Source organism: Pleurodeles waltl, chromosome 3_2 (genome assembly GCF_031143425.1).
Source record: "Pleurodeles waltl isolate 20211129_DDA chromosome 3_2, aPleWal1.hap1.20221129, whole genome shotgun sequence".
In the NCBI taxonomy this organism is placed as follows: Eukaryota; Metazoa; Chordata; class Amphibia; order Caudata; family Salamandridae; genus Pleurodeles; species Pleurodeles waltl.
The window spans coordinates 204,387,661-204,459,749 of record NC_090441.1 but is presented as its reverse complement, the minus strand read 5'-3'; positions in this window follow the sequence as shown (position 1 = coordinate 204,459,749).

The window sequence follows — 72,089 nt, the reverse complement described above, 5'->3', positions numbered from 1 at the left end:
CCCTGAAGAAGCTGAGGCCATGCTTGTTTGGTATTCAATTCATTGTTCAGACTGACCAAAGAGCTCTCAGATGGCTAATGCAAGTGAAAGGTAAGAACCCTAAACATTTGAGGTGGTTTATTCCCTGCAGGGAATGGAATTTTCATTGGAACATAGACATGGGACTGCCCATGCCAATGCAGATGGAATTTCCAGGTTTATCCACTTAGATAATAAAGACTCTCTTGGGAAAGGTTAGTCTCATCCTCTTTCGTTTGGGGGGGGGGGATGTAGGAGGCTGGACTGGCTTGTAGTGAGTACCAAGGGGTACTTGCACCTTGCACCAGGCCCAGTTATCCCTTATTAGTGTATAGGGTGTCTAGCAGCTTAGGCTGATAGATAATGGTAGCTTAGCAGAGCAGCTTAGGCTGAACTAGGAGACGTGTGAAGCTACTACAGTACCACAAGTGTCACTTGCACAATGTCATAAGAAAACACAATACACAGTTATACTAAAAATAAAGGTACTTTATTTTTATGACAATATGCCAATGTATCTTAGAGTGTACCCTCAGTAGGAGGATAGCAAATATACACAAGTTATATGTACACAATACCAAAAATATGCAGTATAGTCTTAGAAAACAGTGCAAACAATGTATAGTTACAATAGGATGCAATGGGGACACATAGGGATAGGGGCAACACAAACCATATACTCCAAAAGTGGAATGTGAACCACGAATGGACCCCAAACCTATGTGACCTTGTAGAGGGTCGCTGGGACTATTAGAAAATAGTGAGAGTTAGAAAATTAGCCCTCCCCAAGACCCTGAAAAGTGAGTGCAAAGTGCACTGAAGTTCCCCCAAAGACAAAGAAGTCGTGATAGAGGAATAATGCAGGAAAGACACAAACCAACAATGCAACAACGGTGGATTTCCAATCTAGGGTACCTGTGAAACAAGGGGACCAAGTCCAAAAGTCACAAGCAAGTCGGAGATGGGCATATGCCCAGGAAATGCCAGCTGTGGATGCAAAGAAGCTTCTACTGGACAGAAGAAGCTGAGGTTTCTGCAGGAACGAAAAGGGCTAGAGACTTCCCCTTTGGTGGACGGATCCCGCTCGCCGTGGAGAGTCGTGCAGAAGTGTTTTCCCGCCGAAAGGACGCCAACAAGCCTTGCTAGCTGCAAATCGTGCGGTTAGCGTTTTTGGATGCTGCTGTGGCCCAGGAGGGACCAGGAGGTCGCAAATTGGACCAGGAGAGAGAGGGGACGTCGAGCAAGACAAGGAGCCCTCTCAGCAGCAGGTAGCACCCGGAGAAGTGCCAGAAACAGACACTACGAGGATGCGTGAAACGGTGCTCGCCGAAGTTGCACAAAGGAGTCCCACGTCGCCGGAGACCAACTTAGAAAGTCGTGCAATGCAGGTTAGAGTGCCGTGGACCCAGGCTTGGCAGTGCACAAAGGATTTCCGCCGGAAGTGCACGGAAGCCGGAGTAGTTGCAAAAGACGCGGTTTCCAACAATGCAGTCTGGCGTGGGGAGGCACGGACTTACCTCCACCAAACTTGGACTGAAGAGTCACTGGACTGTGGGAGTCACTTGGACAGAGTTGCTGGATTCAAGGGACCTCGCTCGTCATGCTGAGAGGAGACCCAAGGGACCGGTAATGCAGCTTTTTGGTGCCTGCGGTAGCAGGGGGAAGATTCCGTCGACCCACAGGAGATTTCTTTGGAGCTTCTAGTGCAGAGAGGAGGCAGACTACCCCCACAGCATGCACCACCAGGAAAACAGTCGAGAAGGCGGCAGGATCAGCGTTACAGAGTTGCAGTAGTCGTCTTTGCTACTATGTTGCAGTTTTGCAGGCTTCCAGCGCGGTCAGCAGTCGATTCCTTGGCAGAAGGTGAAGAGAGAGATGCAGAGGAACTCTGATGAGCTCTTGCATTCGTTATCTAAAGTTTCCCCAGAGACAGAGACCCTAAATAGCCAGAAAAGAGGGTTTGGCTACCTAGGAGAGAGGATAGGCTAGCAACACCTGGAGGAGCCTATCAGAAGGAGTCTCTGACGTCACCTGGTGGCACTGGCCACTCAGAGCAGTCCAGTGTGCTGGCAGCACCTCTGTTTCCAAGATGGCAGAGGTCTGGAGCACACTGGAGGAGCTCTGGACACCTCCCAGGGGAGGTGCAGGTCAGGGGAGTGGTCACTCCCCTTTCCTTTGTCCAGTTTCGCGCCAGAGCAGGGCTAAGGGGTCCCCTGAACCGGTGTAGACTGGCTTATGCAGAATTGGGCACAAATGTGCCCAAGAAAGCATGTCCAGAGGCTGGGGGAGGCTACTCCTCCCCTGCCTTCACACCATTTTCCAAAGGGAGAGGGTGTAACACCCTCTCTCAGAGGAAGTCCTTTGTTCTGCCATCCTGGGACAAGCCTGGCTTGACCCCATGGGGGCAGAAACATGTCTGAGGGGTTGGCAGCAGCAGCAGCTGCAGCGAAACCCCAGGAAAGGCAGTTTGGCAGTACCAGGGTCTGTGGTACAGACCACTGGGATCATGGGATTGTGCCAACTATGCCAGGATGGCACAGAGGGGGCAATTCCATGATCATAGACATGTTACATGGCCATATTCGGAGTTACCATTGTGAAGCTACATATAGGTAGTGACCTATATGTAGTGCACGCGTGTAATGGTGTCCCCGCACTCACAAAGTCCGGGGAATTGGCCCTGAACAATGTGGGGGCACCTTGGCTAGTGCCAGGGTGCCCTCACACTAAGTAACTTTGCACCTAACCTTTACCAGGTAAAGGTTAGACATATAGGTGACTTATAAGTTACTTAAGTGCAGTGTAAAATGGCTGTGAAATAACGTGGACGTTATTTCACTCAGGCTGCAGTGGCAGGCCTGTATAAGAATTGTCAGAGCTCCCTATGGGTGGCAAAAGAAATGCTGCAGCCCATAGGGATCTCCTGGAACCCCAATACCCTGGGTACCTCAGTACCATATACTAGGGAATTATAAGGGTGTTCCAGTAAGCCAATGTAAATTGGTAAAATTGGTCACTAGCCTGTTAGTGACAATTTGAAAGAAATGAGAGAGCATAACCACTGAGGTTCTGATTAGCAGAGCCTCAGTGAGACAGTTAGGCACCACACAGGGAACACATACATATAGGCCACAAACTTATGAGCACTGGGGTCCTGACTAGCAGAGTCCCAGTGACACATAACAAACATACTGAAAACATAGGGTTTTCACTATGAGCACTGGGCCCTGGCTAGCAGGATCCCAGTGAGACAGTGAAAACACCCTGACACACACTCACAAACAGGCCCAAAGTGGGGGTAACAAGGCTAGAAAGAGGCTACTTTCTCACACAACCCCCCCCCCCAAACGAAGGACAATAAGGCTAACCTTGGCCAGTTGAGACTTTATTGTCTAAGTGGTGATAAGTAGAGAGTAGCTCTGCAATAGACTGGTTACTCCCTTTATCATCCACTATATGGTTACTTCCCTGTGGGGATGTAAACCACCCTGTTTGAAGTTTTTTAGCTAAGCAACAATGTGAAGATGTATTTTCAGAGTTTCTATCAGTAAGTTTTAGTTTAGAGCAGTGGGAATTGTCCACTGAACCTATTTGTAGTGATGGAAATGCCAGACAGGGATGCTGTCTCAGAAAAGCCATAGCTGGGCAAAAACTTTGTCCATATGGCTGGAAGAGAGAACAGGGATGCTGTTTCTCTTGAGTTGGAGCAGGGCAGGGATGCTGTCCTATGAGCTCCACATTAGGGCAGGGATGCTGTCCTAAGTGTTGTGAGGCAGTGCAGGGTTTCTGCACTAAAGTTTCTCTGGGAGGGTTGGAGGGATGCTCCATGTTAACTAAAACGGTGCTCTTTTTCTCACCAATGTCAGTTATCCCACAGAGAGGTACTTCCACCTCAGGGAGTACAGTTTTGCCAACTGATGATTCCCTTGGAACAGGTGCCATCCCAGGAGAGGTTTCTCCCACCACAGGAATGGTATCCTGAATGGTAGGGTGGTTAGGGGATACTGTGATACCCTTTTTACCTGTTGATGGAGAGGGATCCTGAGTTTTCAGGCCTTCTCTCCTTTGCTTTTTCATTTCAGTAGAAATGAGAGGGAACAATTCCTCAGGGATGCCCAGCATGGCTGCATGGGCATAAAACTCTACATTAGCCCAACCTGAGGCCTCTAGGTCATTACCTAAGAGACAGTCTACAGGTAAGCTAGGTGATACCACCACCTGCTTAGGGCCAGTAACTCCACCCCAACTAAACTGAATTATAGCTAAGGGAAGAAACTTAGTGGAGTTATGGACATCAATAATCTTATACTGTTGTCCAATGATGTGTTGATCAGGGTGCACTAGGTTTTCAGTCACCAAAGTGATACTGGCACCTGTGTCCCTGTAGGCCAAGGCCTCAACACCATTTATTGAAACTGTCTGCCTGTACCTATCCATTGTAAGGGGACAAGCAGCCAGTGTGGCAAGGCCAATGCCACTAGGTGTGACAGAAACTGTCTTGGGATTGACTACCCCAGTTTCTACTATGGACCCATAAGTGAACCCAACTACACCCTTAACTTGACTGTTGCCAGCAGTCCCACCACTAGTACCACTACTGCTAGGGGCACTAGAGCTTGATGTATTAGTGGTGGTAGGCTCAGGGGGTTTACCTGGACAGGACTTATCCCCTGGCCTATGGCCTCTGTTTTTACACACAAAGCACCAAGGCTTTTTAAATTGTGTAGGTTGAGAAGAAGAGGAAGAATTTGTTTTATCCCCACCCCCTGAAGAGTGTTTAAGATTAGAAGTGGGATCTTTGGTTTTACCCTTATCCCCATGCTTATCTTGAGATTTTTCACCATCTTTCTTCTTGTTGTTCTCTTTGTCACCTCCTGTATGAACTTTTCTGTTCACCCTTGTTCTGACCCATTTGTCTGCCTTCTTTCCCAATTCTTGGGGAGAGGTCAGATCAGAGTCCACCAAGTACTGGTGCAACAAATCAGACACACAATTATTAAGAATATGCTCTCTCTGGATTAAGTTATACAGGCTGTCATAATCAGTAACTTTACTGCCATGTAACCACCCCTCCAAGGCCTTCACTGAATGGTCAACAAAATCAACCCAGTCTTGTGAAGACTCCTTTTTGGTCTCTCTGAACTTTATCCTGTATTGTTCAGTGGTTAAGCCATAACCATCCAGGAGTGCATTCTTAAGAACTGTAAAATTATTGGCATCACTTTCTTTCACAGTAAGGAGCCTATCCCTACCTTTTCCACTAAATGATAGCCATAGGATAGCAGCCCACTGCCTTTGAGGGACATCCTGTACAACACAGGCCCTCTCAAGTGCAGCAAACCACTTGTTAATGTCATCCCCCTCCTTATAAGGGGGAACTATCTTGTGCAGATTCCTTGAATCATGCTCTCTTGCAGGATGACTATGGGGAATACTGCTGCTGCCACCATGGGTTTCTAAACCCAACCTCTGTCTCTCCTTCTCTACCTCTAAGGATTGTCTATCTAAATCCAGCTGTTGCTGTTTAAGCTTCAGTCTGGATTGCTCCACTCTCAATCTATTGAGCTCCCTTTCTAACATTCTGTCATCAGGGTGGGTGGGAGGGACATTCCTAGACACAGAAGTATGGTGAGAATGGACAGAAGGAGACCTGTCCCTTACAGAAGGCACCCTAACAGCTTGGCTAACAGTGTAATGTGAGAGCACACCATCTGTATGATGTGACCCAGCTTCTGTACCAACTATGCTAGACTGTCTAGTAATGGGCAGGCTAGGAAGTTTCTTTCCTGAATCTTTTCCTGGGGGAGTCCCTGGATCAGATTGGGAACCATTTGCTGCTTTTTCACCAGATGTGGCCCCTATGGCCTTATCTTGTTCTCTAAGCATATTAAGCAACAATTCCAAAGAAGGATTCTTCCCTACACTCAAACCTCTTTCTACACAGAGACTCCTTGCTCCTTTCCAGCTAAGGTGATCATATGCAATCTTAGACAGGTCAACATTTTGGCCTGTGCCAGACATTTTCAGAGAGAGTTAAAGTGATAGAAAAAGAGAAAAACGTTTTCAGAACTTTTTAGAAAGACAGAAAAAAACTTTTAAAACTTTTAAGAACTTTTTGAAAGTTTAGAAGTACTTTTCAGCACTTTAGAAAAGAGTGAAAAGAGGAAATGCAAAACTTTTTAGCTATGTGTACACACACTGAACTTGTTTTGTATATTTTTCTCTTATGAAAAGTACAATGACAAGAGTGGTAAGTAGTCTCAAAGCACTTATCCCACCGCTGCACAACCAATGTAGGAGGCTGGACTGGCTTGTAGTGAGTACCAAGGGGTACTTGCACCTTGCACCAGGCCCAGTTATCCCTTATTAGTGTATAGGGTGTCTAGCAGCTTAGGCTGATAGATAATGGTAGCTTAGCAGAGCAGCTTAGGCTGAACTAGGAGACGTGTGAAGCTACTACAGTACCACAAGTGTCACTTGCACAATGTCATAAGAAAACACAATACACAGTTATACTTAAAATAAAGGTACTTTATTTTTATGACAATATGCCAAAGTATCTTAGAGTGTACCCTCAGTAGGAGGATAGCAAATATACACAAGTTATATGTACACAATACCAAAAATATGCAGTATAGTCTTAGAAAACAGTGCAAACAATGTATAGTTACAATAGGATGCAATGGGGACACATAGGGATAGGGGCAACACAAACCATATACTCCAAAAGTGGAATGTGAACCACGAATGGACCCCAAACCTATGTGACCTTGTAGAGGGTCGCTGGGACTATTAGAAAATAGTGAGAGTTAGAAAATTAGCCCTCCCCAAGACCCTGAAAAGTGAGTGCAAAGTGCACTGAAGTTCCCCCAAAGACAAAGAAGTCGTGATAGAGGAATAATGCAGGAAAGACACAAACCAACAATGCAACAACGGTGGATTTCCAATCTAGGGTACCTGTGAAACAAGGGGACCAAGTCCAAAAGTCACAAGCAAGTCGGAGATGGGCATATGCCCAGGAAATGCCAGCTGTGGATGCAAAGAAGCTTCTACTGGACAGAAGAAGCTGAGGTTTCTGCAGGAACGAAAAGGGCTAGAGACTTCCCCTTTGGTGGACGGATCCCGCTCGCCGTGGAGAGTCGTGCAGAAGTGTTTTCCCGCCGAAAGGACGCCAACAAGCCTTGCTAGCTGCAAATCGTGCGGTTAGCGTTTTTGGATGCTGCTGTGGCCCAGGAGGGACCAGGAGGTCGCAAATTGGACCAGGAGAGAGAGGGGACGTCGAGCAAGACAAGGAGCCCTCTCAGCAGCAGGTAGCACCCGGAGAAGTGCCAGAAACAGACACTACGAGGATGCGTGAAACGGTGCTCGCCGAAGTTGCACAAAGGAGTCCCACGTCGCCGGAGACCAACTTAGAAAGTCGTGCAATGCAGGTTAGAGTGCCGTGGACCCAGGCTTGGCAGTGCACAAAGGATTTCCGCCGGAAGTGCACGGAAGCCGGAGTAGTTGCAAAAGACGCGGTTTCCAACAATGCAGTCTGGCGTGGGGAGGCACGGACTTACCTCCACCAAACTTGGACTGAAGAGTCACTGGACTGTGGGAGTCACTTGGACAGAGTTGCTGGATTCAAGGGACCTCGCTCGTCATGCTGAGAGGAGACCCAAGGGACCGGTAATGCAGCTTTTTGGTGCCTGCGGTAGCAGGGGGAAGATTCCGTCGACCCACAGGAGATTTCTTTGGAGCTTCTAGTGCAGAGAGGAGGCAGACTACCCCCACAGCATGCACCACCAGGAAAACAGTCGAGAAGGCGGCAGGATCAGCGTTACAGAGTTGCAGTAGTCGTCTTTGCTACTATGTTGCAGTTTTGCAGGCTTCCAGCGCGGTCAGCAGTCGATTCCTTGGCAGAAGGTGAAGAGAGAGATGCAGAGGAACTCTGATGAGCTCTTGCATTCGTTATCTAAAGTTTCCCCAGAGACAGAGACCCTAAATAGCCAGAAAAGAGGGTTTGGCTACCTAGGAGAGAGGATAGGCTAGCAACACCTGGAGGAGCCTATCAGAAGGAGTCTCTGACGTCACCTGGTGGCACTGGCCACTCAGAGCAGTCCAGTGTGCTGGCAGCACCTCTGTTTCCAAGATGGCAGAGGTCTGGAGCACACTGGAGGAGCTCTGGACACCTCCCAGGGGAGGTGCAGGTCAGGGGAGTGGTCACTCCCCTTTCCTTTGTCCAGTTTCGCGCCAGAGCAGGGCTAAGGGGTCCCCTGAACCGGTGTAGACTGGCTTATGCAGAATTGGGCACAAATGTGCCCAAGAAAGCATGTCCAGAGGCTGGGGGAGGCTACTCCTCCCCTGCCTTCACACCATTTTCCAAAGGGAGAGGGTGTAACACCCTCTCTCAGAGGAAGTCCTTTGTTCTGCCATCCTGGGACAAGCCTGGCTTGACCCCATGGGGGCAGAAACATGTCTGAGGGGTTGGCAGCAGCAGCAGCTGCAGCGAAACCCCAGGAAAGGCAGTTTGGCAGTACCAGGGTCTGTGGTACAGACCACTGGGATCATGGGATTGTGCCAACTATGCCAGGATGGCACAGAGGGGGCAATTCCATGATCATAGACATGTTACATGGCCATATTCGGAGTTACCATTGTGAAGCTACATATAGGTAGTGACCTATATGTAGTGCACGCGTGTAATGGTGTCCCCGCACTCACAAAGTCCGGGGAATTGGCCCTGAACAATGTGGGGGCACCTTGGCTAGTGCCAGGGTGCCCTCACACTAAGTAACTTTGCACCTAACCTTTACCAGGTAAAGGTTAGACATATAGGTGACTTATAAGTTACTTAAGTGCAGTGTAAAATGGCTGTGAAATAACGTGGACGTTATTTCACTCAGGCTGCAGTGGCAGGCCTGTATAAGAATTGTCAGAGCTCCCTATGGGTGGCAAAAGAAATGCTGCAGCCCATAGGGATCTCCTGGAACCCCAATACCCTGGGTACCTCAGTACCATATACTAGGGAATTATAAGGGTGTTCCAGTAAGCCAATGTAAATTGGTAAAATTGGTCACTAGCCTGTTAGTGACAATTTGAAAGAAATGAGAGAGCATAACCACTGAGGTTCTGATTAGCAGAGCCTCAGTGAGACAGTTAGGCACCACACAGGGAACACATACATATAGGCCACAAACTTATGAGCACTGGGGTCCTGACTAGCAGGGTCCCAGTGACACATAACAAACATACTGAAAACATAGGGTTTTCACTATGAGCACTGGGCCCTGGCTAGCAGGATCCCAGTGAGACAGTGAAAACACCCTGACACACACTCACAAACAGGCCCAAAGTGGGGGTAACAAGGCTAGAAAGAGGCTACTTTCTCACACAACCCCCCCCCTCCCCAAACGAAGGACAATAAGGCTAATCTTGGCCAGTTGAGACTTTATTGTCTAAGTGGTGATAAGTAGAGAGTAGCTCTGCAATAGACTGGTTACTCCCTTTATAATCCACTATATGGTTACTTCCCTGTGGGGATGTAAACCACCCTGTTTGAAGTTTTTTAGCTAAGCAACAATGTGAAGATGTATTTTCAGAGTTTCTATCAGTAAGTTTTAGTTTAGAGCAGTGGGAATTGTCCACTGAACCTATTTGTAGTGATGGAAATGCCAGACAGGGATGCTGTCTCAGAAAAGCCATAGCTGGGCAAAAACTTTGTCCATATGGCTGGAAGAGAGAACAGGGATGCTGTTTCTCTTGAGTTGGAGCAGGGCAGGGATGCTGTCCTATGAGCTCCACATTAGGGCAGGGATGCTGTCCTAAGTGTTGTGAGGCAGTGCAGGGTTTCTGCACTAAAGTTTCTCTGGGAGGGTTGGAGGGATGCTCCATGTTAACTAAAACGGTGCTCTTTTTCTCACCAATGTCAGTTATCCCACAGAGAGGTACTTCCACCTCAGGGAGTACAGTTTTGTCAACTCATGATTCCCTTGGAACAGGTGCCATCCCAGGAGAGGTTTCTCCCACCACAGGAATGGTATCCTGAATGGTAGGGTGGTTAGGGGATACTGTGATACCCTTTTTACCTGTTGATGGAGAGGGATCCTGAGTTTTCAGGCCTTCTCTCCTTTGCTTTTTCATTTCAGTAGAAATGAGAGGGAACAATTCCTCAGGGATGCCCAGCATGGCTGCATGGGCATAAAACTCTACATTAGCCCAACCTGAGGCCTCTAGGTCATTACCTAAGAGACAGTCTACAGGTAAGCTAGGTGATACCACCACCTGCTTAGGGCCAGTAACTCCACCCCAACTAAACTGAATTATAGCTAAGGGAAGAAACTTAGTGGAGTTATGGACATCAATAATCTTATACTGTTGTCCAATGATGTGTTGATCAGGGTGCACTAGGTTTTCAGTCACCAAAGTGATACTGGCACCTGTGTCCCTGTAGGCCAAGGCCTCAACACCATTTATTGAAACTGTCTGCCTGTACTTATCCATTGTAAGGGGACAAGCAGCCAGTGTGGCAAGGCCAATGCCACTAGGTGTGACAGAAACTGTCTTGGGATTGACTACCCCAGTTTCTACTATGGACCCATAAGTGAACCCAACTACACCCTTAACTTGACTGTTGCCAGCAGTCCCACCACTAGTACCACTACTGCTAGGGGCACTAGAGCTTGATGTATTAGTGGTGGTAGGCTCAGGGGGTTTACCTGGACAGGACTTATCCCCTGGCCTATGGCCTCTGTTTTTACACACAAAGCACCAAGGCTTTTTAAATTGTGTAGGTTGAGAAGAAGAGGAAGAATTTGTTTTATCCCCACCCCCTGAAGAGTGTTTAAGATTAGAAGTGGGATCTTTGGTTTTACCCTTATCCCCATGCTTATCTTGAGATGTTTCACCATCTTTCTTCTTGTTGTTCTCTTTGTCACCTCCTGTATGAACTTTTCTGTTCACCCTTGTTCTGACCCATTTGTCTGCCTTCTTTCCCAATTCTTGGGGAGAGGTCAGATCAGAGTCCACCAAGTACTGGTGCAACAAATCAGACACACAATTATTAAGAATATGCTCTCTCTGGATTAAGTTATACAGGCTGTCATAATCAGTAACTTTACTGCCATGTAACCACCCCTCCAAGGCCTTCACTGAATGGTCAACAAAATCAACCCAGTCTTGTGAAGACTCCTTTTTGGTCTCTCTGAACTTTATCCTGTATTGTTCAGTGGTTAAGCCATAACCATCCAGGAGTGCATTCTTAAGAACTGTAAAATTATTGGCATCACTTTCTTTCACAGTAAGGAGCCTATCCCTACCTTTTCCACTAAATGATAGCCATAGGATAGCAGCCCACTGCCTTTGAGGGACATCCTGTACAACACAGGCCCTCTCAAGTGCAGCAAACCACTTGTTAATGTCATCCCCCTCCTTATAAGGGGGAACTATCTTGTGCAGATTCCTTGAATCATGCTCTCTTGCAGGATGACTATGGGGAATACTGCTGCTGCCACCATGGGTTTCTAAACCCAACCTCTGTCTCTCCTTCTCTACCTCTAAGGATTGTCTATCTAAATCCAGCTGTTGCTGTTTAAGCTTCAGTCTGGATTGCTCCACTCTCAATCTATTGAGCTCCCTTTCTAACATTCTGTCATCAGGGTGGGTGGGAGGGACATTCCTAGACACAGAAGTATGGTGAGAATGGACAGAAGGAGACCTGTCCCTTACAGAAGGCACCCTAACAGCTTGGCTAACAGTGTAATGTGAGAGCACACCATCTGTATGATGTGACCCAGCTTCTGTACCAACTATGCTAGACTGTCTAGTAATGGGCAGGCTAGGAAGTTTCTTTCCTGAATCTTTTCCTGGGGGAGTCCCTGGATCAGATTGGGAACCATTTGCTGCTTTTTCACCAGATGTGGCCCCTATGGCCTTATCTTGTTCTCTAAGCATATTAAGCAACAATTCCAAAGAAGGATTCTTCCCTACACTCAAACCTCTTTCTACACAGAGACTCCTTGCTCCTTTCCAGCTAAGGTGATCATATGCAATCTTAGACAGGTCAACATTTTGGCCTGTGCCAGACATTTTCAGAGAGAGTTAAAGTGATAGAAAAAGAGAAAAACGTTTTCAGAACTTTTTAGAAAGACAGAAAAAAACTTTTAAAACTTTTAAGAACTTTTTGAAAGTTTAGAAGTACTTTTCAGCACTTTAGAAAAGAGTGAAAAGAGGAAATGCAAAACTTTTTAGCTATGTGTACACACACTGAACTTGTTTTGTATATTTTTCTCTTATGAAAAGTACAATGACAAGAGTGGTAAGTAGTCTCAAAGCACTTATCCCACCGCTGCACAACCAATGTAGGAGGCTGGACTGGCTTGTAGTGAGTACCAAGGGGTACTTGCACCTTGCACCAGGCCCAGTTATCCCTTATTAGTGTATAGGGTGTCTAGCAGCTTAGGCTGATAGATAATGGTAGCTTAGCAGAGCAGCTTAGGCTGAACTAGGAGACGTGTGAAGCTACTACAGTACCACAAGTGTCACTTGCACAATGTCATAAGAAAACACAATACACAGTTATACTTAAAATAAAGGTACTTTATTTTTATGACAATATGCCAAAGTATCTTAGAGTGTACCCTCAGTAGGAGGATAGCAAATATACACAAGTTATATGTACACAATACCAAAAATATGCAGTATAGTCTTAGAAAACAGTGCAAACAATGTATAGTTACAATAGGATGCAATGGGGACACATAGGGATAGGGGCAACACAAACCATATACTCCAAAAGTGGAATGTGAACCACGAATGGACCCCAAACCTATGTGACCTTGTAGAGGGTCGCTGGGACTATTAGAAAATAGTGAGAGTTAGAAAATTAGCCCTCCCCAAGACCCTGAAAAGTGAGTGCAAAGTGCACTGAAGTTCCCCCAAAGACAAAGAAGTCGTGATAGAGGAATAATGCAGGAAAGACACAAACCAACAATGCAACAACGGTGGATTTCCAATCTAGGGTACCTGTGAAACAAGGGGACCAAGTCCAAAAGTCACAAGCAAGTCGGAGATGGGCATATGCCCAGGAAATGCCAGCTGTGGATGCAAAGAAGCTTCTACTGGACAGAAGAAGCTGAGGTTTCTGCAGGAACGAAAAGGGCTAGAGACTTCCCCTTTGGTGGACGGATCCCTCTTGCCGTGGAAAGTCGTGCAGAAGTGTTTTCCCGCCAAAAGGACGCCAACAAGCCTTGCTAGCTGCAAATCATGCGGTTAACGTTTTTGGACGCTGCTGTGGCCCAGGAGGGACCAGGAGGTCGCAAATTAGACCAGGAGAGAGAGGGGACGTTGATCAAGACAAGGAGCCCTCTCAGCAGCAGGTAGCACCCGGAGAAGGGCCAGAAACAGACACTACAAGGATGCGTGAAACGGTGCTCGCCGAAGTTGCACAAAGGAGTCCCACGTCGCCGGAGACCAACTTAGAAAGTCGTGCAATGCAGGTTAGAGTGCCGTGGACCCAGGCTTGGCTGTGCACAAAGAATTTCCGCCGGAAGTGCACGGAAGCCGGAGTAGTTGCTAAAGACGCGGTTTCCAACAATGCAGTCTGGCGTGGGGAGGCAAGGACTTACCTCCACCAAACTTGGACTGAAGAGTCACTGGACTGTGGGAGTCACTTGGACAGAGTTGCTGGATTCAAGGGACCTCGCTCGTCATGCTGAGAGGAGACCCAAGGGACCGGTAATGCAGCTTTTTGGTGCCTGCGGTAGCAGGGGGAAGATTCCGTCGACCCACGGGAGATTTCTTCGGAGCTTCTAGTGCAGAGAGGAGGCAGACTACCCCCACAGCATGGACCACCAGAAAAACAGTCGAGAAGGCGGCAGGATCAGCGTTACAGAGTTGCAGTAGTCGTCTTTGCTACTATGTTGCAGTTTTGCAGGCTTCCAGCGCGGTCAGCAGTCGATTCCTTGGCAGAAGGTGAAGAGAGAGATGCAGAGGAACTCTGATGAGCTCTTGCATTCGTTATCTAAAGTTTCCCCAGAGACAGAGACCCTAAATAGCCAGAAAAGAGGGGTTGGCTACCTAGGAGAGAGGATAGGCTAGCAACACCTGGAGGAGCCTATCAGAAGGAGTCTCTGACGTCACCTGGTGGCACTGGCCACTCAGAGCAGTCCAGTGTGCTGGCAGCACCTCTGTTTCCAAGATGGCAGAGGTCTGGAGCACACTGGAGGAGCTCTGGACACCTCCCAGGGGAGGTGCAGGTCAGGGGAGTGGTCACTCCCCTTTCCTTTGTCCAGTTTCGCGCCAGAGCAGGGCTAAGGGGTCCCCTGAACCGGTGTAGACTGGCTTATGCAGAATTGGGCACAAATGTGCCCAAGAAAGCATTTCCAGAGGCTGGGGGAGGCTACTCCTCCCCTGCCTTCATACCATTTTCCAAAGGGAGAGGGTGTAACACCCTCTCTCAGAGGAAGTCCTTTGTTCTGCCATCCTGGGACAAGCCTTGCTTGACCCCAGGGGGGCAGAAACATGTCTGAGGGGTTGGCAGCAGCAGCAGCTGCAGTGAAACCCCAGGAAAGGCAGTATGGCAGTACCAGGGTCTGTGGTACAGACCACTGGGATCATGGGATTGTGCCAACTATGCCAGGATGGCACAGAGGGGGCAATTCCATGATCATAGACATGTTACATGGCCATATTCGGAGTTACCATTGTGAAGCTACATATAGGTAGTGACCTATATGTAGTGCACGCGTGTAATGGTGTCCTCGCACTCACAAAGTCCGGGGAATTGGCCCTGAACAATGTGGGGGCACCTTGGCTAGTGCCACGGTGCCCTCACACTAAGTAACTTTGCACCTAACCTTTACCAGGTAAAGGTTAGACATATAGGTGACTTATAAGTTACTTAAGTGCAGTGTAAAATGGCTGTGAAATAACGTGGACGTTATTTCACTCAGGCTGCAGTGGCAGGCCTGTATAAGAATTGTCAGAGCTCCCTATGGGTGTCAAAAGAAATGCTGCAGCCCATAGGGATCTCCTGGAACCCCAATACCCTGGGTACCTCAGTACCATATACTAGGGAATTATAAGGGTGTTCCAGTAAGCCAATGTAAATTGGTAAAATTGGTCACTAGCCTGTTAGTGACAATTTGAAAGAAATGAGAGAGCATAACCACTGAGGTTCTGATTAGCAGAGCCTCAGTGAGACAGTTAGGCACCACACAGGGAACACATACATATAGGCCACAAACGTATGAGCACTGGGGTCCTGACTAGCAGGGTCCCAGTGACACATAACAAACATACTGAAAACATAGGGTTTTCACTATGAGCACTGGGCCCTGGCTAGCAGGATCCCAGTGAGACAGTGAAAACACCCTGACACACACTCACAAACAGGCCCAAAGTGGGGGTAACAAGGCTAGAAAGAGGCTACTTTCTCACACAACCCCCCCCCTCCCCAAACGAAGGACAATAAGGCTAATCTTGGCCAGTTGAGACTTTATTGTCTAAGTGGTGATAAGTAGAGAGTAGCTCTGCAATAGACTGGTTACTCCCTTTATAATCCACTATATGGTTACTTCCCTGTGGGGATGTAAACCACCCTGTTTGAAGTTTTTTAGCTAAGCAACAATGTGAAGATGTATTTTCAGAGTTTCTATCAGTAAGTTTTAGTTTAGAGCAGTGGGAATTGTCCACTGAACCTATTTGTAGTGATGGAAATGCCAGACAGGGATGCTGTCTCAGAAAAGCCATAGCTGGGCAAAAACTTTGTCCATATGGCTGGAAGAGAGAACAGGGATGCTGTTTCTCTTGAGTTGGAGCAGGGCAGGGATGCTGTCCTATGAGCTCCACATTAGGGCAGGGATGCTGTCCTAAGTGTTGTGAGGCAGTGCAGGGTTTCTGCACTAAAGTTTCTCTGGGAGGGTTGGAGGGATGCTCCATGTTAACTAAAACGGTGCTCTTTTTCTCACCAATGTCAGTTATCCCACAGAGAGGTACTTCCACCTCAGGGAGTACAGTTTTGTCAACTCATGATTCCCTTGGAACAGGTGCCATCCCAGGAGAGGTTTCTCCCACCACAGGAATGGTATCCTGAATGGTAGGGTGGTTAGGGGATACTGTGATACCCTTTTTACCTGTTGATGGAGAGGGATCCTGAGTTTTCAGGCCTTCTCTCCTTTGCTTTTTCATTTCAGTAGAAATGAGAGGGAACAATTCCTCAGGGATGCCCAGCATGGCTGCATGGGCATAAAACTCTACATTAGCCCAACCTGAGGCCTCTAGGTCATTACCTAAGAGACAGTCTACAGGTAAGCTAGGTGATACCACCACCTGCTTAGGGCCAGTAACTCCACCCCAACTAAACTGAATTATAGCTAAGGGAAGAAACTTAGTGGAGTTATGGACATCAATAATCTTATACTGTTGTCCAATGATGTGTTGATCAGGGTGCACTAGGTTTTCAGTCACCAAAGTGATACTGGCACCTGTGTCCCTGTAGGCCAAGGCCTCAACACCATTTATTGAAACTGTCTGCCTGTACTTATCCATTGTAAGGGGACAAGCAGCCAGTGTGGCAAGGCCAATGCCACTAGGTGTGACAGAAACTGTCTTGGGATTGACTACCCCAGTTTCTACTATGGACCCATAAGTGAACCCAACTACACCCTTAACTTGACTGTTGCCAGCAGTCCCACCACTAGTACCACTACTGCTAGGGGCACTAGAGCTTGATGTATTAGTGGTGGTAGGCTCAGGGGGTTTACCTGGACAGGACTTATCCCCTGGCCTATGGCCTCTGTTTTTACACACAAAGCACCAAGGCTTTTTAAATTGTGTAGGTTGAGAAGAAGAGGAAGAATTTGTTTTATCCCCACCCCCTGAAGAGTGTTTAAGATTAGAAGTGGGATCTTTGGTTTTACCCTTATCCCCATGCTTATCTTGAGATGTTTCACCATCTTTCTTCTTGTTGTTCTCTTTGTCACCTCCTGTATGAACTTTTCTGTTCACCCTTGTTCTGACCCATTTGTCTGCCTTCTTTCCCAATTCTTGGGGAGAGGTCAGATCAGAGTCCACCAAGTACTGGTGCAACAAATCAGACACACAATTATTAAGAATATGCTCTCTCAGGATCAAGTTATACAGGCTGTCATAATCAGTAACTTTACTGCCATGTAACCACCCCTCCAAGGCCTTCACTGAATGGTCAACAAAATCAACCCAGTCTTGTGAAGACTCCTTTTTGGTCTCTCTGAACTTTATCCTGTATTGTTCAGTGGTTAAGCCATAACCATCCAGGAGTGCATTCTTAAGAACTGTAAAATTATTGGCATCACTTTCTTTCACAGTAAGGAGCCTATCCCTACCTTTTCCACTAAATGATAGCCATAGGATAGCAGCCCACTGCCTTTGAGGGACATCCTGTACAACACAGGCCCTCTCAAGTGCAGCAAACCACTTGTTAATGTCATCCCCCTCCTTATAAGGGGGAACTATCTTGTGCAGATTCCTTGAATCATGCTCTCTTGCAGGATGACTATGGGGAATACTGCTGCTGCCACCATGGGTTTCTAAACCCAACCTCTGTCTCTCCTTCTCTACTTCTAAGGATTGTCTATCTAAATCCAGCTGTTGCTGTTTAAGCTTCAGTCTGGATTGCTCCACTCTCAATCTATTGAGCTCCCTTTCTAACATTCTGTCATCAGGGTGGGTGGGAGGGACATTCCTAGACACAGAAGTATGGTGAGAATGGACAGAAGGAGACCTGTCCCTTACAGAAGGCACCCTAACAGCTTGGCTAACAGTGTAATGTGAGAGCACACCATCTGTATGATGTGACCCAGCTTATGTACCAACTATGCTAGACTGTCTAGTAATGGGCAGGCTAGGAAGTTTCTTTCCTGAATCTTTTCCTGGGGGAGTCCCTGGATCAGATTGGGAACCATTTGCTGCTTTTTCACCAGATGTGGCCCCTATGGCCTTATCTTGTTCTCTAAGCATATTAAGCAACAATTCCAAAGAAGGATTCTTCCCTACACTCAAACCTCTTTCTACACAGAGACTCCTTGCTCCTTTCCAGCTAAGGTGATCATATGCAATCTTAGACAGGTCAACATTTTGGCCTGTGCCAGACATTTTCAGAGAGAGTTAAAGTGATAGAAAAAGAGAAAAAAGTTTTCAGAACTTTTTAGAAAGGCAGAAAAAAACTTTTTAAACTTTTAAGAACTTTTTGAAAGTTTAGAAGTACTTTTCAGCACTTTAGAAAAGAGTGAAAAGAGGAAATGCAAAACTTTTTAGCTATGTGTACACACACTGAACTTGTTTTGTATATTTTTCTCTTATGAAAAGTACAATGACAAGAGTGGTAAGTAGTCTCAAAGCGCTTATCCCACCGCTGCACAACCAATGTAGGAGGCTCGACTGGCTTGTAGTGAGTACCAAGGGGTATTTGCACCTTGCACCAGGCCCAGTTATCCCTTATTAGTGTATAGGGTGTCTAGCAGCTTAGGCTGATAGATAATGGTAGCTTAGCAGAGCAGCTTAGGCTGAACTAGGAGACGTTTGAAGCTACTACAGTACCACAAGTGTCACTTGCACAATGTCATAAGAAAACACAATACACAGTTATACTTAAAATAAAGGTACTTTATTTTTATGACAATATGCCAAAGTATCTTAGAGTGTACCCTCAGTAGGAGGATAGCAAATATACACAAGTTATATGTACACAATACCAAAAATATGCAGTATAGTCTTAGAAAACAGTGCAAACAATGTATAGTTACAATAGGATGCAATGGGGACACATAGGGATAGGGGCAACACAAACCATATACTCCAAAAGTGGAATGTGAACCACGAATGGACCCCAAACCTATGTGACCTTGTAGAGGGTCGCTGGGACTATTAGAACATAGTGAGAGTTAGAAAATTAGCCCTCCCCAAGACCCTGAAAAGTGAGTGCAAAGTGCACTGAAGTTCCCCCAAAGACAAAGAAGTCGTGATAGAGGAATAATGCAGGAAAGACACAAACCAACAATGCAACAACGGTGGATTTCCAATCTAGGGTACCTGTGAAACAAGGGGACCAAGTCCAAAAGTCACAAGCAAGTCGGAGATGGGCATATGCCCAGGAAATGCCAACTGTGGATGCAAAGAAGCTTCTACTGGACAGACGAAGCTGAGGTTTCTGCAGGAACGAAAAGGGCTAGAGACTTCCCCTTTGGTGGACGGATCCCTCTTGCCGTGGAGAGTCGTGCAGAAGTGTTTTCCCGCCGAAAGAACGCCAACAAGCCTTGCTAGCTGCAAATCGTATGGTTAACGTTTTTGGACGCTGCTGTGGCCCAGGAGGGACCAGGAGGTCGCAAATTGGACCAGGAGAGCGAGGGGACGTCGAGCAAGATAAGGAGCCCTCTCAGCAACAGGTAGCACCCGGAGAAGTGCCAGAAACAGACACTACGAGGATGCGTGAAATGGTGCTCATCGAAGTTTGCACAAAGGAGTCCCACGTCGCCGGAGACCAACTTAGAAAGTCGTGCAATGCAGGTTAGAGTGCCGTGGACCCAGGCTTGGCTGTGCACAAAGGATTTCCGCCGGAAGTGCACGGAAGCCGGAGTAGTTGCAAAAGACGCGGTTTCCAACAATGCAGTCTGGCGTGGGGAGGCAAGGACTTACCTCCACCAAACTTGGACTGAAGAGTCACTGGACTGTGGGAGTCTCTTGGACAGAGTTGCTGGATTCAAGGGACCTCGCTCGTCATGCTGAGAGGAGACCCAAGGGACCGGTAATGCAGCTTTTTGGTGCCTGCGGTAGCAGGGGGAAGATTCCGTCGACCCACGGGAGATTTCTTCGGAGCTTCTAGTGCAGAGAGGAGGCAGACTACCCCCACAGCATGCACCACCAGAAAAACAGTCGAGAAGGCGGCAGGATCAGCGTTACAGAGTTGCAGTAGTCGTCTTTGCTACTATGTTGCAGTTTTGCAGGCTTCCAGCGCGGTCAGCAGTCGATTCCTTGGCAGAAGGTGAAGAGAGAGATGCAGAGGAACTCTGATGAGCTCTTGCATTCGTTATCTAAAGTTTCCCCACAGACAGAGACCCTAAATAGCCAGAAAAGAGGGTTTGGCTACCTAGGAGAGAGGATAGGCTAGCAACACCTGGAGGAGCCTATCAGAAGGAGTCTCTGACGTCACCTGGTGGCACTGGCCACTCAGAGCAGTCCAGTGTGCTGGCAGCACCTCTGTTTCCAAGATGGCAGAGGTCTGGAGCACACTGGAGGAGCTCTGGACACCTCCCAGGGGAGGTGCAGGTCAGGGGAGTGGTCACTCCCCTTTCCTTTGTCCAGTTTCGCGCCAGAGCAGGGCTAAGGGGTCCCCTGAACCGGTGTAGACTGGCTTATGCAGAATTGGGCACAAATGTGCCCAAGAAAGCATTTCCAGAGGCTGGGCGAGGCTACTCCTCCCCTGCCTTCACACCATTTTCCAAAGGGAGAGGGTGTAACACCCTCTCTCAGAGGAAGTCCTTTGTTCTGCCATCCTGGGACAAGCCTGGCTTGACCCCCGGGGGCCAGAAACCTGTCTGAGGGGTTGGCAGCAGCAGCAGCTGCAGTGAAACCCCAGGAAAGGCAGTTTGGCAGTACCAGGGTCTGTGCTACAGACCACTGGGATCATGGGATTGTGCCAACTATGCCAGGATGGCACAGAGGGGGCAATTCCATGATCATCTTACATGGCCATATTCGGAGTTACCATTGTGAAGCTACATATAGGTAGTGACCTATATGTAGTGCACGCGTGTAATGGTGTCCCCGCACTCACAAAGTCCGGGGAATTGGCCCTGAACAATGTGGGGGCACCTTGGCTAGTGCCAGGGTGCCCTCACACTAAGTAACTTTGCACCTAACCTTTACCAGGTAAAGGTTAGACATATAGGTGACTTATAAGTTACTTAAGTGCAGTGTAAAATGGCTGTGAAATAACGTGGACGTTATTTCACTCAGGCTGCAGTGGCAGGCCTGTGTAAGAATTGTCAGAGCTCCCTATGGGTGGCAAAAGAAATGCTGCAGCCCATAGGGATCTCCTGGAACCCCAATACCCTGGGTACCTCAGTACCATATACTAGGGAATTATAAGGGTGTTCCAGTAAGCCAATGTAAATTGGTAAAATTGGTCACTAGCCTGTTAGTGACAATTTGAAAGAAATGAGAGAGCATAACCACTGAGGTTCTGATTAGCAGAGCCTCAGTGAGACAGTTAGGCGCCACACAGGGAACACATACATATAGGCCACAAACTTATGAGCACTGGGGTCCTGACTAGCAGGGTCCCAGTGACACATAACAAACATACTGAAAACATAGGGTTTTCACTATGAGCACTGGGCCCTGGCTAGCAGGATCCCAGTGAGACAGTGAAAACACCCTGACATACACTCACAAACAGGCCCAAAGTGGGGGTAACAAGGCTAGAAAGAGGCTACTTTCTCACAGTGCCCCTTTCTTTTGGCATGGTTACCCCTCCACTTCTTGCCTGGTATTGATGCTAATGTGACTGAGTTTGTGTTGGGATCCTGCTAACTAGGCCCCAGCACCTGTGTTCTTTCCCTAAACTGTACCATTGTTTCCACAATTGTCACACCTCTGGCACACAGCTACGTCCCTTGTAAAAGGTACCAGTGGTACCAAGGGCTCTGTGGCCAGGAAGGATCCCTAAGGGCTGTAGCATGTATTGTGCCACCCTAAGGGACCCCTTCACCAAACACATGCACACTGCCATTGCTGCTTGTATGTGCTGATGGGGAGAAAAAGGTAAAGTCGGCATGGTATCACTCTCAGGACACCATGCCCACCAACCACTGCCTGTGGCATAGGTAACAGCCCTAAGGCAGGGTGCACTATACCACAGGTGAGGGCATAACTGCATGAGCAACATGCCCCTAAAGTGTCTAAGTCCTTTCTTAGACATTGTAAGTGCAGTGTGGCTATATTAGGAATACAGGCTGGGAGTTTGTCATAACAAACTCCACAGCTCCATGATGGCTTCACTGAAGACTGGGACGTTTGGTATAAAACTTCTCAGCACAACAAACCCACACTGATTCCAGTTTTGGATTTATTGTAAAATGCACCAAGAGGGCATCTTAGAGATGCCCCCTGTATTTTACTCAACCCTTTAGTGTAAGGCTGACCAGTCTGGGCCAGCCTGCCACTAACAGACAAGTTTCTGACCCCATGGGGTGAGAGCCTTTGTGCTCTCTGGGGTCAGCAACAAAGCCTGCTCTGAATGGAGGTGCTTCACACCTCTCCCTTGCAGGAACTGCAACACTTGGTGGTGAGCCTCAAAGGCTCAAACCTCATGTTACATTGCCCCTCAGGGTACTCCAGCTAATGGAGATGCCCGCCCCCGGACCAAGCCCCTCTTTTGGTGGCAGGTCCATCTGTAAAATTAGGTAAAACAAGGAGGAGTGACCACTGCAGCTAAGACCACCCCTAAGGTGTCCTGAGCTGAAGCGACCCCCTCCTTGCAGAATTCTCCATCTTGCTTTGGAGGAGAGGGGCCAATAGGGATAAGAATGTGCCCCCTCCCCAAAGGGAGTGGGCACAGGAAGGGTTTAGCCACCTTCAGGGACAGTAGTCATTGGCTGCTGCCCTCTGACCCCTGTAACACCCCTAAATCTACTATTTCGTTTTGAACCTTACTCACCAGATTCCTGGTGACCTCAAGAAGAAAGAAGAAAGAAGGACTGCAAAGCCAACCCCAGCAGTGAAGACTTCAGACAACAACTGACTTGGCCCCAGCCCTTCCGACCTGTCTGTAGCTCCAAAACTCCTGCTACAAAAAGGCGATGCATCCTGCAGGACTACCAACCTCTATAAACCCCCAGAGAACTGCCTGCCCAGCAAACGACCAAGAACTCCGGAGGACAGCGGCCCTGTCCAGAAGAAACCTCCAAAAGGACTCCAGAACCGCCTGGATCCGCAAGCCATGTACACTCTGCACCCAAAGCCCACGGCCCGAGTCCAAGTGGCCCACCCATCCAGAAAAGGTCCCTAGATGTTTTCGACCTTGAATCCACCCTGGGTTGACCCCTCCTGTCCAACATAACAACGCCTGCAGCCTGAATCCAGAGGACTCCTCTGACCGCAACTGGATCCGACAAAGATTCACGACACCCAAGGAGACCCCTGCAACCGCAGCCACCGGTCTTGGAGAATCCAACCGACGGTCCGGCAATATCTAACAGGTGCCTCTCTTCTTGTCCAGCCTTTGGTTTTCCGGAACCGATCCCCTGAACCCAGCCTGCAGCATATTTGTGACCCCTGGGGTCCCCCCATGAAAAGCATTGGGCGCCCAGCTCTGTGTTTGCACCCTGCACCCGGCCGCCCCTGTGCCAATGAGGGTGTGTGTTTGGTGTTGACCTGTGGCCCCTGCAATCTTCTTTCAACCGAGCACATAGGATTCCATTGAAAACCCGACTCCAACATTGACCTCTGCACCCAGCCGGCCTGGTTTGCTGTTGGTGTGACTTTGGGGTCTAAACTTTGACCTGTGGACATCCTAGCCTCTGAAGACTGGAAGCGTAAGTCATGTACTTACATTTTAACTGTGCTAACACTTTCCCCCACCAGGACCCTATTGACTCCTGTGAACAATTGCAGTGTCAACTTTTAAAATTGAAAAGTGCTACTTACTTGTAAACTGCTCTATCTGCAAAAACCAAACAAATTACATTTGATACATATGTCTGATACCTACTTACAACTGTACTTACCTGCAACAAAGATCTTCTGAATCTAGTAATAAAGTAACAAAATATATTTTTGCTATATAAAAATCATTGGCCTGGAGTTAGTCATTGAGTGTGTGCCTCATATCTTGACTGTGTGTATAAAACAAATATTTTGCACTACCCTCTGATAAGCCTAACAGCTCGGCCACACTACCACAAAAGAGAGCTTTAGTATTATCTACTTCAGCCACCTCTGGGGAACCCCTGGACTCTGTGCACACTATACCCCATCTTGGTATAGTATGTACAGAGCCAGCTTCCTACAGTGTGTGTGTGTGTGAGTGTGTGTGTGTTATATATATATAACATAAAAATTCACTGAAAAACCACCTTAGGGTGTGAGTTATATATAGTTACTTGAAATAACTCTAACTATAACTGCTGAATTTTAATGGTTTTGTATGAGTAAATTCAGAACCTAACTATAACGTCCCTGTAACCTTTGGTTTTTTTTAATTCTATTTCCCAAATGTAACATCGCTGTAACCTTTGGTTTTTCAGTGAATTTCTATGTTTTTTTAACATCAAGTTATTTTAATTACTATACGTTTATCCAACCAATGCCGTGCACAGCTGCAGGGGTTGGCTGCAAGGCCCTATACTCACCCAACGCTGCATTGTTTCTTGCCCTCTGTTTCTCCCTTTCTACTTGTTTCTTGCCCTGTGTTTGTGTCTCCTGTTTCTTGCCCTCTGTTTGTGATTCTCACCCATTTCTTGCCCTCTGTTTCTGCCTTTCTGCTAATTTCCTGCCCTCTGTTTCTGCCTCTCTGTCCGTTTGCGGCTTGTTTCTTCCCCTCTGTCTGTGCCTCCCTGCCCGTTTCTTGCCCTCTGTTTGTGCCTGTCTGCACATTTGCTGCTTGGTTCTTGCCCTCTGTGGCTTTCTGCTCGTTTCTAGCCCTATTTTTGTGCCTTTCTGCTGATTTCTTGGCCTCTCTATATGCCTCTCTGCCCGTTTTGTGCTAGTTTCTTGCTCTCTATTTGTACTTTCGGCTCGTTTCTTTCCTCTGTTTGTGCCTTTCTGCCTGTTTTCTTCTTGTTTATTGCCCTTTCTTTGTGCCTTTCTGCTCATTTTCTGCTCTTTTCTTGACCTCTGTTTCTGCCTTTCTGCTCCTTTCTTCCCTTCTGTTTGTGAATCTCTGCCTCTTTTCTCCTTGATTCTTGCCTTCTGTTCTTGCCTTTCTGCTCATTTTTTCCCTGTGTGCATTTCTGCTCGGTTTATACTCATTTTTTTGCCTTCTCTTTCTGCCTTTCTGCCCATTTCTTGCCATCTGTTGGAGCCTTTCTGCACGTTTTCTGCTCGTTTCTTGCCTTCTTTTTCTGTCTTTCTGCTCATTTAGCCCCTCTGTCTGTTCTTTGCTGCTCATTTCTTGCCTTCTGTTTGGGCCTCTCTGCCCATTTCCTGCTTGTTTCTTGCCCTCAGTTTGTACCTCTTTGCTCGTTTCTTTCTTCTGTTTCTGCCTCTCTGTCCATTTTCTGCTCATTTCGTGCCCTCTGTTTGTGCCTCTCTGGCTGTTTCTTGCCTCCTGTTTCTGCCTCTCTGCCTGTTTTCTGATTGTTTCTTGTCTCTGTTTCTGTTTTTCTGCTTGTTTCTTGCCCTCTGTGGTTTTCTGCTCGTTTCTAGCCCTCTGTTTGCGCCTCTCTGCTGATTTCTTAGCCTCTGTATGTCTTCTCTGTACGTTTTGTACTCATTTCTTCCCCTCCGTTTCTACCGTTCTACTCGTTTCTTCCCTCTGTTTGTGCCTCTCAGCCTGTTTTCTTCTTGTTTGTTGCCCTTTCTTTGTGCCTTTCTGCTCATTTTCTGTTCCTTTCTTGACCTCTATTTCTGCCTTTCTGCTCGTTTCTTGCCCTCTGTGAATCTCTGCCTTTTTTCTCCTTGATTCTTGCCTTCTGTTTCTGCCTTTCTGCTTATTTTTCCCTTTGTGCATTATTGCTTGGTTTATACTATTTTTTTGGTCTTCTGTTTCTGCCTTTCTGCGCATTTCTTGTCCTCTGTTTGAGCCTTTCTGCCCATTTTATGCTTGTTTCTTGCCTTCTGTTTGGGCCTCTCTGCCCATTTCCTGCTTGTTTCTTGCCCTCAGTTTGTACCTCTGTGCTAATTTCTTACTTCTGTTTCTGCCTCTCTGTCCATTTTCTGCTCATTACTTGCACTCTGTTTGTGCCTATCTGGCTGTTTCTTGCCTTCTGTTTCTGCCTCTCTGTCCATTGTCTGCTCATTTCTTGCCCTCTGTTTGTGCCTTTCTGGCTGTTTCTTGCCTTCTGTTTCTGCCTCTCTGCCTGTTTTCTGATTGTTTCTTGTCTCTGTTTCTGTTTTTCTGCTTGTTTCTTGCCCTCTGTGGTTTTCTGCTCGATTCTAGCCCTCTGTTTGCACATTTCTGCTGATTTCTTGGCCTCTGTATGTCTTCTCTGCACGTTTTGTACTCGTTTCTTGCCTTCTGTTTCTGTCTTTCTGCTCCTTTCTTGTCCTCTGTTTGTGAATCTCTGCCTCTTTTCTCCTTGATTCTTGCCTTCTGTTTCTGCAATAGCTCGGGCTGGCAAAGGATACTTCAGTATGGTCTTAATTCCCCTTTGTAGCAAATTCAAAATTGTATAGAAATACTAGAAAAGCCCAGGATTGTTGAATTTGCCTATCTAGGGATTCCGACATGATGAAAAGAAAAATATATCAGTCATTCTTCACTTAAAATGGCATTCATAACTGAGTAAACATAAGATGTGGCTATGCCACTTGTCAACTATTGTTAATAAATGAGCACTAAGGCAGTATTAGCAGTAAGAGGCAAAGCAAAAGTAAAGAATGAATTGTTTTACATTTGAACAATGCAATCCATGCATGCCAATAGAGCCGATTCCAGTGAAGTCTCCTGTTTTTTGCAGATAAAATGACTTTATTTTAGTTGTCTCCCACCTGAAATTGCGACTACTTTAATAGAAGACACTGGGAAAAATACATTCCCCGGACCTTAATTTCAAAATCTCCCACTTTTGTGCTCTAAAATGGCCCATGTATGGCCCATAGCAAATTTTAAACTACTTTCACATAGATAAATAGCAAGGTATGAACCCGCTTGTAGCACAGCTTCACCAGCCGCAGGTTCCAAGAAATCCCTCTCACAATGTGGAACCTTCCTTCTAGTCCCTGTGAGAAAAACATGAGTCTTCTCTATAATGCACCATTAGGGGCATATTTAACAAGTAGTTAAGTCCCCCTTGTGCCACGCAAGGGGGTGCAGCGGTGCAACGACTAAGTCAGATTTATCAAGCCATGCAAGGCCACCTTGCGTTGACCTGAGCGGCTTGATAAATCTAGAGTAACGCAATGCAGCGCAGATCACTGTGTTGTATTACTCTGCACCAGGGAGGCATTTCAAGGGTGGAGCATTGATGTTCCCATGCATCCATCCATCCATGCGTTATGCGCATTCCCGGATTTACTGTTACTGGTAGATATGGGAATGCGTGAAAATGCTACGCCGACCCGGATGAGTCGTAACGAGGAAATATATCTGTATTTCTCCTCGTTTTTTTCTTCTTTCGGTGTGTGCAGCATTCTCCAGCGCACATAGAAGACGGAAAGTGCCTCAGATGATTGTTTTTATGCAGGAAGGCGCTCTTGAACCACAGCCCTTCCACGTAGCGTAGCGTAGGACGGTGACGTGCTGCATGAAACATTGATACGCGTGCCCCTTGGTTTCTATGTGGAAAACAGAGAAACAAAGGGCTATAGAGTCCTCTACTCATAATGGTGAGAAAGAAAGCAGGAAACACAAAAAAGGAGTAGGGAAAGATAGAAAAATAATGGCATCTGCAGTTGTCCTGAAAATTTCAGATGTGTGTTTTTTACTCTCTTTTTCCCCTTACATTCTGCCTAATGTGAGTCCTTTAAGATTAAGTAATATCCAAATGCCGACAACGTCTCCTACACATCAATCGATAAAGCATTCCTTGCTCATTTGATAGTTTTTCTTCCCCTTTGATAATGTCAATCTGCAACTTGGGGGAAAAAAGAAACAATTTCCAGTAAATTGCGTAGGATGTAATACCACCAACCTACATAAGTACACTATGGTGCAGTTACAATTAATGTTTGCTCTTAGAAGCCAGCTAGCTCCTGAATCGTGCATTTCCACTATCTTCACCTTGTAGGCTGTGCAGGCTCTGCTTGCTGTTGGCAGAGCCGGCCTTTGCCGGGATAGCGCCCTTGCGAGGTGGGCAGCAGAGAGCCCCTTGTGGGCTCAGAGGCCACCCTGAGGCTGGCCACTCATCCTTACACGTGCGCCTCCCCACCTCACCTGAACACGCGAAGGTGAGGTCCTTACGGGTAGGGCCTGTGGGAATCACGCACAGGTGAGGTCCTCATGGGTAGGGCCTGTGGGAATCAGTTCAGAAAACTGACCCAGGAGATTTATGCAGTGGTCTTTCTGCTCAGCAGAAAGACAATCTGCCAGTACTACACCTTCCACTAGAGCATCTTGTTCTGTGGAAGAGAAGAGATCAGGGAGAGGGTCACTCTCTTCTTCCTGTCCTTCATCTCTTGCCATGAGCAGGGTGAGATCAGCCCTGTCATAGTAGGGTTTCAGGCGATTGACATGGAGCACCCTAAGGGGACTCCTGGCAGTGCCTAAGTCAACTAAGTAGGTGACTTCACCCTTTTTCTCAACAATTATGTGGGGTCCACTCCATTTGTCTTGGAGTGCTCTTGGGGCCACAGGCTCCAAGACCCACACTTTCTGCCCTGGTTGGTACTGAACCAAAACAGCCTTCTGGTCATGCCATTGCTTTAGGAGCTCTTGGCTGGCCTGAAGGTTTTTACTGGCCTTTTTCATGTACGCAGCCATCCTAGATCTTAGGCCAAGTACATAGTCCACTATGTCTTGCTTTGGAGCTTTTAAAGGTTGTTCCCAACCCTCCTTAACAAGTGTTAGAGGACCTCTCACAGGGTGTCCAAATAGGAGTTCAAAGGGGCTGAAGCCCACTCCTTTTTGGGGTACCTCCCTGTAAGCAAAAAGAAGGCAAGGTAACAGGATATCCCATCTCCTGCGGAGTTTTTCAGGGAGTCCCATTATCATACCTTTGAGAGTTTTGTTAAATCTTTCCACCAGTCCATTTGTTTGTGGATGATAGGGTGTGGTGAACTTGTATGTAACACCACACTCTTTCCACATGGCCTTTAAGTAAGCAGACATGAAATTGCTTCCCCTGTCTGATAGCACCTCTTTTGGGAAGCCCACCCTGGAAAATATTCCCAGGAGGTCCTTTGCCATTACAGGAGCTGTAGTGGTCCTTAGAGGAATTGCTTCAGGATATCTGGTGGCATGGTCCACTACCACCAAGATAAACCTATTGCCTGAAGCAGTAGGAGGGTCAAGGGGGCCAACTATGTCAACCCCTACCCTTTCAAAGGGAACCCCAACCACAGGCAGTGGAATAAGGGGTGCCTTTGGAGTTCCACCTGTCTTGCCACTGGCTTGACAGGTTTCACAGGACTTACAAAATTCCTTTGTGTCCTCTGACATTTTAGGCCAATGAAACAAGGGAACAAGCCTGTCCCAAGTTTTCATTTGCCCCAAATGTCCAGCTAAGGGAATGTCGTGGGCTAGAGTTAGGAGGAACTTTCTGTACTCCTGAGGAATCACCAATCTCCTGGCAGCTCCAGGTTTTGGATCCCTTGCTTCAGTGTATAAAAGGTTATCCTCCCAGTAAACTCTGTGAGAGTCACTGACATCCCCATTTGCTTGTTTGACAGCTTGCTGTCTTAGACCCTCTAGTGTGGGACAGGTCTGCTGTGCCACACTCAGTTCCTCCCTGGCAGGCCCCCCTTCACCCAAAAGCTCAGCAGTGTCTGCTTCTAGCTCCTCTGGTGTAGGTTCTGCACAGGGTGGAAATTCTTCTTCCTCAGAAGTTGAATCCACTGTAAAGGGAGGGATAGTAGGTAGTGTTTTACCTTTACTAACCCTAGCTTTAGGGAGCACTTGGTCCATTCTTCCAGGATCCAAGTCACCCTGTTCTTTTTGCTTTTTGGCCTGAGCCCTGGTTAAAGCAGAAATATGCCCTGGAATGCCCAGCATTGCTGCATGAGCCTCCAACTCCACTTCTGCCCAAGCTGATGTCTCCAAATCATTCCCTAATAGACAGTCTACAGGTAAATCTGAGGCAACCACAACTTTCTTTGGACCAGTAACCCCCCCCCAGTTGAGATTTACAACAGCCATGGGGTGGCTAAGAGTGTTGTTATGAGCATCGGTTACTTGGTACTGGTGACCAAGTAGGTGTTGTTCAGGGTGGACCAGTTTCTCTATTACCATTGTAACACTGGCACATGTGTCCCTTTAGGCCTGAACCTCAACACCATTTATTAGGGGTAGTTGCTTGTACTTATCCATGTTAAGGGGACAAGCAACTAAGGTGGCTAAATCAATAGCCCCCTCAGAGAATAACACAGCCTCTGTGGTCTCCCTAATCAGACCAACCCCAACTAAGTTACCAAAAGTGAGCCCAGCTACTCCCTTGGATTGGCTATTAGTAGGTTTGCTCCCACCACCACTGCTATTACTAGGGACACTAGGTGCAGCAGCAGGGGTTGTAGTGGTAGGAGGCTTGGTGCTTTTCTTTGGACAACTGGGATCTGTTGTCCAATGGCCTTTTATTTTACATTAATAGCACCATGGTTTATTTTCTTTGTTTTGATTTGAAGAGGATTTGGGCCCACCACCCCCACCAGAGTGTTTTTGTGGGCCTGATGAAGACTCATTTTTAGATTTGTCCCCACCCTTGTCAGAAGACTTACCATCCTTCTTCTTGCCATCCTTGTCACCCCCTGTATGAACTTTTCTGTTCACCCTTGTTCTGACCCATTTGTCTGCCTTCTTTCCCAATTCTTGGGGAGAGGTCAGATCAGAGTCTACCAGGTACTGGTGTAACAAATCAGACACACAATTATTAAGAATATGCTCTCTCAGGATTAAGTTATACAGGCTTTCATAGTCAGAAACTTTACTGCCATGTAACCACCCCTCCAAGGCCTTCACTGAATGGTCAACAAAGTCTACCCAGTCTTGTGAAGACTCCTTTTTGGTTTCTCTGAATTTGATCCTGTACTGTTCAGTGGTTAAGCTATAACCATCAAGGAGTGCATTCTTAATAACTGTAACATTATTGGCATCACTTTCTTTCACAGTAAGGAGCCTATCCCTACCCTTTCCACTAAATGAGAGCCATAGGATAGCAGCCCACTGCCTTTGAGGGACATCCTGTACAACACAGGCCCTCTAAAGTGCAGCAAACCACTTGTTAATGTCATCCCCCTCCTTGTAAAGGGGAACTATCTTGTGCAGATTCCTAGAATCATGCTCTTTTGCAGGATGACTATTTGGAATACTGCTGCTGCCACCATGGGGTCCAAACCCCAACCTCTGCCTTTCTTTTTCTAAGTCAAATGCTTCCCTGTCTAGATCCAGCTGTTGCTTTTTAAGCTTCAGCCTGGACTCTTCCACTCTCAATCTATTGAGTTCCCTTTCTAACACTCTGTCATCAGGGTGGGTGGGTTGGGCATGCCTTGACACAGAAGAATGGTGTGAATGAACAGAGGGAGACCTGTCCCTAACAGATGGCACTCTAACAACCTGGCCTAAAGGAGTATTCTCTAAACTGTGATGAGAACTCACATAAGTACCAGCCCTGCTAGGTGGCCTGCTAAGGGGCAGGTTGGAAAGCTTCCCTCCCAAATCTTTTGCTAGGGGTGCCCCAGAATCAGAGTGGGAACCATCAGCTACTTTCTCACCAGAAGTGCCAACTAAGGTCTTATCTTGTTCAATGAGCATATTAACTAACAGTTGTCTAGAGGGATTCTTCCCTACCCCTAAACCTCTATCTATGCAGAGACTCCTTGCTTCCTTCCAGCTAAGGTTGTCATAAGCTATGCTGGCCAGATCAAGAGTTTGGCCTGTACTAAACATGATACAAAAGGTTTAAGGGACAGAAAAAGAAAGAAAACAGTTTTCAGAACTTTTTAAAAGACAGAAAAAAAAACTTTTACAACTTTTTCAGAACTTTTTGAAAGTTTTAGAGGTACTTTTCAGCACTTAGAAAATAAGTGAGAGAAGAAATGCAAAACTTTTTGGTTAGGTGTACATACACTGAACTTGTTTTGTATATTTTTCTCTTATGAAAAGTACAATATGACAAAGTGGTAAGTAGTTGCAAAGTACTTATCCCACCGCTGCACAACCAATGTAGGAGGCTGGACTGGTTTGTAGTGAGTACCAAGGGGTACTTACACCTTGCACCAGGCCCAGGTATTCCTTATTAGTGTAGAGAGGTGTCTAGCAGCTTTGGCTGATAGAAAAGGTAGCTTAGCAGAGCAGCTTAGGCTGAACTAGGAGACGAGTGAAGCTCCTACAGTACCACTAGTGTCACTTGCACAATATCATAAGACAACACAATACACAGATATACTAAAAATAAAGGTACTTTATTTTTATGACAATATGCCAAAGTATCTCAGCGAGTACCCTCAGTATGAGGATAGCAAATATACACAAGATATATGTACACAATACCAAAAATATGCAGTATAGCAATAGAAAACAGTGCAACCAATGTATAGTTACAATAGGATGCAATGGGGGCACATAGGGATAGGGGCAACACAAACCATATACTCTAGAAGTGGAATGGGAACCACGAATGGACCCCAAACCTATGTGACCTTGTAGAGGGTCGCTGGGACTGTAAGAAAACAGTGAGGGTTAGAAAAATAGCCCACCCCAAGACTCTGAAAAGTGAGTGCAAAGTGCACCTAAGTTCCCCAAAGAGCACAGAAGTCGTGATAGGGGAATTCTGCAGAAAAGACCAACACCAGCAATGCAACAATGATGGATTTCCAGACGAGAGTACCTGTGGAACAAGGGGACCAAGTCCAAAAGTCACGATCAAGTCGAGAGTGGGCAGATGCCCAGGAAATGCCAGCTGTGGGTGCAAAGAAGCTGCCACCGGATGGTAGAAGCTGAGGATTCTGCAAGAACGACAAGGGCTAGAAACTTCCCCTTTGGAGGATGGATGTCCCACGTCGTGAAGAGTCGTGCAGAAGTGTTTTCCTGCAGAAAGATCACAAACAAGCCTTGCTAGCTGCAAAGCTTGCGGTTAGGGTTTTTGGATGCTGCTGTGGCTCAGGAGGGACCAGGATGTCACCAATTGCGTGAGGAGACAGGAGGGGCGTCCAGCAAGAGAAGGAGCCCACTCAGAAGCAAGCAGCACCTGGAGAAGTGCCGGAACAGGCACTACAAAGTGGCGTGAAATGGTGCTCACCCTAAGTTACACAAGAGAGTCCCACGCCGCCGGCGGACAACTCAGGAGGTCGTGCAATGCAGGTTAGAGTGCCGTGGACCCAGGCTTGGCTGTGCACAAAGGAAATCCTCGAAGAGTGCACAGGAGCCGGAGTAGCTGCAAAACATGCGGTTCCCAGCAATGCAGTCTAGCGTGGGGAGGCAAGGACTTACCTCCACCAAACTTGGACTGAAGAGTCACTGGACTGTGGGAGTCACTTGGACAGAGATGCTGAGTTCAAGGGACCTCGCTCGTCGTGCTGAGAGGAGACCCAGAGGACCGGTGATGCAGTTCTTTGGTGCCTGCGGTTGCAGGGGGAAGATTCCGTCGACCCACGGGAGAATTCTTCGGAGCTTCTAGTGCAGAGAGGAGGCAGACTACCCCCACAGCATGCACCACCAGGAAAACAGTCAAGAAGGCGGCAGGATCAGCGTTACAAGGTCGCAGTAGTCGTCTTTGCTACTTTGTTGCAGTTTTGTAGGCTTCCAGCGCGGTCAGCAGTCGATTCCTTGGCAGAAGGTGAAGAGAGAGATGCAGAGGAACTCTGATGAGCTCTTGCATTCGTTATCTAAGGAATTCCCAAAGACAGAGACCCTAAATAGCCAGAAAAGAGGGTTTGGCTACTAAGGAGAGAGGATAGGCTAGCAACACCTGAAGGAGCCTCTCAGAAGGAGTCTCTGACGTCACCTGCTGGCACTGGCCACTCAGAGCAGTCCAGTGTGCCAGCAGCACCTCTGTTTCCAAGATGGCAGAGGTCTGGAGCACACTGGAGGAGCTCTGGGCACCTCCCAGGGGAGGAGCCGGTCAGGGGAGTGGTCACTCCCCTTTCCTTTGTCCAGTTTCATGCCAGAGCAGGGCTGGGGGATCCCTGAACCGGTGCAGACTGGCTTATGCAAAGATGGGCACCATCTGTGCCCATCAAAGCATTTCCAGAGGCTGGGGGAGGCTACTCCTCCCCAGCCCTGACACCTTTTTCCAAAGGGAGAGGGTGTAACACCCTCTCTCTGAGGAAGTCCTTTGTTCTGCCTTACTGGGCCAGGCCTGGCTGGACCCCAGGAAGGCAGAAACCTGTCTGAGGGGATGGCAGCAGCTGCAGTGAAACCATGGGAAAGGTAGTTTGGCAGTACCCGGGTCTGTGCTAGAGACCCGGGGGATCATGGGATTTTGCCAACAATGCCAGGATGGCATTGAGGGGGCAATTCCATGATCATAGACATGTTACATGGCCATATTCGGAGTTACCATTGTGAAGCTATACATAGGTAGTGACCTATGTATAGTGCACGCGTGTAATGGTGTCCCCGTACTCACAAAGTCCGGGGAATTTGCCCTGAACAATGTGGGAGCACCTTGGCTAGTGCCAGGGTGCCCACACACTAAGGCCCGTATTTATACTCCGTTTGCGCCGAATTAGCGTCGTTTTTTTCGACGCAAATTCGGCGCAAAACTAACGCCATATTTATACTTTGGCGTTAGACGCGTCTAGCGCCAAAGTATTGGCAAAGAGCGTCATTTTTTAGCGTGAACGCCTTCCTTGCGTTAATGAGATGCAAGGAAGGCGTTCCCGTCTGAAAAAATGACGGCGACGCAAATGCGTCGTATTTATACTCCCGGGCAAAAATCACGCCCGGGAGGTGGCGGGTCAAAAAACCCCACATTTGCCCCACATTTTAACGCCTGGGTCAGGGTAGGCGTTAAGGGGCCTGTGGGCTCAAAATGAGCCCACAGGTGCCCTCCCCTGCCCCCAGGGACCCCCCCTGCCACCCCTGCCCACCCCAGGAGGACACCCGAAGATGGAGGGACCCACCCCACGGACATTCAGGTAAGTTCACGTAAGTATAATTTTTGTTATTTTTCAATTTTTTTTGGGTGGCATAGGGGGGCCTTATTTGTGCCCCCCTACATGCCACTATGCCCAATGAGCATGCCCAGGGGACATAAGTCCCCTGGGCATGGCCATTGGGCAAGGGGGCATGACTCCTGTCTTTACTAAGACAGGAGTCATTTAAATGGCGTCTGGGCGTCGAAAAAATGGCGCTAATCGGGTTAAGACGATTTTTTAGCGTCAACCCGACTTGCGCCATTTTAAGACGCCCTAGCGCCATTTTCCCCCTACGCCGGCGCTGCCTGGTCTACGTGGTTTTTTTCCACGCACACCAGGCAGCGCCGGTCTGATTGCGCCGTCTAACGCCATTCCATAAATACGGCGCCCGCATGGCGCTTCAGAATGGCGTTAGACGGCGCCAAATTTTTTGACGCTAAACTGCGTTAGCGCAGTTTAGCGTCAAAAAGTATAAATATGGGCCTAAGTAACTTAGCACCCAACCTTTACCAGGTAAAGGTTAGAAATATAGGTGACTTATAAGTTACTTAAGTGCAGTGAAAAATGGCTGTGAAATAATGTGGGCATTATTTCACTCAGGCTGCAATGGCATGCCTGTGTAAGAATTGTCAGAGCTCCCTATGGGTGGCAAAAGAAATGCTGCAGCCCATAGGGATCTCCTGGAACCCCAATACCCTGGGTACCTCAGTACCATATACTAGGGAATTATAAGGGTGTTCCAGTATGCCAATGTAAATTGGTGAAATTGGTCACTAGCCTGTTAGTGACAATTTGGAAAGAAATGAGAGAGCATAACCACTGAGGTTCTGGATAGCAGCGCCTCAGTGAGACAGTTAGTCATAACACAGGTAACACATACAGGGCACACTTATGAGCACTGGGGCCCTGGCTGGCAGGGTCCCAATGACACATACAACTAAAACAACATATATACAGTGAAATATGGGGGTAACATGCCAGACAAGATGGTACTTTCCTACACCCACCTCACCTGAACACGCGCAGGTGAGGTCCTTACGGGTAGGGCCTGTGGGAATCACGCGCTGGTGAGGTCCTCACGGGTAGGGCCTGTGGGAATCACGCACAGGTGAGGTCCTCACGGGTAGGGCCTGCGGGAATCACGCGCAGGTGAGGTCCTCATGCTGGGAGGGGGTAGGTATAGGGGGTAGGGCCTGCGGAAGGGACGGGGTGCCCAATAGTTCATGGCAGCAGGTAGTTTGAGGGACATGGAATTAATGTATCCGTTGATTAATTGAAGAACAATCATGACGAGCATGCCGCGCAAGCAGGCTCGGGTCATTAAAGAAGGGGTGTTTTGACAATATTTGATGTGCTTCTGCAATGTGTTTGACAAAACTGGCAAAGTCAAACTGCAAGAGTCCTGCTGAGCTTGAAGTGATGCTGTCAGACGTCTTGGTTACTCGTGGGTTCACTTTGTAGCCTTGGAGCGTGCTGGCCACGGCGGCCTCTCCCTCACTTCATTCCTGGATGACCTGTCAACCATACCACTTCAGCCGCAGCTCCCTAGGTGAGAAATCAGGGGCTGCGGTTAACAAGAGGTCAGCCAGGGTCGCCTGATGCAAGCCTGATGCCTATTTATGTCAGAACATCCCCGCACTGGTGGATTCCGGTCTGCTGGGCAGAGTTGTCAGCTGTACTCTGCTGGCTGCCCTGAGAGCCCATTTCCTTTCAATGTCTGTGCCTAACCTCAAGTTGCATAGTTTCCGGTACTGGCTCTCTCATGCTATGTCCTAACGGATGAACACAGTACTTGGGCTTAAGGATTCTGATAAGAGCAAAACACTTGGAACAAGCATTGCTAAATGCGAGAAAATAGTGCAACAGCCAATACAGACAGAGGAAAAGTAAGTGGCAAGCACAGGAACCAATCAAAGCAAGGAATGCAAAGGGGGGGCGGGATGTGAGCCCCTTTGAAGATTATTAAATACAATAGATTTTAAAAGCACTTTGCAGGTGAAACCTAAAAAAGGACACTTTCTGAACCAAGAACTACCTTCCTCCCAAATTTGATGTAATTTAGTTCAGTGGTTTGACTGCTGCAGTTCTGTCTCAATCTATATGGGAACTTTTTAGACCCCCCTTTTTCTCTTCCCCTGCTTCATGGATCACCCTGAAACTTTCCATGCACAACAAGACCTTAGAGGACACTTTTTTTTTGAAAATTTCATGAATATTCATCAAATGTTTTTCCTATGGAAACTAGATCCTCACTATAACTACCTAATAGTGACCGCCAGAAGGTAATACACATGTATATATATATATATATATATATACACACACACAAACGTTCTCTTTGTTTAAATCAAGAGGACAGCACTCCTAACAGCTATCCTTTAATATGCGAACAAAGAAGAACGCGTTTCGGCACTTCTGAGCCTTTGTCAACCTGAGAGGCGCCATGTTGCCTCTCGCTATTCACAACCCCACAAGACGTAACTTCCACCAATTACCTCTTTCGTTATTGTATCCATGGTTACAAGTAAATACAATCTTGGTTCTATGTGAATTGCATAATGTTACAAAAGCGAGCCAAACATACAAGATTACACTAAGAAAAACAGCATACTATACAGTTTTACGCTTAGATATTTCATACTGAGTAATTTCATGCATTCAGCGGAAACAGAGTAGGCTCCCAATATGCTATAACATCAATCGCATGTACATTTGATTACAGTCAATGTAGATAAACGCTTTCCCCTACTTCAATAGAGAAGACAAAAGTTTGCATTGTATCTCACTCACATATTAAACAGTTTCATGCCATAGGCAAAAACTATTATATCTGTTATCATGCGATAAGCCGCATTGTAAACAAGAATAATACCCTTAATGGGTAGTCGTTTACCTTAAATACTCATTAAGCTAGATATCATAGCTCCTTGGCTTCTTCAAAAACACTCTCCATTCTTAAATACCTGCAATAAACCAAAGACAACAATAAACTATTAAAAACCAATTAAAACATAATATATCACCCTATACACCAACTAGCATCTCTCTCTAAACAGCTATATATATATATATATATATTTATATATATATATATATATATATATATATATGTATTTAGCTAAAAAAGCCATTTTCTATTCCTTTTGACAGGACTTCAGTGTTATTTAAATTTGAATGCGACTAGCAAACTTTTTCTACCAATTGCCTTAGGAGCATCTGCAAAAATAAATGTTTTTTTACAATGCTGTGAAGCATCAGTAAAAAAGCATTCAGTAAGGAAAAGAAAAAAGCTGTGCTGAACTATACATGCCTGCATATACACCTTGATGCTACAGCGATGTGATGGCATGTGTCATTTCATTACATGTGTGAGGAGATGTGGCTTAATGGTTGTAGTTGTTGGCCTTGGAATCGGGGGACTCAGGTTCAAATCCCAAACATGGTGCTTGGCTCAACATTGTGTGATTCTGGGCAAGTCACTTAATCTCCCTGAGCCTAAAAAATGTAAATTATATCTGTGTAATCCCTACACTCATAGGAAGTCTTCCAGTCTCCATGCTGTTGTGCTGCATTGTTTCCTATCTAGACTTGTGCTGTATAAATGCACGTGTTCACCATGCTTACAGATGCCACTTTGTTTTATTATGGGTGGGAGGAGCAGTGGTTGTATAGGTCATCACTGAAGAAATCAACAGGAAGTGAGTAGGGGAGAAATGAAGGAGATTAATGCGTAGGAAACAAAAACATAAATATAAAACAAAAAGAGCCATGGTGTGGAAAACAATACAATGGATAAGATAGGGTTGTGGGGAGGAGGGAGCAGCCTGAAGTGCCAGGGTGGGTATTTGCGGGAGAAGCAGCACCAAGAATGAGACCAAGAAAGCCCAGCAATGCCAGGCAGTGCTCAGAGAAAAAGACAACAAGTACTTTTCTGATTGTGAGCAGTGAAAAGATACAAGTCATTCTTTCAACTAAAAAGTTGGAAGGTCCGTAAAGAAGATTTGCTCAAGGTGAAGGACAAACACAATGGGAGAAAGGAAAGCCATCGAATAAGAAGCAAGGAAATGAGAGTGACAAGGAAGCAAACCAGTGGTAAGCAGTGGGCTGGTCCAAAGTACACTTTAGGTATTGGTACTGTCTATTATAATTCATCTGACAACAGAGACCTAAAAAGCTTTCTGTAAGCAGAGTCTGAGCAGACACTAAGGCCCGTATTTATACTCCGTTTGCGCCGAATTTGCGTTGTTTTTTTCGACGCAAATTCAACGCAAAACGAACTCCATATTTATACTTTGGCGTTAGACGCGTCTAGCGCCAAAGTTCTTGGAGTTAGCGTCATTTTTTGGCGTGAACCCCTTCCTTGCGTTAATGAGATGCAAGGTAGGCGTTCCCGTCTTAAAAAATGACTCCGACGCATAAGCGTCGTATTTATACTCCCGGGCAAAAATGACGCCCGGGAGTGGGCGGGTCAAAAAAAACCGCATTTGCGCCTGATTTTAACGCCTGGGTCAGGGCAGGCGTTAAGGGACCTGTGGGCCACAGGTGCCCTCCCCTGCCTCCAGGGACCCCCCCTGCCACCCTTGCCCACCCCAGGAGGACACCCAAGGATGGAGGGACCCACCCCAGGGACATTAAGGTACGTTCAGGTAAGTATTTTTTTTTGGCATAGGGGGGCCTGATTTGTGCCCCCCTACATGCCACTATGCCCAATGACCATGCCCAGGGGACATAAGTCCCCTGGGCATGGCCATTGGGCAAGGGGGCATGACTCCTGTCTTTACTAAGACAGGAGTCATGTAAATGGCGTCTGGGCGTCATTAAAAAATTGCGCAAATCGGGTTGAGGTGATTTTTTTGCCTCAACCTGACTTGCCCCATTTTAAGACGCCCATACGCCATTTTCCCCTACGCCGGTGCTGCCTGGTGTACGTGGTTTTTTTCCACGCACACCAGGCAGCGCCGGTCTGCTAGCGCCGGCTAACGTCATTCAATAAATACGGCGCCCGCATGGCGCTTCAGAATGGCGTTAGGCGGCGCTAATTTTTTTGACGCTAAACTGCGTTAGCGCAGTTTAGCATCAAAAAGTATAAATACGGGCCTAAGGGCCTGACTCAAAAAGGTAAACTTACACCTTTGTGTAGCTTTATAATTGTTGGCTGTTCAGAAAGGGATTTACGAGTAGTATCTTTATGAGTGCAGAGACTCCACAAATAAAAAGACCTATGTTTGTATGTGAATCAGGACCTAAGAATGTTCTGTGCTTATCTGCCCAAGCTGAAGCCTTTAGCCTTCAGGACATCCTGCATGAAGAAGCATCACTCAAACTGAAGATGAGCATGCCTCCCCCAATGGAAGTTACCAGGGGGCTGATTTATAGTTCAGCAGAGAGGGTACTCTGTTGCAATGCCTCTCCACCAAACTGAGGTCTGTCTGCCTGATTTACTCGTCTGACTAGCACAATCTGTAGATTTCTTCATCATACATAGGCCCATATTTATACTTACGCAGTGTTGGTGAAAACGTTAACCGCCAGCTAGCGTCATTCCAAGACACCGGCCAGGCATCTTATTTATGGAATAGTGCAATCCGCAGCAAAGGGTGGGCCAACATCAAGGAAAATGACATTAGCTGGGTGGGGCTGGCGGTATGGGAGAAGGGGGTTTTGCACCAAAAAATGACGTTAGGCTGGTTAGAGTAAAAAAAGATTACTCTAACTAGCACAGCGTCATTTCTTGTTGCAAAACCTACAATACCACATGACTGATGTCTTATAAAAGACAGGAGTCATGCCCACCACCCCAATGGTCAGCACAGGGGACCAGGCTCCGCTGGGCATGGCCATTGAACCCAGTGCCAAATAGGGGAGCCCATTTCAGGGCCCCCAATGGCATTTAAAAAAATAATGCAAAATACTTACCTATACTTACCTTGGATGGGGCCTCTGCTGTTCCTCTGGTGTGGGTGGGGGTATCCCTGGGGCCTGGGGAGGGACCTGTTGACCTGTTCCATGGTGTTCCACCATGGAAATGGGTCCACAGGTTCCCTAACGCCTGCCCTGACCCAGGCGTTAAATAATGGCGGTAAGCAAGCTTAGCATCAATATTTAGGCCCTCCCGTGTATCATTTTTGCACTGGAGGATAAACAAGGCGCTTGGGCCTTAGAGTCATTTTTTGCCCTGGAATGCCTACCTTGCATCTCATAGACGTAATGTAGTTTCCCGCAGGCAAAAAATGACTTTAACTCCATAACTTCGGCGCTAGACGGATCTAGCGCCAACGTATAAATATGGAGTTAGGTTTCCGCTGAATTAGCGTAAAAAAATGACGCTAATTCAGCGCAAAGCTTGTATAAATCTGGGCCATGGTTCTTAAATGCCATTCCTGCCCCCCAAAATATCATAAACCCCTGTTGACTCTGCAGACTTGGATAGGAAACAGTCTTGCCAGGGTACGCCTGTGCCTGCATCAGCCCAGTAAGTTCTTTGTGTACACACGGCTACCAAAGCATGCTGGGAGAAGTGATTTCATCGCAGCAATAAAAGTCGCTCACATTATACTCCATATTAAAGAGTAAAATAGGAAACGAGTTAGATGTCTGAAAGTAAACATTCATCCTTAAGCCAAAAGTGAGGAAGAAAAAAGGACTGAAAAACACACTCTTGAAGGATGCTTTAAGGATGCTTTAAGGATGCCTGCTGTGAAGGGTCTTGATTTGAAGTACACGTTTGCATCTGCGAGCCATGTTACTGATGCAAAGGTGTAGCCAGGTGAATCATAGCTGTTCTTTGGTTGCCGGGTGTCACTCCCAGCAACAGCATTCAGTCGGCGTCCACTGAGGGTGAAAATTACAAACAGACTTCATTCAAGTTCATTAGTACTGCTTGGTTAATTAGAAACATTGCAACATTAAAAGTCGTGTAATAAAATTCAATAGACTGAAAACTATTCTGCAGTACAGAGATTTAAAATCGGCAGTGTGATTAGCGTTAGAGTAAAGATTATACTGTCATATGTGCAAGAAAGTGTAGCTTTGGTAAAGTGCATGATTTCAGCCCCATCCGCCCGCCGGTCACAAAGAGTTCTTGCAGACCATAAGTTACAGCTGTCCTGCATGCAGTGAGGTCTGCTGCTTTAAATGCTGCTATTTCATTGGCCGCCATCAGGAGAGCCACCTAGGCCCATATTTATACTTTTTGACGCAAATCAATGCTAGCGCAGATTTGCGTCAAAAAGTTTACTGCCGGCTAACGCCATTCCAGCGCACCAGCCGGGCACCTTATTTATGGACAGACGTTAGCCGGCGCTGCGGCCTGGTTAGGGTCAAAATAAATGACGGTAACCATGCAGCGGAGGTGAAGGGAAGACTGAGGGTTGTGCGCCAAAAAATGGTGCAAGTCAGGTTAGAGTCAAAAACATTGCAGCTAACCTGACTAGCGTCATTGTTTTATGCACACCCCCCATGGAAATGACTCCTGTCTTAGCAAAGACAGGAGTCATGCCCCCCTGCCCAATAGCCATGCCCAGGGGACTTCAGTCCCCTGGGCATGGCCATTGGGCAGTGCCCTGGGCATGGCCATTGGGCACAGTGGCATGTAGGGGAGCCCAAGTTAGGCCCCCTTATGCCACTTAAAAAAAAACAATTATATTTACCTGCACTCACCATGGATTGGTCCCCCCTTACATGGGTGTCCTCCATGGTGGGCGAGGGTGGCAGGGGGTGTCCCTGGGTGCAGGGAAGGGCACCTGTGGACTGCTTTCATGGTCTCCCACCATGGAAATGAGCCGACAGGTCCCTTAACGCCTGCCCTGACCCAGGTGTTAAAAAACGCACAAATCTGGCTGGGAGCCATGTTTTGAGCCCGCCTCCTCCTGTGCGTCATTTTGACGCCGGAGGATAAATAAGGCGCACACGCCTTAGAGTAATTTTTTGCACGGGAACGCCCACCTTGCATGTCATTAGCGCAAGGTAGGTTTTCACGTACAAAAAATGGTGCACACTCCATAACTTTGCCGCTAGACGGGTCTAGCGCCAAAGAATAAATATGGAGTTAAGTTTGCACCAAATTTGCCCCAAAAAAAATGATGCAAATCCAGCGCAAACAGAGTAGAAATATGGGCCTTGGAATGGTCACTGCTGCCATTTTTCTTTCTACATTTTCAAGAAGCCTCACAAGGCAGAAATTTGATGCAAAGCAAGCCAACCCCACCTGCCTGCATGTGTGGATTCCTCTTTGGTTAGAGAGTAGTCTTAGCATTGTTCTTCGTTCAGCCAATAGCTCCCTACGGGTGCCTATTAAGGCCGATATTTATACTTTTTTTGCGCCGCATTTCCGACACTTTTTGACGCAAAAGCGACGCAAACTTACAATTTTTTTATTTTTTTATTATAAATATGGGCCTGAGTGCAGCATATTGTCTGTGTGCGTTCCACACAGGTGGCGGCAGGTCCTGGCTGGGTTGCGGATACAAGGTGGTTGATGCAATAATGATGGTAGTACGCCAAGATGATATTTCAGGAACTTCTCTTTAACTGAGTTGGCGAACCCCATATGGAAGTAGAGTTGTGATGTTGTTGTCTCATAACTGTTCAGAACAAACCAGCCAATCATGCCTTATCCTCAGTGAGGGAGGCCAATCTGATGTTTCGGTCTCCTGCTCGCGGATGCGCTGAGGTCGCAGCTCCTCCTTTTTGTGGCTCTTTACTGTACCTGTTATAGCCCCTCCTTCCTGGCCATGGTCACATCTGTCAGATCAGCTTCATACGTTCCTGTTGCACTTGTTGTTTTGCTAGCTATAGGAATACCAGATACATACATAGATACATGCCTTGCACACTGGGGGAACGGGAGCACACAAAAGGTAGGGTCCTTTCAAGTGTGTATTTAAGAGAACCTGATTGCAAAGTAAGCGGATGTGATTCAGTGTACAGTGTTTGTGCAGAGAGCACCTTACCTGTTACAGTGACATTCAGCACAGCCCCCAACACAAGCGTACATTCCGTTGTGATACTGAGCTCTTCACCCAACACTTGTGCATGTGCTCCTATGACACTCAATGTAGTACCTTCCTCTACTGGTCAAGATCCTATAGTAGTGAATGTACATATAGCATTGCAACACTGAATGTGGCATCTGACACCAGAGTACATGGCACTGTGACGGTGAATGTGGCATCTGACACCAGAGTACATGGCACTGTGATGGAGATTGTGGCATCTCACACCAGAGTACATGGCACTGTGACAGAGAATGTGGCATCTGACACCAGAGTACATGGCTTTGTGATGGTGAATGTGGCATCTAATAACAGTGTAGAGACCACAATGAAAGAAGATTGTGTATCTAACACACATGCACACACCTCTACAGAAGTGAATGTGGCATCTAACACCAGAGTGATAGTGAGTGTTGCATGTAAAACCCATGTACTTTCTAATATGATTAACATTGGCATGTATTGTACCATTGATGCACAGCCTATTATCATAGAAACATCAGTGGAGGTGCTACTGTGACTTATAGCACCACAGCAGCGAAAGTGCCACTGTGACACACTTCACAATGCCTTATAGCAGAGTTCATTTAAAGATGATGCAGTACACCTGCTAACAGTATACATGTGATGCCGTACTCCTACTAGCAGAATACATGTGATGTAGTACATCTAAGTATTTTGAACTATACATAATATCAGTTCAATGGTATGGTTACAAACGATAGATTTAATTCTACACTTTCCCAACAGGCGGTTATTGTGGCCAGTGGACACAAATGGTTGTCATCCACATTTTATAAACTTTATATGAGGTTTTAAAGCAAGCAGACCGGACCCTCATTGTGTCAGTAGACAACATGGAGGTATAATTACTACATACGGGCCCAGATTTACCAGATTCCCACGCAGCGCAGTGCAGCAGCCCACAAATTTGAAGGAAGCAGGAGAACAATATATTTACAGAAATATGGCTCTCTCCTCCACCTCCCCTAGTGCCGGCACTGATTTTACCTGCTGAACGCCACAGACACACCTTAGCTCCATAGTGGTAGGGTGTGTGCGTGAATCTAGCATAGAATTTGAACTGGAATGGTACCCTTCCAGTACAAAATAGTGTGTGTAAACACACTTTAAAACTTTTCCCATGTTGTATCTGTGGTGCACAATGCAGCACACATGCAAAGTTGGAAAAAAAGGAGAAATGAAAACATTTCTCCTTTCAATGTCTGCTTCAAAAAGGCGTTGATTTGTGGTGCTAAACCCTGGCTACTAATGTTAGTAGACAGTGTTTAGCGTCAAAAAGCATGGGTGGTTGCATGGGAACATCCATGTTCCACCCATGTAACACCCCCTTGGCGCTAAGCAATGCAAAGCAGTGCTTCGCGCTGCTTTGCTTTACCTTTAGGGTACTTTCCAGTGCAAAACAAGTCTTTGCGCTGGAGGGTAAATAGGTAAAAAAGATTTTGCGTTGATTTGCATCACTATTGTGAACCAAGCACAGTGTAATATCTTACTGAATCTACCCCACAGTGTGGGCAAGTTATGTGGCAATACGTCAACATTCCATTTTGACAGCTGTAAAAGAACACCTCATTCTCCGGTCCGAGGACATGGATTTGCACAATGTCTTGCTAAATCCTAAGAAACCATTCTCAAAATGTAATGTAATATACAATGAAATTCTGAAGCTTTCTCAGATGGCAGCTGCTGTTCATTTAAGGCAAATAGATCAGGCAAACTTAGAGAAAGAATTAGCCGTTGTAGATAACGGTATGAATATATTGTCCACTCGCATATTTGCACTAAACAACATTGTGTCATGTGCAATAGATATCATCTAAAAAGAAATGTCATTCTTACAACATGGACAGAGTCAGGTTCGATCCATCAGGCAGATGAGTTGGACTTTACAGGTTCTTAAATTAAACTGCGTGACTTGGAATGAACTCGAAAGAGGTATTTTCACCATTTAACTTAACATGCAAACAACAGATAATGTCAATGAAAGATGAAACATATACCATGCTTAAAATAGAAAAGTGGTCTTTTACAGTGGCTGAGACACTGCCATCAGTGTGATTAGTAGATGGAGTAATAACCCTGCCAATATCAACCTTTCAATTCACTTTGTGTTTGAACGTTTTCGATGGGCAGTTTGAAAGTTTAGGGGAGAGTTTTATTCATGAGGTACGGGAGTTGCCTTTTGATTACAAGTGGATGGGTGGGGAAAAGGAGATGTTTTTCTAAGCTGTAGCGATTATGAAACTTCTGTAAGCCATTCAATGGTTTGTAAACAAGTGGCCTTGCACGGTGTATGTAATGCATCAGCTGTCAATTTAGCCTGCTACTTGAAGGTTATTCCCGTCCCTTAGATTCACCAGGTGTTTCAGTTACTTTCAAATGGAAGTTACTTGATGCTGAGTGATCAAGGTTGCTGTAGGATGAGTGAAGGTGTCCCATATGTGATTTCTGTTTTTCAAATAGTGACCCGCTGTGGAGATGTGTTATTTCCCCCACGCATGAGATTAGAGTAGCAAATATGTGGTCTTCTATTGTCACTTTCGATGTTAACCTCAACAAGATGGGCAGGCTGAAAGCAACACATGGTGCTTACATCTGCCCATGAAATCTGTGACCTATAAGTAGCAAGGTCATAAGTGCATATATACAATCCTTCTTAAAAACTTTCCAAGACACTTCGGTGAACTTGTGAGTCACATTTGTAATGCTTCAAACACTGTGGGGGTTGTACACCTTTTTTTTTATGACAGTAGGGACTGTTTTTGTAAGTACATTCCAGACTGTTTTTGGAATAATATGATCAGAAATCCACTCGCTATTTTCAAGTATTTTTTGAGGCATATCACTGGTATTAGCATAAAGTGGCGGCATCTCGCTATTGCTCTTTTTGCTCCGCAATGGATGTCCCATCTCAAAGCCAAAGGGTGAAGATCTACCACCAACCCAACTGTGTCATGATTGCATGATACATCACTTTGGAGTACAGCTGCTGGAGGAACTAAACAAAGACTGGTCATTGTCTTTTCAACCATTGTTCTATTGCATGCAACCTGTGTTCCACTGCTTGTGGTGCCCTTACAAGAGCGCACTAGAAGTGTGTCTGGCTAAGTGACAGGTACTTCCTACGGACATGAATCTGTTGATGTTCCCATTGAGGGTTCATTCCTGGAGTTGTCCTATGAGAATATGGTTGCTTCATGACGCCTTCTATGAACCAATGTATGGGGACAAGGATGCTATGGCTTTGGGAGTCCTTTCTATGGGCACGCCAGGAATGCTGCATCCTCAGTTGCAGATGAGGCCTCGGATCACGTTTGTTCCTTTGACCTTCTTGACCTTCTCAGTAATATCATCTGCAGAAGTGAGGTTCTCTTTGATTCCATCTCAACTGATGTTTTTCAAGACATCATGCTAAACTTTGACTTTTAATTCGGTCCTGTTTTAAATTATCTGAAATTTGATTGGCTGCCCTTTTGATAAGCATGCTCTGTTTGTCAGGGTGGATATTTTTCAGGCTGTTTAGATTTTTTAATACTTCCTATTTTACATGGGTTATAGAATCTACATTTCATTACTGGCAAGGTGCTGTGAGGACCCTTTTTGGACCTGGGTTTGCCCTGTTTTGGCTTTGTTTCACAGTTTTTGTTTTTATTCACATTTAATTCATGTTAGCAGGACTGCTTTTTAGCTATGGCTTTTTACACATTTTATCAGTTTGCTTATATTCTAGGAAAGCAAGTAACACGTTACTCATTTAATCAGCTTTGTACCATAAATAATCAGTACTGCTTGTCCGAAGCTATGGAGCAAGGTACACGATATGCTAACTGGTGTTGCCAGTCCAGGAGACAGTTTATATCACCAATAAACATCATTACATCAAGACTGCAGTCCCTACATGGTATGGGCTATTATATAAACCACACACTGACCCCAAGAGGGTAAAGTGCATTCCGGCCACGACAAGCCTGTGACATATGCTGTGTGACATCATGTGCAGGAGCTGGGGTCTCCCGGACTCAGTACAAGAGCTGGGGTCTACGATTCATGTGCAGGAGCTGGGGTCTCCCTGAGAGATTAGCCATCTACACAACATGCTGATTGCTGACACTCTATCCAGGTATGGGGCTGCAGCTCAACCCTTAGATCAGGCTGGGCAGAGGGTTACAACCACTATACTCTCAGATATAGACATAGGGTTAGGTAGGAAACTGTAGAACCTCTGGAACATCTAGAGCCACATACTTCATGGTTGGACTGTTTATCTTCTTTACCCTGATAGTAATGCTGATTAATTAGCTTTATTTCAGCTGCCTACTTATCACAACTCACTCTCTATAAATGTATTAAAAAAGTATCCCACATCTTTGTGTCTCGCCTTGGCATGCGTGGATAACTGAGCGAAAGGGGTATGTCTGTTTCACAGCTTCTCTGGCGAGTCAGAATGTCATGTTCAGGTTGCCATACTCACCTTTTACCCCGGTGGGTTTAGAGGTTTGGGGGAGGCACTGTGAGCTAGCTAGGAGTTAGGCTGACATCTACTAAAGGTGTGGATTGCACTATGTCTTTCACATCCTGCGGTGCTGCCATCCTAAACACACTGTCCTATTACCAAAGTAGGAATCGCATAACAGATTCATGTGCAAGAGCTGGGGATCTCTGTGATTGATGTGCAAAAGCTGGGGTCTCTGAGATTCATGTGCAAGAAGTGGGGTGTCCAGAGTTCACGTTCAGGAGCCGGGTCTGGCATTCATGTGCACAAGCTGAGGTCTGAAATTTATGTGCAAGATCTGTCATCCCAAGGTATTTATGTGCAAAAGATGGTGTGTCCTGGATATACGTGCAAGAGCTGGGGTCTCCAGGATTCTGTACAAGAGCTGTAGTCATGGAATATTGTGCAAGAGGTGATTTTTCTGGGATTGATACACAAGAGCTGGGGCCTCTGATGGTAATGTGTAAAAGCTGGGGTCTCTGACGTTAACATGCAAGAGCTGGGGTCTCTAAGGTGCATGTGCAAGGGCTGGGGTCTCTAAGGTGCATGTGCAAGGGCTGGGGTCTCTAATGTGCATGTGCAAGAGCTGGTATCTCTACGATTCATGTGCAGGAGCTGAAGTCAAGGATTCACATGCAAGAGCTGGGATTGATGTGCAAACTCTGGGGATATGAGATTCATGTGCAAGAACTGGGGTCTCCAGAGTTCATGTGCAGGAGCTGGGGTCTGAGATTCATATGCAGGATTTGGGGTCTCTGAAGTTCATGTGCAAGAGCCAGGGTCTGGGGTTCATGGGCAAGAGCTGGGATCTGCGACTCATGTGCATGAGGCAGAGTCACTGACGTTCATGTAAAAAAATGGGGACTGGGATTCATGTGCAGGAGCTGGGGTCTGAGATTCATGTGCAGGATTTGGGGTATCTGAAGTTCATGTGCAAGAGCCAGGGTCTGTGATTCATGGGCAAGAGCTGGGATTCATGGGAATTCATGTGCAGGAGCTGGGGTCTCTGAAGTTCATGTGCCAGAGTTGGGTGTCTACTATTCATGTGCGGGAGCTTGGGTCTGGGCCTTCCAGACTCAGTACAAGAGCTGAGGTGCGGGATATATGTGCAAGAGCTGGGGGTCAACGATTCACGTGCAGGAGCTGGGGTCTCCCGGACTCAGTACAAGAGCTGGGGGTTTACGATTCATGTGCAGGAGCTGGGGTCTCCCGGACTCAGTACAGGAGCTGGGGGTTTACGATTCATGTGCAGGAGCTGGGGTCTCCCAGACTCAGTACAAGAGCTGGGGGTCTACGATTCATATGCGGGAGCTGGGGTCTCCCGGACTCTGTACAAGAGCTGAGGTCTGGGATTCATGTGCAAAAGCTGGGGGTCTGTGATTCATATGCAGGAGCTGGGGTCTCCCGGACTCTGTACAAGAGCTGGGGGTCTACAATTCATGTGCACGAGCTGGGGGTGTACGATTCATGTGCAGGAGCTGGGGTCTCCCAGAGTCAGTACAAAAGCTGGGGTCTGGGATTCATGTGCACGAGCTGGGGGTCTACGATTCATGTGCGGGAGCTAGAGTCTCCCGGACTCTACAAGAACTGGGGTCTGAGATTCATGTGCTCGAGCTGGGGGTCTACGATTCATGTGCAGGAGCTGGGGTCTCCCGGACTCTGTACAAGAGCTGGGGTCTGGGATTCATGGGAATTTATGTGCAGGAGCTGGGGTCTCCTGGACTCAGTACAAGAGCTGGGTGGTCTGGGATTCATGTGCAGGAGCTGGGGGTCTACGATTCATGTGCAGGAGCTGGGGTCTTCCAGACTGGTGTGCAAGAACTGGTTTCACTCACCTCTCCAAAGCAGCTTTGTTGAGTTGATGCTCTGATGGTCTTTTCATGTCACAATATAGGAATTACAGTGGTTTATAATGCTGTTTTCTATCTTCAGGGAGAACGCAATCAACATTAAAAAAGTTGCAGAGGAAATGATACGTCAGTCAGACACCCTAGAGAAGCTCCTGAAACAACTCCATGAAAAAGCTGATTTCTTTTCAGTGAATCCAGATAAAGGTGACATGCTCAGGATGCTGAGTTCGATGAACTTGGAACATCTCGGTGCCATCAAGGAGTGTGTGGAGGAAATCGTCGCCCTCAGCAGACGTGTCCTCGAAGCGTTGCATGAATTCCACGACTTCAAGTGGCCTGAAGGGGAAACCTTCGGGCAGGGTCTGCACTCTCTTGCCGAGCACATACTAGGGCACACCTTGTATAGTGAGGCCCGTATTTATACTTTTTGACGCTAAACTGCGCTAACGCAGTTTAGCGTCAAAAAATTTAGCGCCGTCTAACGCCATTCCGAAGCGCCATGCGGGCGCCGTATTTATGGAATGGCGTTAGCCGGCGCAAGCAGACCGGCGCTGCCTGGTGTGCGTGGAAAAAAACCACGTAGACCAGGCAGCGCCGGCGTAGGGGGAAAATGGCGCTAGGGCGTCTTAAAATGGCGCAAGTCGGGTTGACGCTAAAAAATCGTCTTAACCCGATTAGCGCCATTTTTTCGACGCCCAGACGCCATTGAAATGACTCCTGTCTTAGTAAAGACAGGAGTCATGCCCCCTTGCCCAATGGCCATGCCCAGGGGACTTATGTCCCCTGGGCATGGTCATTGGGCATAGTGGCATGTAGGGGGGCACAAATAAGGCCCCCCAATGCCACCCATAAAAAATTGAAAAATAACAAAAATTATACTTACGTGAACTTACCTGAATGTCCCTGGGGTGGGTCCCTCCATCCTTGGGTGTCCTCCTGGGGTGGGCAGGGGTGGCAGGGGGGTCCCTGGGGGCAGGGGAGGGCACCTGTGGGCTCATTTTGAGCCCACAGGCCCCTTAACGCATACCCTGACCCAGGCGTTAAAATGTGGCGCAAATGCAGGGTTTTTTGACCCGCCACCTCCCGGGCGTGATTTTTGCCCGGGAGTATAAATACGACGCATTTGCGTCGCCGTCATTTTTTTAGACGGGAACGCCTTCCTTGCATCTCATTAACGCAAGGAAGGCGTTCACGCTAAAAAATGACGCTCTTTGCCAATACTTTGGCGCTAGACGCGTCTAACGCCAAAGTATAAATACGGCGTTAGTTTTGCGCCGAATTTGCGTCGAAAAAAACGACGCAAATTCGGCGCAAACGGAGTATAAATACGGGCCTGAATGTCCTGCCGGGTCACTGGGGGGCACCTGCGGGGGCACAGCCTATCAGCTGGGCCTTTTGGTGGCTGAGGTGAAGGGGTTCAGGGACAGGGTGCTCAGCATCGAGCACTTAAACACCTTCAAGGGAGAGGCCTGTGCCCCACTGAAGGGCACATAATATCATGAGGTCCGAAGCCTTCAGGGATCGAGCCCCACCCAGCCTGTCTGAGGGCCCACAGGTGGGGTGGGGTGTGATCCAGGGCAGCCCTTCCCACGCCCACCCCCTTGGCCTGGGTGGGGCTCGGGCTGCTGAGGTCATCACAGCCAGATGCTTTCTCCTGCATGCCTGTTACATGTTACATTTATATTTCGTTACATGTTGCAATTGACACAAGCGATACAAAATACATGCATTTATTGTAATCACCATTTTATATCTGCAGTAATGCTTTTAAGTACAATATGCACTAAAGTGGGCGTTATTAATAAAGCCTTTCAAAAGTGGATTTCTTGTGTGCTGAGGTTTTCCAGTACCCAATAAAAAAAATAAAAATTCCATCTAGTACTGATCGTTAATTACCTGGTACTCATTATCCAGGATGGTGTGGGAGACACGAGTCACAGCTGTGCGGTCTTCCCCACTCAGGTTGGTAAGTTTGTTCACACCTGTGTTTGCGGATGATGTAAATAAGTGAATTGATTCAATTTTACGCAGTTTTCCTACAACCCAAACACAGACTGGATTTTTTCCATTTTTTCCTACTTAGGTACTCTCTTGACTCCACCAAACTCGAGAGTACACCTGCCGGGTGACTCACACCCACCTCCGATGATGGCGTACTCCAGGCATTCTCAGGAAGCTGCCTACGTCACCAAAAGCCTGTGAGCCAGCAGTCCCTTGCCCCCAACCTCATTAGGAAATCGGTTTGTTCCAAGTTGCATCTGGATAAAAACATCTGCACCTGGATAAATGAAAGAAGATGCGTCATGTTGAGAGGACAAAAGAGAGCGAGCAGAAGAGTGCCATATCTGCACCTTATGCTGGTGCACTTTCTGGCTGCGTACACTTTTCACCTTAGTGCAGAGTTCTAGTCTTCAGTGTGGCATATGTAGGGTGACCAGGCGTCCCGGTTTTCCCCGGACAGTACCAGTTTATAGAGAACTGTCCCGGTGTCCCGATGCTTCTCTTAATTTTAAATATATGTCCCGGTTTCTGGGACAAAGGTCAGATCACCTAGGGAAGCATAAGTTAAAAACGCCTACAAAGTATGAAATAATTAAAGTAATTTATCTGTTACTGTCAGGCAACACAGTCCCTTCTCTGCTCCCAGTAGAGACACGGAGTGGGGAGCAGGGAGAGGTGGGCGGGGGCAAGTTGGGGGTGCAGGGTGGGATTTCAAGCCAAAGATAATTTTATAGATGTAGTGTTTTAAATGTGTGTGTGTGTGTGTGTGTGTATATATTGTAGGAGGCTGGACTGGCTTGTAGTGAGTACCAAGGGGTACTTGCACCTTGCACCAGGCCCAGTTATCCCTTATTAGTGTATAGGGTGTCTAGCAGCTTAGGCTGATAGATAATGGTAGCTTAGCAGAGCAGCTTAGGCTGAACTAGGAGACGTGTGAAGCTACTACAGTACCACCTAGTGTCATATGCACAATATCATAAGAAAACACAATACACAGTTATACTAAAAATAAAGGTACTTTATTTTTATGACAATATGCCAAAGTATCTTAGAGTGTACCCTCAGTGAGAGGATAGGAAATATACACAAGATATATATACACAATAGCAAAAATATGCAGTATAGTCTTAGAAAACAGTGCAAACAATGTATAGTTACAATAGGATGCAATGGGGAATAATAGGGATAGGGGCAACACAAACCATATACTCCAGAAGTGGAATGCGAACCACGAATGGACCCCAAACCTATGTGACCTTGTAGAGGGTCGCTGGGACTATTAGAAAATAGTGAGAGTTAGAAAAATAACCCTCCCCAAGACCCTGAAAAGTGAGTGCAAAGTGCACTAAAGTTCCCCTAAGGACAAAGTAGTCGTGTTAGAGGAATAATGCAGGAAAGACACAAACCAGCAATGCAACAACTGTGGATTTCCAATCTAGGGTACCTGTGGAACAAGGGGACCAAGTCCAAAAGTCACAAGCAAGTCGGAGATGGGCAGATGCCCAGGAAATGCCAGCTGCGGGTGCAAAGAAGCTTCGACTGGACAGAAGAAGCTGAGGTTTCTGCAGGAACAAAAATGGCTAGAGACTTCCCCTTTGGTGGACGGATCCCTCTCGCCTTGGAGAGTCGTGCAGAAGTGTTTTCCCGCCGGAAGGACGCCAACAAGCCTTGCTAGCTGCAAATCGTGCGTTTGGCGTTTTTGGACGCTGCTGGGGCCCAGGAGCAACCAGGAGGTCGCAAATTGGACCTGAAGAGAGAGGGGACGTCGAGCAAGACAAAGAGCCCTCACTGAAGCAGGTAGCACCCGGAGAAGTGCCAGAAACAGGCACTAAGAGGATGCGTGAAACGGTGCTCGCCGAAGTTGCACAAAGGAGTCCCACGTCGCCGGAGACCAACTTAGAAAGTCGTGCAATGCAGGTTAGAGTGCCGTGGACCCAGGCTTGGCTGTGCACAAAGGATTTCCGCCGGAAGTGCACAGGGGCCGGAGTAGCTGCAAAGTCGCGGTTCCCAGCAATGCAGCCCAGCGAGGTGAGGCAAGGACTTACCTCCACCAAACTTGGGCTGAAGAGTCACTGGACTGTGGGGGTCACTTGGACAGAGTCGCTGGATTCGAGGGACCTCGCTCGTCGTGCTGAGAGGAGACCCAAGGGACCGGAAATGCAGCTTTTTGGTGCCTGCGGTTGCAGGGGGAAGATTCCGTCGACCCACGGGAGATTTATACGGAGCTTCTGGTGCAGAGAGGAGGCAGACTACCCCCACAGCATGCACAAGCAGGAAAACAGTCGAGAAGGCGGCAGGATCAGCGTTACAGAGTTGCAGTAGTCGTCTTTGCTACTATGTTGCAGGTTTGCAGGCTTCCAGCGCGGTCAGCGGTCGATTCCTTATCAGAAGGTGAAGAGAGAGATGCAGAGGAACTCGGCTGAGCTCATGCATTCGTTATCTGAAGTTTCCCCAGAGACAGAGACCCTAAATAGCCAGAAAAGAGGGTTTGGCTACCTAGGAGAGAGGATAGGCTACTAACACCTGAAGGAGCCTATCACAAGGAGTCTCTGACGTCACCTGGTGGCACTGGCCACTCAGAGCAGTCCAGTGTGCCAGCAGCACCTCTGTTTCCAAGATGGCAGAGGTCTGGAGCACACTGGAGGAGCTCTGGACACCTCCCAGGGGAGGTGCAGGTCAGGGGAGTGGTCACTCCCCTTTCCTTTGTCCAGTTTCGCGCCAGAGCAGGGGCTAAGGGGTCCCTGAACCGGTGTAGACTGGCTTATGCAGAATTGGGCACCTCTGTGCCCAACAAAGCATTTCCAGAGGCTGGGGGAGGCTACTCCTCCCCTGCCTTCACACCATTTTCCAAAGGGAGAGGGTGTCACACCCTCTCTCAGAGGAAGTTCTTTGTTCTGCCATCCTGGGCCAGGCCTGGCTGGACCCCAGGAGGGCAGCTGCCTGTCTGAGGGGTTGGCAGCAGCAGCAGCTGCAGTGAAACCCCAGGAAGGGCAGTTTGGCAGTACCAGGGTCTGTGCTACAGACCACTGGGATCATGGGATTGTGCCAACTATGCCAGGATGGTATAGAGGGGGCAATTCCATGATCATAGACATGTTACATGGCCATATTCGGAGTTACCATGGTGAAGCTACATATAGGTAGTGACCTATATGTAGTGCACGCGTGTAATGGTGTCCCCGCACTCACAAAGTTCAGGGAATTGGCTCTGAACAATGTGGGGGCACCTTGGCTAGTGCCAGGGTGCCCTCACACTAAGTAACTTTGCACCTAACCTTTACCAGGTAAAGGTTAGACATATAGGTGACTTATAAGTTACTTAAGTGCAGTGTAAAATGGCTGTGAAATAACGTGGACGTTATTTCACTCAGGCTGCAGTGGCAGGCCTGTGTAAGAATTGTCAGAGCTCCCTATGGGTGGCAAAAGAAATGCTGCAGCCCATAGGGATCTCCTGGAACCCCAATACCCTGGGTACCTCAGTACCATATACTAGGGAATTATAAGGGTGTTCCAGTAAGCCAATGTAAATTGGTAAAAATGGTCACTAGCCTGTTAGTGACAATTTGGAAAGAAATGAGAGAGCATAACCACTGAGGTTCTGGTTAGCAGAGCCTCAGTGAGACAGTTAGTCACTACACAGGTAACACATTCAGGCACACTTATGAGCACTGGGGCCCTGGGTTACCAGGGTCCCAGTGACACATACAACTAAAACAACATATATACAGTGAAAAATGGGGGTAACATGCCAGGCAAGATGGTACTTTCCTACACAACCCCCCCCCAAACGAAGGACAATAAGACTAGCCATGACCTGATGAGTCTTCATTGTCTAAGTGGAAATATCTGGAGAGTCCATCTGCATTGGAGTGGCTACTCCCAGGTCTATGTTCCACTGTATAGTCCATTCCCTGTAGGGATATGGACCACCTCAACAATTTAGGATTTTCACCTTTCATTTGTTTTAGCCAAAGTAGAGGTTTGTGGTCTGTCTGAACAATGAAGTGAGTGCCAAACAGGTATGGCCTCAACTTCTTCAGAGCCCAGACCACAGCAAAGGCCTCCCTCTCAATGGCAGACCAACGCTTTTCTCTAGGGGTCAACCTTCTACTAATAAAAGCAACAGGTTGATCCTGGCCCTCAGAATTAAGTTGTGATAGGACTGGCCCTACTCCTAATTCAGATGCATCAGTTTGGACATAGAATTATTTAGAGTAACAAGGGCTTTTCAGGACAGGTGCAGAGCACATGGCCTGCTTCAGCTCCTCAAAAGCTTTCTGACAGTTTGCTGTCCATAATACCTTTTTAGGCATTTTCTTGGATGTGAGGTCATTAAGAGGGGCTGCAATGGAGCCATAGTTCTTAATGAACCTCCTGTAGTACCCAGTGAGGCCTAGGAAGGCTCTCACCTGAGTCTGTGTGGTAGGGGGAACCCAATCAATAATAGTTTGGATTTTCCCCTGAAGTGGTGCAATATGTTCCCCACCAACAAGGTGTCCCAGATAAACCACCTTACCCTGCCCTATCTGGCACTTTGAAGCCTTGATAGTGAGGCCTGCCTTTTGCAGGGCCTCCAAAACTTTCCATAGGTGGACCAGGTGATCATCCCAGCTGGAGCTAAAGACAGCTATATCGTCCAAATATGCTGCACTGAAAGCTTCCAGCCCTTGCAGGACTGTGTTCACCAACCTCTGAAAAGTGGCAGGTGCATTTTTCAACCAAAAGGCATTACAGTAAACTGGTAATGTCCTCCAATGGTAGAAAATGCAGTCTTAGATTTAGCATCTTCTGATAATTTGATCTGCCCATACCCTGCAGTCAAATCAAAAGTGCTTAGATACTTGGCAGATGCCAGTGTATCTATAAGCTCATCTGCCCTGGGTATAGGGTGAGCATCAGTTTTGGTTACCAAGTTGAGACCTCTATAGTCTACACAAAACCGCATTTCCTTCTTTCCATCTTTAGAATTGGGTTTTGGTACCAGTACCACAGGAGAAGCCCATGGACTGTCAGAGTGCTCAACCACTCCTAGTTCCAACATTTTCTGAACTTCTTGCTTTATGCAGTCCCTGACATGGTCAGGCTTCCTATAGATCTTACTTTTGACAGGTAAACTGTCTCCAGTATCTATAGTGTGCTCACACCAAGAAGTGGTGCCTGGCACAGTAGAGAAGAGTTCTGAAAATTGTCCTAGGAGATTTATGCAATTGTCTTTCTGCTCAGCAGTAAGACAATCAGCCAAAACTACACCTTCCACAAGAGCATCTTGATCTGTGGAAGAGAACAGATCAGGTAGAGGATCACTGTCTTCTTCCTGTCCCTCATCTGTTGCCATGAGCAGGGTGAGATCAGCCCTGTCATAGTAGGGTTTCAGGCGGTTGACATGGAGCACCATAAGGGGACTCCTGGCAGTGCCTAAGTCAACCAAGTAGGTGACTTCACCCTTCTTTTCAACAATTGTGTGGGGTCCACTCCACTTATCTTGGAGTGCTCTTGGGGCCACAGGCTCCAAGACCCACACTTTCTGCCCTGGTTGGTACTGAACCAAAACAGCCTTCTGATCATGCCATTGCTTCTGGAGCTCTTGGCTGGCCTGAAGGTTTTTACTGGCCTTTTTCATGTACTCAGCCATCCTTGATCTGAGGCCAAGTACATAATCCACAATATCCTGCTTAGGAGCTTTTAAAGGTTGTTACCAACCCTCCTTTACAAGTGTGAGTGGACCCCTAACAGGGTGTCCAAAAAGAAGTTCAAAGGGGCTGAAGCCCACTCCTTTCTGGGGTACCTCCCTGTAGGCAAAAAGGAGGCATGGTAGAAGGATATCCCATCTCCTGCGGAGTTTTTCAGGGAGACCCATAATCATGCCTTTGAGAGTTTTATTAAATCTCTCCACCAGTCCATTTGTTTGTGGATGATAGGGTGTTGTGAACTTGTACGTTACACCACACTCCTTCCACATGGCCTTTAAGTATGCAGACATGAAATTGCTTCCTCTGTCTGATACTACTTCCTTTGGGAAGCCCACCCTGGAAAATATTCCCAGGAGGGCCTTTGCCACTGCAGGAGCTGTAGTGGTCCTTAAAGGAATTGCTTCAGGATATCTTGTGGCATGGTCCACTACCACCAAGATAAACCTATTGCCTGAAGCAGTAGGAGGGTCAAGGGGGCCAACTATGTCAACCCCTACCCTTTCAAAGGGAACCCCAACCACAGGCAGTGGGATAAGGGGTGCCTTTGGAGTGCCACCTGTCTTGCCACTGGCTTGACAGGTTTCACAGGACTTACAAAATTCCTTTGTGTCCTCTGACATCCTAGGCCAATGAAACAATGGAACCAATCTGTCCCAAGTTTTCATTTGACCCAGGTGCCCAGCTAGGGGAATGTCATGTGCCAGTGTTAGGAGGAACTTTCTGTACTCCTGAGGAATCACTAATCTCCTGGCAGCTCCAGGTTTAGGATCCCTATGCTCAGTGTACAAGAGGTTGTCCTCCCAGTAAACTCTGTGAGAGTCACTGACATCCCCATTAGCCTGTTTGACAGCTTGCTGTCTGAGACCCTCTAATGTGGGACAGGTTTGCTGTGCCACACTCAGCTCCTCTCTGGCAGGCCCCCCTTCACCCAAAAGCTCAGCAGTGTCTGCTTCCAGCTCCTCTGGTGTAGGTTCTGCACAGGGAGGGAATTCTTCTTCCTCAGAAGTAGAATCCACTGTAGAGGGAGGGATAGTAGGAAGTGGTTTGCTTCTACTAGCCCTAGCTTTAGGGAGCACTTGTTCCATTGTTCCAGGATCCAAGCTTCCCTGTCCTTTTTGCTTTTTGGCCTGAGCCCTTGTCAAAGCAAAAATATGCCCTGGGATGCCCAGCATTGCTGCATGGGCCTCCAACTCCACATCTGACCAAGCTGATGTCTCCAAATCATTCCCTAATAGACAGTCTACAGGTAAATCTGAAGCTACCACAACTTTCTTTGGACCAGTTACCCCCCCCCAGTTGAGATTTACAACAGCCATGGGGTGGCTTTGTGTTATGTTGTGAGCATCGGTTACTTGGTACTGGTGTCCAAGTATGTGTTGTTCAGGGTGCACCAGTTTCTCAATCACCATTGTGACACTGGCACCTGTGTCCCTGTAGGCCTGGACCTCAACACCATTTATTAGGGTTAGTTGCTTGTACTTCTCCAAGTTATGGGGGCAAGCAACCAAAGTGGCTAAATCAATAGCCCCTTCAGAGACTAAAGTAGCCTCTGTGGTCTCCCTAATCAGATCAACCCCAACTAAATTACCAAAAGTGAGCCCAGCTACTCCCTTGGATTGGCTATTAGTAGGTTTGCTCCCACCACCACTGCTATTAGTAGGGACACTAGGCGTAGCAGTAGGGGTTGTAGTGGTAGGAGCTGTGGTGCCTTTCTTTGGACAACTGGGATCTGTTGTCCAATGGCCTTTTATTTTACATAAATAGCACCATGGTTTCTTTTCCTTGTTCTGATTAAAGGAGGATTTGGACCCACCACCCCCACCAGAGTGTTTTTGTGGGCCTGATGAAGACTCATTTTTAGATTTGTCCCCACCCTTGTCAGAAGACTTACCATCCTTCTTTTTGTTGCCATCTTTGTCACCCCCTGTATGAACTTTTCTGTTCACTCTTGTTCTGACCCATTTGTCTGCCTTCTTTCCCAATTCTTGGGGAGAGGTCAGATCAGAGTCCACCAAGTACTGGTGCAACAAATCAGACACACAATTATTAAGAATATGCTCTCTCAGGATCAAGTTATACAGGCTGTCATAATCAGTAACTTTACTGCCATGTAACCACCCCTCCAAGGCCTTCACTGAATGGTCAATAAAATCAACCCAGTCTTGTGAAGACTCCTTTTTGGTCTCTCTGAACTTTATCCTGTACTGTTCAGTGGTTAAGCCATAACCATCCAGGAGTGCATTCTTAAGAACTTGGAAATTATTAGCATCATTTTCTTTCACAGTAAGGAGCCTATCCCTACCTTTTCCACTAAATGATAGCCATAGGATAGCAGCCCACTGCCTTTGAGGGACATCCTGTACAACACAGGCCCTCTCAAGTGCAGCAAACCACTTGTTAATGTCATCCCCCTCCTTATAAGGGGGAACTATCTTGTGCAGATTCCTGGAATCATGCTCTTTTGCAGGATGACTATGGGGAATACTGCTGCTGCCACCATGGGTATCTAAACCCAACTTCTGTCTTTCCTTCTCTAATTCAAAAGACTGTCTATCCAAATCCAGCTGTTTCTTTTTAAGCTTCAGTCTGGTTTGTTCCACCCTCAACTTATTGAGTTCCCTCTCTAACATTCTGTCATCAGGGTTGGTGGGAGGGACATTTCTAGAAACAGAGCTATGATGGGAATGAACAGAAGGAGACCTGTCCCTTACAGAAGCCAACTTAACAGCTTGGTTTACAGAAACATTACTACCAGTATGGTGAGAATAAATGCTTTTGCTATGATGTGAGACAACACTATTTATTTGGTGTGGCTCATCATCATTACCATCTATGCTAGATTGTCTAGTAATGGGCAGGCTAGGAAGTTTCTTTCCTGAATCTTTTCCTGGGGGAGTCCCTGAATCAGATTGGGAACTATTAGGTACTTTTTCAACAGATGGGGCACCTATGGCCTTATCCTGTTCTCTAAGCATGTTAAGTAACAGTTCCAAGGAAGGATTCTTCCCTACACTCAAACCTCTCTCTATACAGAGACTCCTTGCTCTTTTCCAGCTAAGGTTGTCATATGCAAGTTTGGACAGATCAACACTTTGGCCTGTGCCAGACATTTTTTAGAGGGAGTTAAAGTGATAGAAAGAGAGAAAAAAGTTTTCAGAACTTTTTGGAAAGACAGAAAAAAACTTTTTAAACTTTTAAGAACTTTTTGAAAGTTTAGGAGTACTTTTCAGCACTTAGAAAAGAGTGAAAAGAGGAAATGCAAAACTTTTTGGCTATGTGTATATACACTGACCTTGTTTTGTATATTTTTCTCTTATGAAAAGTACAATGACAAGAGTGGTAAGTAGTCTCAAGCACTTATCCCACCACTGCACAACCAATGTAGGAGGCTGGACTGGCTTGTAGTGAGTACCAAGGGGTACTTGCACCTTGCACCAGGCCCAGTTATCCCTTATTAGTGTATAGGGTGTCTAGCAGCTTAGGCTGATAGATAATGGTAGCTTAGCAGAGCAGCTTAGGCTGAACTAGGAGACGTGTGAAGCTACTACAGTACCACCTAGTGTCATATGCACAATATCATAAGAAAACACAATACACAGTTATACTAAAAATAAAGGTACTTTATTTTTATGACAATATGCCAAAGTATCTTAGAGTATACCCTCAGTGAGAGGATAGGAAATATACACAAGATATATATACACAATAGCAAAAATATGCAGTATAGTCTTAGAAAACAGTGCAAACAATGTATAGTTACAATAGGATGCAATGGGGAAACATAGGGATAGGGGCAACACAAACCATATACTCCAAAAGTGGAATGCGAACCACGAATGGACCCCAAACCTATGTGACCTTGTAGAGGGTCGCTGGGACTATTAGAAAATAGTGAGAGTTAGAAACATAACCCTCCCCAAGACCCTGAAAAGTGAGTGCAAAGTGCACTAAAGTTCCCCTAAGGACAAAGTAGTCGTGTTAGAGGAATAATGCAGGAAAGACACAAACCAGCAATGCAACAACTGTGGATTTCCAATCTAGGGTACCTGTGGAACAAGGGGACCAAGTCCAAAAGTCACAAGCAAGTCGGAGATGGGCAGATCCCCAGGAAATGCCAGCTGCGGGTGCAAAGAAGCTTCGACTGGACAGAAGAAGCTGAGGTTTCTACAGGAACGAAAAGGGCTAGAGACTTCCCCTTTGGTGGACGGATTCCTCTCGCCTTGGAGAGTCGTGCAGAAGTGTTTTCCCGCCGGAAGGACGCCAACAAGCCTTGCTAGCTGCAAATCGTGCGTTTGGCGTTTTTGGACGCTGCTGGGGCCCAGGAGGGACCAGGAGGTCGCAAATTGGACCTGAAGAGAGAGGGGACGTCGAGCAAGACAAAGAGCCCTCACTGAAGCAGGTAGCACCCAGAGAAGTGCCAGAAACAGGCACTACAAGGATGCGTGAAACGGTGCTTGCCGAAGTTGCACAAAGGAGTCCCACGTCGCCGGAGACCAACTTAGAAAGTCGTGCAATGCAGGTTAGAGTGCCGTGGACCCAGGCTTGGCTGTGCACAAAGGATTTCCGCCGGAAGTGCACAGGGGCCGGAGTAGCTGCAAAGTCGCGGTTCCCAGCAATGCAGCCCAGCGAGGTGAGGCAAGGACTTACCTCCACCAAACTTGGGCTGAAGAGTCACTGGACTGTGGGGGTCACTTGGACAGAGTCGCTGGATTCGAGGGACCTCGCTCGTCGTGCTGAGAGGAGACCCAAGGGACCGGAAATGCAGCTTTTTGGTGCCTGTGGTTGCAGGGGGAAGATTCCGTCGACCCACGGGAGATTTCTTCGGAGCTTCTGGTGCAGAGAGGAGGCAGACTACCCCCACAGCATGCACAAGCAGGAAAACAGTCGAGAAGGCGGCAGGATCAGCGTTACAGAGTTGCAGTAGTCGTCTTTGCTACTATGTTGCAGGTTTGCAGGCTTCCAGCGCGGTCAGCGGTCGATTCCTTATCAGAAGGTGAAGAGAGAGATGCAGAGGAACTCGGCTGAGCTCATGCATTCGTTATCTGAAGTTTCCCCAGAGACAGAGACCCTAAATAGCCAGAAAAGAGGGTTTGGCTACCTAGGAGAGAGGATAGGCTACTAACACCTGAAGGAGCCTATCACAAGGAGTCTCTGACGTCACCTGGTGGCACTGGCCACTCAGAGCAGTCCAGTGTGCCAGCAGCACCTCTGTTTCCAAGATGGCAGAGGTCTGGAGCACACTGGAGGAGCTCTGGACACCTCCCAGGGGAGGTGCAGGTCAGGGGAGTGGTCACTCCCCTTTCCTTTGTCCAGTTTCGCGCCAGAGCAGGGGCTAAGGGGTCCCTGAACCGGTGTAGACTGGCTTATGCAGAATTGGGCACCTCTGTGCCCAACAAAGCATTTCCAGAGGCTGGGGGAGGCTACTCCTCCCCTGCCTTCACACCATTTTCCAAAGGGAGAGGGTGTCACACCCTCTCTCAGAGGAAGTTCTTTGTTCTGCCATCCTGGGCCAGGCCTGGCTGGACCCCAGGAGGGCAGCTGCCTGTCTGAGGGGTTGGCAGCAGCAGCAGCTGCAGTGAAACCCCAGGAAGGGCAGTTTGGCAGTACCAGGGTCTGTGCTACAGACCACTGGGATCATGGGATTGTGCCAACTATGCCAGGATGGTATAGAGGGGGCAATTCCATGATCATAGACATGTTACATGGCCATATTCGGAGTTATCATGGTGAAGCTACATATAGGTAGTGACCTATATGTAGTGCACGCGTGTAATGGTGTCCCCGCACTCACAAAGTTCAGGGAATTGGCTCTGAACAATGTGGGGGCACCTTGGCTAGTGCCAGGGTGCCCTCACACTAAGTAACTTTGCACCTAACCTTTACCAGGTAAAGGTTAGACATATAGGTGACTTATAAGTTACTTAAGTGCAGTGTAAAATGGCTGTGAAATAACGTGGACGTTATTTCACTCAGGCTGCAGTGGCAGGCCTGTGTAAGAATTGTCAGAGCTCCCTATGGGTGGCAAAAGAAATGCTGCAGCCCATAGGGATCTCCTGGAACCCCAATACCCTGGGTACCTCAGTACCATATACTAGGGAATTATAAGGGTGTTCCAGTAAGCCAATGTAAATTGGTAAAAATGGTCACTAGCCTGTTAGTGACAATTTGGAAAGAAATGAGAGAGCATAACCACTGAGGTTCTGGTTAGCAGAGCCTCAGTGAGACAGTTAGTCACTACACAGGTAACACATTCAGGCACACTTATGAGCACTGGGGCCCTGGGTTACCAGGGTCCCAGTGACACATACAACTAAAACAACATATATACAGTGAAAAATGGGGGTAACATGCCAGGCAAGATGGTACTTTCCTACATATATATATATATATATATATATATATATATGTATATATATATATACATATATATATGAAAATATATATACATACATATATATACATATACATATACACACACACCCCTGTATAGGCACACATTCACAAAGCTACGCAAAAAAAAAAAAACGGGACAGGCCAGATATAAAAGTGAGAGTAAAGTCTTTAGTCCTTCTTTTATGTCTGCCCTGTCCCCGTTTTTGCTCCTCAAGATCTGGTCACCCTAAGCATATGTTTTGTAGAGGAAGGGTACTCTTCCAGTAGAAACTACTAAGCTTAGACTGTTTTAAAAATGTTTCCCACCATTTAAGTGCCCTGTACACTGCAGAAAACTTCATAGTTGGACATATTTGGAGAAAACTAAACCTTTAGTCTACTTAGCCCCTGCCTCACGGAGGCTTGATTTTTCAGCATTAAGCCATGTCTGTGAATGCTAGTACATAGGGAGTCAAAGACCGTGGGTGGTTGCATGGGAATCCTCATGTGCCACCCACAGATCGCCACTTGATGCAAAGTAACTCAAAGCACAACTTTGTGCTGCTTTAGGGCTACTTCCTGGAGCAACACCAGTTTTGTGCTGGAAATTACATAGTTTATCAAGCGTTTGCACCAGTTTGCGTCACTGTTTGTGACTTTGCAACACCACTTAACTTTAGAAACACATTCCTTTTTAAAGATATCTTGCAGCAGATGTATAAAAATGTGATAAAATTCTCTACAAAAATAAAAAAAACGTGTATTTCGTTAACATGCAGAAGCATTTCAATTTAGTAGTTTAGATCATATAAGTGCATTTAGAAGTATTTTTTTTAAATGTCAGTTTTCCTCCCTCCCCAACAACAATATCAATAGTGAACTAAGAGGCAAGTTGGTTGTCATGTGGACATTTCTGGGTCACTTGGGTTGTGTTATACATGGACAACATTATAGTTTTTTAAATCTAACACAAGATGACTTTGGGCAGTGCACATCCTAAACTAATGTATGTCAAGGTGCTCTTATATGTGACAATGACGAGAGAGAGAAGGTAAAGTAAGATAAAACTATTCCCTAGGATCACACAATTTGGTCATGTCGGGAAGCCAAGATTGATCCCAGTTTTTCTGGTTAAACATTGTGCAATTCTATTTTATTCCCATCTATTAAACAAGATATTTCTTTTTTAAACTAAGCAGTTCCCAGGTTGGGATAACAAGCAGAGAAGCTTACCCCAACACACAATTGTCAAATGTATGACCCTAGAGACAAGGGGCTTCATTTATTGGGCAGTATGGAATGAAACCCTCAAAATAACGCCATGACTCATTGTCCATACCATATACATGCTTCACTTCCTCTACATCCACCTTAGCACGCACCCCACCCACAAGCCACACTCCCACCCTGCTGGAATCAATGTGACCCTCGGACGTTGTCACAGACCATACTTTGTGGTCCCTGGGAAATTGTTTGCAAGTAGTCATGCTATACTTGGTAATTGATGTAGACGTTCCAAGATCAAAAAGGTGGAAGAAGGCAGAGTAAATAGACAGGAGATGCTAAAATCACAACGCCTGCCTATGGGATCCTGAAATAATTTGATTTGTGGGCATGCTGTTGTATCAAGTACAGATAATTAATGCCAAAATAAAAAACAGCAGTTTTAGAAGCCTTTGCAGTGTATTGTAGTTGTGATCATATAATGTTTCATACCCCTGACAAGGCACTGAAGTTCATTAAACTTTATGATTTGTCACAAACATTTGTGTAAGCCACAGGTAAAACAAGAGCCACTTTTTTTCTGACATTTCTTTATAGTTTAGATGAAGTTCAGAATGTAATTTTCCAAAAATATAAGTGTTTCACCTCAGTTCCTTCCTGGAAGGTTTCGCCGTGATCCGTCAAGCAGAAGCCAAGAAAAAGGGGGCCCTTAAAACATTGATTTCCCGTGTTAATTCCCATAAAAATCATATGTTGCAGCTACCGAAAAAAAACCTGGCTAAATGGAATAACACCAAATTTGGCAAAAAGTTAAAACTTTACTCAGAAATCGTTCTTTTTGCTACTTCAGTCGTTTTGGAAAAATTTCCATTTAAAGAGGTGCTCTCCATTTTGTGCATTCTAACACAAGTCTCGACCCCTATGATGTACACTAATGTCACTTGTTAACCCCAGATGCAGTTTGGAGACCTGATGCTCCAAGGTCTACTCTTCGGATGACACTTTGTGACAGATGTTGGGGTGGAAGCCCAACATCCAGGGCAATGCACTACAGACACCATCAGGAATCACAGGCTGAGGTGGATGTTTTTCCAAAGTGAATGTTTTGTAGGTTTTCTGTGCATTTTTATGTTTAATGTACTATTTAATCCTTCAAGTGGTTTGCTTCCATCAGTATGATAGAAGATGCTAATTCAGGTAAATGTGTTAGTGATCATGTAATGTTAAATTCCTAGACTTGAGTAATACGTGTTCTTGTTTTTTTGAAAGCTACTTCCTACCTCTAATAAGAGCACAGTGAATGTATACACCGACACGGACAAAGCCAACAGGTTAGGCTGTAAAGTACTAACAAATGTAAACACAGGCATTCACAAAAACGTTACAGAAACTTTGCTTTCTGCTTAGAATGCTTAGAAGGCAAACAACTTAGTTGAGGCTTTTTTTCAGATTTTGAATACTCCCACATTTAATCCAATGAAAACACTTCATAGAGGTTGGAATGGCACATCATCAGCTGATATCATGAGGGGAGAGGGGAATAGTCCTCTGGGTAGAACCAAATGCAAGCTCACCCTCTGCATATTTTAATGAATTGATATAAATGTGTCTTCTGGACAGCTGCACTGTCATCCAGATCTTAAAAGGGAAGTTTACCTTACACAGATGTTATGTGTATTTGTAAACCTCACTATCACCCGCCACTTATACACTAAAATGTGGTGTGATTGCGTCAGCTCCACAAGATTTCCTTTTCCACCCACAGAAACCTGAAGTTAATTCAGTGCACCAAAGTTTGAATGTGAAAGTGCAGGTTATTAAAGACCCACACAACCCCACTCAATACATAGTTGATGTGGTGCCTGTGCTTAATGAGTTACTAACAGTCCCTTACAAAGAGTTCTGGGTCACAGTGGTAATGAAACCCAATTTGTGCTTTATAGTATCACACATAAGAAATGCACAGAAGAAATGCACCAAGAGAAAGACACAACAGTTTCATCTTGATGCTTAGTAATTGTAAAATAAATACATAGAGTATTATTAAAACAGCACTAATGCACGTTGCTAGTAGAGAAAATAAGATGAACATTTCTACCATAGTGAAAATATAATTGGACAACCTAACACACTAAAACCTACTTCTATGCGCTATACTGTGAGACCATGGAGAAGCTTAACTTTCATCTAGAGTTTCTTAGGAGTAATCAGCGTGCTGCATACCAGTTTACAGCAAGAAGCTGTAGCTATAAGTAGCTGGGAGAGAGTGTTCCCTTGAAGGGAAAGGAATCGTCAGCTGGGCTCAGCTTCTCTCCTCTCGGTGTTGGATCGGTGTAAGATGAGATTGTGAGAAAGGGCCTCTTTTCACATGGTAGCCCCCCACTTTTTGCTTGGAAAATGATGTGGTTTCAAACTGTAAGGCCCATATTTATACTTTTTGACAAAAACCAGCGCTGGTTTGCGTCAGGAATTTTACCGACGGCTAACACCATTCCTACTCACCATGCTGGCGCCTTATTTAAGGAATGACATTAGCCGGTGCTGCGGACTGGTCTGAGTAAAAAAAAATGACTCAAACCAGGCAGCGCCGTCGTAGGAGAAAAAGGGGGTTGTGCATCAAAAAATGGTGCAACTCAGGTTTGAGGCAAAAATCATGCCTCAAACCAGACTTGCGCCATTTTTTGACGCACAACCCCCATTGACATGACTCCTGTCTTAGCAAAGACAGGAGTCATGCCCCCTTGCCCAATGGCCATGCCCAGGGGATTTCTGTCCCCTGGGCATGGCTATTGGGCACAGTGGCATGTAGGGGAGCCCAAATTAGGGCCCCCTATGCCACTTTAAAATAATTTAAAAAAATACTTACCTCAACTTACCTGTACTTACCTGGGATGGGTCCCCCCATCCATGGGTGTTCTCCAGGGGTGGGCGAGGGTGGCAGGGGGTGTCCCTGGGGGCAGGAAAGGCCACCTTTGGACTCCTTCCATGGTCAGAGACCATGGAAGTGAGCCCACAGGTCCCTTAATGGCTGTCCTGACCCAGGTGTTAAAAAACGGTGCACATCTGCCTGGGAAACAGTCGAGAAAGCCGGCAGGATGAGGAGCTACAATGTTGCTGGTAGTCTTCTTGCTACTTTGTTGCGGTTTTGCAGGCGTCCTGGAGCAGTCAGTGGTCCATCCTTGGCAGAAGTCGAAGATAGAAATGCAGAGGAACTCTGGTGAGCTCTTGCATTCGTTATCTGATGAAAAACCCACAGGAGAGACCCTAAATAGCCCTCAGAGGAGGATTAGCTACAGAGATAGGTAAGCACTTATCATGAAGTGATGACGTCACCTGCTGGCACTGGCTAATCAGAGGTGTTCATTGTGCCCTCACACCTCTGCATCCAGGATGACACAGGTCTGGGACACACTGGAGGAGCTCTGGGCACCTCCCCTTGGCAGGTGCTGGTCAGGGGAGTGGTCACTCCCCTTCCCTTTGTCCAGTTTCGCGCCAGAGCAGGGCTGGGGGGATCCCTGAACCGGTGTAGACTGGCTTATGCAAGGAGGGCACCATCTGTGCCCTTCAAAGCATTTCCAGAGACCAGGAGAGGCTACTCCTCTCAGGCCCTTAACACCTATTTCCAAAGGGAGAGGGTGTAACACTGTAGGAGGCTGGCCTGGCTTGTAGTGGGTACCAAGGGGTACTTATTCTCTGTACCAGGTTCAGTTATCCCTTATTAGTGTAGAAGAGGTGTTTCTAGCAGCTTAGGCTGATAGAAGGTAGCTATAGCAGAGCAGCTTAGGCTGAACTAGGAGACACGCAAAGCTCCTACTATACCACTGGTGTCATATGCACAATATCATAAGAAAACACAATACACAGATATACTAAAAATAAAGGTACTTTATTTTTATGACAATATGCCAAAAGTATCACAGTGCGTACCCTCAGTATGAGGATGCCAAATATATACAAGATATATGTACACAATACCAAAAATATGCAGTAATAGCAAAAGGAAGTAATGCAAGCAATATAAAGTTACAGTAGATCGCAATAGGAGCACATAGGTATAGGGGCAACACAAACCATATACTCCAAAAGTGGAATGCGAACCACGAATGGACCCCAAACCTATGTGATCTTGTAGAGGGTCGCTGGGACTGTAAGAAAACAGTGAGGGTTAGAAAAATAGCCCACCCCAAGACCCTGAAAAGTAGGTGAAAGTGAACCTATATTCCCCAGAGAGCACAGAAGTCGTGATAGGGGAATTCTGCAAGGAAGACCAACACCAGCAATGCAACCAAAGTGAATTTCCAGACGAGAGTACCTGTGGACCAAGGGGACCAAGTCCAAGAGTCGCGACAAAGTCGAGAGTGGGCAGATGCCCAGGAAATGCCAGCTGGGGGTGCAAAGAAGCTGCCACCGGATGGTAGAAGCTATGGATTCTGCAAGAATGAAGAAGGCTAGAAACTTCCCCTTTGGAGGATGGATGTCCCACGTCGTGAAGAAGCTTGCAGAGGTGTTCCCACGCAGAAAATCCAGCAAACAAGCCTTGCTAGCTCCAAGGGTCGCGGTTAAGGTTTTTGGATGCTGCTGTGGCCCAGGAGGGACCAGGATGTCGCCACTTGGATGAGGAGACAGAGGGGGTGCCCAGCAAGTCAGGGAGCCCTCACAGAAGCAGGCAGAACCCGCAGAAGTGCCGGAACAGGCACTACAAAGAGGAATGAACCGGAGCTCACCCGAAGACACAGAAGGGAGTCCCACAACGCCGGAGGACAACTCAGGGGGTTGTGCACTGCAGGTTAGAGTGTCAGGGACCCAGGCTTGGCTGTGCATGAAGGAAATCCTGGAAGAGTGCACAGGAGCCAGAGCAGCTGCAAATCACGCGGTACCCAGCAATGCAGTCTAGCGTGGGGAGGCAAGGACTTACCTCCACCAAACTTGGACTGAAGAGTCACTGGACTGTGGGAGTCACTTGGACAGAGCTGCTGAGTTCCAGGGACTACGCTCGTCATGCTGAGAGGGGACCCAGAGGACAGGTGATGCAGTCTTTTGTTGCCTGCGGTTGCAGGGGGAGGATTCCGTCGTCCCACGGGAGATTTCTTTAGAGCTCCTAGTGCAGAGAGGAGGCCGGCTACCCCCAGAGCATGCACCACCAGGAAAACAGTCGAGAAGGCGGCAGGATTAGCGATACAAGGTTGCGGTAGTCGTCTTTGCTACTTTGTTGCGGTTTTGCAGGCATCCTGAGCAGTCAGCCGTCGATCCTCTGGCAGAAGGTGAAGAGAGAGATGCAGAGGAACTCTGATGAGCACTTACATTCATTATCTAAAGAATTCCCCATAGCAGAGACCCTAAATAGCCAGGAAGGAGGATAGGCTAGCAACACAGGTAAGAGCCTATCAGAAGGAGTCTCTGACGTCACCTGCTGGCACTGGCCACTCAGAGCAGTCCAGTGTGCCAGCAGCACCTTTGTTTCCAAGATGGCAGAGGTCTGGAGCACACTGGAGGAGCTCTGGGCACCTACCCTGGGAGGTGCAGGTCAGGGGAGTGGTCACTCCACTTTCCTTTGTCCAGTTTCGCACCAGAGCAGGGCTGGGGGATCCCTGAATCGGTGTAGACTGGCTTATGCAGAGATGCGCACCATCTGTGCCCATCAAACCGTTTCCAGAGGCTGGGGGAGGCTACTCCTCCCCAGCCCTGACACCTTTTTCCAAAGGGAGTCTCTCCCTTAAATAGTAACACCCTCTCTCTGAGGAAGTCCTTTGTTCTGCCTTCCTGGGCCAGGCCTGGCTGGACCCCAGGAGGGCAGAAACCTGTCTGAGGGGTTGGCAGCAGCAGCAGCTGCAGTGAAACCCCGGGAAAGGCAGTTTGGCAGTACCCGGGTCTGTGCTAGAGACTCGGGGGATCATGGAATTGTCTCCCCAATGCCAGAATGGCATTGGGGTGACAATTCCATGATCTTAGACATGTTACATGGCCATGTTCGGAGTTACCATCGTGACGCTATACATAGGTAGTGACCTATGTATAGTGCACGCGTGAAATGGTGTCCCCGCACTCACAAAGTCCGGGGAATTTGCCCTGAACGATGTGGGGGCACCTTGGCTAGTGCCAGGGTGCCCACACACTAAGTAACTTAGCACCCAACCTTCACCAGGTGAAGGTTAGACATATAGGTGACTTATAAGTTACTTAAGTGCAGTGGTAAATGGCTGTGAAATAACGTGGACGTTATTTCACCCAGGCTGCAGTGGCAGGCCTGTGTAAGAATTGTCAGAGCTCCCTTTGGGTGGCAAAAGAAATGCTGCAGCCCATAGGGATCTCCTGGAACCTCAATACCCTGGGTACCTTAGTACCATATACTAGGGAATTATAAGGGTGTTCCAGTATGCCAATGTGAATTGGTGAAATTGGTCACTAGCCTGTTAGTGACAATTTAGAAAGCAGAGAGAGCATAACCACTGAGGTTCTGGTTAGCAGAGCCTCAGTGAGACAGTTAGTCATCACACAGGGAACACATACAGGGCACACTTATGAGCAC